The 72,089-nt window shown below is 36.4% G+C and overlaps 3 protein-coding genes across 11 annotated transcripts; 2 read left to right on the top strand and 1 right to left on the bottom strand.

Moving 5' to 3' along the window:
* The first annotated feature begins 29,731 nt into the window (after positions 1 to 29,731).
* On the top strand, positions 29,732 to 33,715 carry LOC131145489 (probable methyltransferase PMT15). The gene is made up of 6 exons (XM_058094592.1): positions 29,732 to 30,636; positions 31,882 to 32,092; positions 32,203 to 32,503; positions 32,609 to 33,001; positions 33,074 to 33,151; positions 33,251 to 33,715. Exons 1-6 carry the CDS (start codon positions 29,905 to 29,907, stop codon positions 33,483 to 33,485), a joined length of 1,950 nt encoding a protein of 649 aa, XP_057950575.1. The 5' UTR covers positions 29,732 to 29,904; the 3' UTR covers positions 33,486 to 33,715.
* A 2,443-nt stretch (positions 33,716 to 36,158) lies between these two features.
* Positions 36,159 to 62,582, bottom strand: LOC131145486 (protein FAR1-RELATED SEQUENCE 5-like). 9 transcript variants are annotated; one of them, XM_058094586.1, is made up of 8 exons: positions 62,273 to 62,582; positions 40,550 to 42,926; positions 40,290 to 40,442; positions 40,154 to 40,213; positions 39,763 to 40,038; positions 39,376 to 39,596; positions 38,338 to 39,226; positions 36,159 to 36,660 (listed from the first exon to the last, which is right to left on the bottom strand). In XM_058094586.1, the coding sequence occupies exons 2-5, from the start codon at positions 42,920 to 42,922 to the stop codon at positions 39,940 to 39,942; spliced, it is 2,685 nt and encodes an 894-aa protein (XP_057950569.1). In that variant the 5' UTR covers positions 42,923 to 42,926; positions 62,273 to 62,582; the 3' UTR covers positions 36,159 to 36,660; positions 38,338 to 39,226; positions 39,376 to 39,596; positions 39,763 to 39,939. The 9 variants fall into 9 exon arrangements, with proteins under 9 accessions (XP_057950569.1, XP_057950568.1, XP_057950564.1 ...); XM_058094585.1 differs by having other exon boundaries at positions 40,550 to 42,930; positions 62,273 to 62,572; XM_058094581.1 differs by having other exon boundaries at positions 38,338 to 38,630; positions 40,550 to 42,930; positions 62,273 to 62,555.
* On the top strand, positions 36,390 to 36,677 carry LOC131145488 (protein MEN-8-like). Its single transcript, XM_058094591.1, has one exon. The coding sequence runs from the start codon at positions 36,390 to 36,392 to the stop codon at positions 36,675 to 36,677; it is 288 nt and encodes a 95-aa protein (XP_057950574.1).
* Positions 62,583 to 72,089: the final 9,507 nt, after the last annotated feature.

Genomic DNA, 72,089 nt, shown 5'->3' with positions numbered 1-72,089 from the left:
ACGAAGGCTTTAAAGATTTCGTCAACGAACACAAGGCTTCGTCGACGAGAAAATACCGAGAGGGTTTCTAAGGCAGCCTGAATTTCGTCGACGAATACAGGGTCTCATCGACAAAATTTGTGAAGGACTCGTCAACGAAGAACGGGCTCGTCGACGAAATCCCCTGTTTTATATATATGAAAATCTAGATTTTTAAAGCTTCTTTAAGAAGCTAACTCTTTTCTCTCTCTCTCCCCTTTGTCTCTCTCTCTCTCTCTCTCTCTCTCTCTCTCTCTCTCTCTCTCTCTCTCTCTCTCATCTCTCTCTCATCTCTCTCTCTCTCTCTCATCATTTTTGGACCAAATATACGTCGGATCGAAAATCCGAAGTCACCACGACGCTCTTGGCGGAGTTTTCTCCAAATCTGCTGAAGCGGATCATGGGGGAAAGCTAGTTGGAAATCATCCCAGAGTTGAGGTAAGGCTTTTTAAGCCATATTTGGTCTTGCGCTAGTTATAAGAAATGTTGTGCGCGTGAAAATACTGAAGTTTAATATTGAGGGTTTTCAGTTTCAGGGTATTGGTCAGGGAACCCCTCAAGTGTTAAACTTGAATGTTTTTGGGTAAAAACTTTCTACTCAATATGTGGGTTTTTGACAGTTGATGAAAGTATTATATGCTTAGAAATATTGAACTTTAATACTGGAAATTTCCATTTTTAAGGTGTTGAGTTGGGAACCCTGCAGGTACGAGGAAGATTTTCTTAGGGGCTTTGCAGGAATCAAGTAAGGGGATAAACTAAGCTAGTTTGTTTTGAGAAAATGTATGTATATGTACTTAGTATCTTATTTGCGGAAAATGTATATATATTTATATATATGTTTTATATTTGCAAAATACTGTGAAAATGATCGTATGATTGAATATGTGAAAATCCGTTTGTGTGGCATGAGTATAAAATGTTGTGAAATACTGTTTTCTGAGAATGTGAATGATATGAGTTTTTAGGATGGGAAAACCGGCGTACGAGTCGAGATATTTATATATATATATATATGATTTGCTGGCGTACGGGCCTAACTATCGAATTATGTGATTTGTCAACGTACGGGCTATGTTATGCGATTTGCCGGCGTACGGGCCGAACTATGTGATTTGCCAGCGTACGGGTTGTGCTATGTGATTTGCCGGCGTACGGGCCAAGCTATGATAAAATGTGTAATACCGGCATATGAGCCGATGGTTTTCATGATACACGTATATATATGCAAATGATATGGTTGATGTGAAAATGAATGATATGAGATATCTATGTATCACGATTTTAGTATATGTATATGATATCAAAACCTGGTTGGTTTGGTCTAGGCTAGCACTTGCACGGCACCGTTGCTATGTGTCTATGGTCCTCGTGATCATGATATCTGTGTTAACACCGATGTACGGAGTGGTGTGAGATTGGATGGTCGATGTGGTTATTTTCAAGAAGTGTGCTGTTATCGCCCCTGGTGTACGGACCAGTCCGGGTAGACCCATCGGACCTACAGACTAGACTATTGACTTGGCAGTGGTCGGCCAACCATTGTCAAGTCCCGCCTTCGGGCCACACAACCCAGTCATGTAGGGGTAATACATGACAACAGCCAGCTAACCTACCAGGATTGTTTTATATTATTATTATTATGAGATGAGATATGTTATGAAAATGCAGTATATTCTGCCATGGTTTGATATACATATGTTTTCCCAGATTTGATAAACAGTACTGAGTATGATATGTATGGTATATGTAGAACACGGTATACTCATGTTTCCACACACTGGTATTAGTTTATTTCCCTTACTGAGAGGTGTCTCACCCCTAAATCTTATTAACTTTTCAGGTGCCCCGGATAGGAGAGCGGAAAAAGCCCCGCAGAATTAGTGTTGTTTATCTGCCCTCTGCAAAGGGTAAGTTTTTGGTAAGGATAGTTAAGTTTTGTGGGATTTGTCCCTAGATTTCATTTTTGGGATATATATATATATATATATATATATATATATATATAGAAGTACAGTGATTGTAGTAACTCTGGTACATTGTGATGTATGATATGAAGGTATGTAAATGATTGTACATTTTCTGCTGCGTAGGCTTCTGCTGTATGTTTTGATGTATCCTTGGTACCCACGAGTCCAGGTGGATTGTGACCTTCTGATCTGGAATGTGAGATGTGTGGTATTGACTTTATGATGATATTAAAAAAAAAAAATTTATGTGGAAAATGAGCAAGTCGTGATAGCTTGGTATCAGAGCCTAGGTTGTTAGATTCTGTAGACTTTAGAATGCAGCAGAAACAATACCAGAGTTTAGGAAATGATTTGAGGTTTTGCTCTATAGTCAAGAGGCAGGAGTTCCGTGATAGTTTCTGTGATTTTCCTGGGGTGACGATTTCAGGAAAACCATAGTAAGCTATTGTCGGGTTGTATTTCTAGAATGTAGGACTGGGGATTAGAAATGAGTTGGAAATGTTGAGATAAGTGGTGAGGATAGGTGGGTAAATTATAAGGATAGGATTTCTAAGTTGCGTCTATTGTTTTCAGGATGGATCCGAAAGGAAATAGTGCCCATGCCAGTGGTAGTGATGGAGCGGGACCATCAAGTGTAGCTGGGACCGACTCTGACGCGGTATTACGTAGCGTGGCTCAGTAAGTTATGGTTGAGATTGCTAGGAGTTCGAGGGAGCAGAGTGGTCCATCTGCAGGCCAGGGGTGCACCATAAGGAAGTTCATGAAGATGAATCCTCCAGCGTTTTCAGGCAGAGTTGATCCTGTAGCCGCTGAGAACTAGATGCAGGAGATTGAGAAGATCTTGGTTGTACTACAGTGTACTGAGGAACAGAGGGTCCTCTTTGCCACCTATAGACTGACAAGAGAGGCTGAGAGGTGGTGGACTGCGGTGAGACTGCTGGAGCAGCAGAGGGTGACTCTTATAGCCATGACATGGGATTGATTTAAGGAGCTATTTTTCGATAGATATTTTCCAGCTACTATCAGGGAGGCTAAAGTAGAAGAGTTCCTGAGTCTGAAGCAGGGACAGTTATCCATCCAATAGTATGCAAAACGTTTTATCGAGCTCTCTCATTTCGCCCCGTACATTGTTCCTGATAAGGTGAGGAAGGCGAGACAGTTTAAAAGAGGCTTGAGACGGAGCATATTCAAGCAGATGGTGGTGCTTCGGATCCAAGACTTTGCTGAGTTGGTCAATAGGGCGGCCTTGGAAGAGGTCGATGAGCGTCTTGAAGCAGAGGAGCAGGGACAGAGGAAGAGATCTGCATCTGCGGGCTACCAACAGGGTAATAGACCGGGCCAGTGGTGGAGAGGTAATCATGGTAGAGGGCAGAGACAGGAGACGGGAGGACGTGAGGTGCAGTCAGGGCAGGGTCCTCCAGTCTGTCAGACTTGTGGTAGGAGGCACTGGGGAGAATGTCGAGCTGGTGGTGTAGTGTGCTATCATTTTTAGGATGTATATATCGAAGTACAGTAATTGTAGTAACTCTGGTACATTGTGATGTATGATATGATGGTATGTAAATGATTGTACTTTTTCTACTGCGTAGGCTTCTGCTGTATGTTTTGATATATCTCTGGTACCCACGGGTCCAAGTGGATTGTGACCTGCTGAGCTGGAATGTAAGATGTGTGGTATTGACTTTATGATGATATTAAAAAAAAAAATTATGTGGAAAATGAGCAGGTCGTGACATAAAGCCCCGGATAAATTGGGGTGTCTATAGGTATTTCATAAACAAAACAACAAAAGACAAACTACTAAAGAAATCAGACAAAAACAATTTGGTACAAGTAACAAATCCAAAATTTTAAAGAATTAACCAAATTTGTAACAAGTTTGCTGTTGCGAGGTCCAAGTTTTATCGATTCTTTAAGAGTACACTTCAAATTTGGTTTCCAATATTAAAGTTTGATATGTCTAATATCTATATATAAAAATAATGAGTTTGAGGCATGTAATTTCCGATGAGTTGTACAACTTTACAAGAATCAAATTCTAGAACAACTTAACAAAATTAGGATCTTCAATCCAATGAAAATATGAAAATTATCTTATCTATCATGTTAAAGATCACATCAATCAAACTTGAAAAAGTAATCCTCAAGTTGTCGAAATTATCTCAGATGAGTCAACTTATCCCAATTTCTTCTCAAGTCATCTTTTGATTCGTCATCAACATTAATTTTTAGCCACCATTGCAAGAAATGACATTAAACTATAGTAACTTGGTGTTCCTAATTTTGTGATCACTTGAAAGACAAAAAACATCGTTACGATCCAGTCTATTGACTTCCAAAACTTAAGCATGCACTAAAGAGAAAATATCATCAACAACCTTAACATTCTTTGTAATGACCTGCTTATCTAATCATATAATAAAACATAATAAGTAAAACAGTCAACCCGAACCCGTGGGTAGTGGGGACACCTGTCATACTTAGTGGAACCTAGGCAGCAATAAATGTAAATCATCAACCTTATCATCACAAAATATATAATACCAGAGTTAACAATAATCCAAAACACTGTGATTATATACAATCTCCCAAAATATCCAAAAATACCGAAAGTATTTCCTAGGATCCTACAACAAGACCATTGATTCTAGTTCAAACTTACCCTCCTAACGGGGTGGTACAACAGGCTTAACGGCAACCACGACCCGCTGATCCTTCTAGGTTTTCTAAAAATTATTTAAGTTCGGGGGTGAGACACTTCTCAGTAAGGGAAAATAAACTAAATACAGTTATGTGACAACATGAATATTTAATGATAATATAGATATACAATACATTCTTCATACCAGAAAACATTAATCATTTAATAACTGCAGAAACGTATACCTTCATACTTTTAACAAATCACACTAATCATAATTGTCTGGTATAGCTAATAATACTGAAAACATACCCAGGATGAATAGCTGGCTAATGTCATGTATTACCCCCCATGACGGGTTGTGCAGCCCGAAGGTGGGACCCGACAATGGCTGGCTGACCACTACTGAATCAAAAATGTCGGTAAGTACGATGAGCCCGCCACACCCTGGTCCGAACTGTCAGGTGGACGTCTACAACTCTACACTGAAAGCCACATCGACCATCTATCTCCCACCCCCTCGTGGGGTGGTTAGCACCAATCTGTACATAGATATCTGATCTATATAGCTACGGTACCGTGCTCTTGATAACATATAATACATGATAATATAGCATTTAACATAAATGAATTGATAGCATTTCTTTACTTTCATAAATACGGTCTTGCGCCGAACATTTCATAAATACGGTTTTGCGCTGAAATCATACATAAAACACGGTCTTGCGCTAGCTATCAATCATAGCCTTGTGCCGAAAATCTCATACATATCATTCTGAGTAAATAAGTCATTTATCATGTATTTCGAAATCATCATATACTGCATTATTTCATAATTCCTGAAAACATGCTTTACTCGTAAAATTTGCCATAACATAATACTTATCATGTAAAATAATATTCATGCCACACATTACTGAGTAAAATCATACATTTCATTCTAAAATCGTATTTCTTGTATAACAGCAGTATTTTCCCAAATATGCATTTTCTCAATAATATTAAAATATAATACATGCTTCCTTGAAAATTAGTTTGCTGATAAATAATAATAATAATTTGTATGAAAAATAACTACTTTAGTTTATTCCCTTACCTGACACTAGAAAGAAACCCCCCAAAAATTTCACTCGTCCTGCACCCACAGGGTTTCCCGTTCAACGCCCTAAATTCAACAACTCTCAGAACTAAACTTCAATATTTTCACGTGAATATCATTTCCTATAACTATGAAAATACCAAATTTGGCATAAAAAACTTTACCTCAACTCAGGGATGAATTTCAACTCACTTCCACCAACGATCCACTCCGGCAGATTTGGAGAGAACTTCCCCAAGAGCGTCATGGTGGCCTCAGATCGTCGATCTAGAAAACAATGGAGTCGAAATCGAAGAGTGAGTAGAGAGAAACTGTAGGGAGAAGAGAGAGAGAGAGAGAGAGAGAGATTTCTACCGATTTTTTTTTCGTAAAAACTAAGTTTTAGGCTATTTGTACAAGGGACTTCGTCGACGAGCTACGTCACCTCGTCAACGAGGTCAAGAGGAAATTCGTAGATGAACTCTCCCCTTCGTCGATGAAATTTAGAGTTGCCCAAAACAACCTCTCGGTATCTTCTCGTCGATGAGGCACGCCTTCGTCGACGAGCCTATACTGCCATGTCGTCGACGAACGCGCCTCCTTCTGTTCGAATTCCATTTTACCTTTTTCTTTATTATTTAAATGTCATTATTCCTCGGGTCATTACATTCTTCTTCCTCTATGAGAAAATACTATCAATAACCTTAACATTCCTCATCCTCTATATTACCTAACAAGTAATTTGATGGTTCTTGAGTTTCAGAAATAAATTTTTTTTTTTTGGAGAAAGAAATATGAGGCCTTTAACCAAGTTTCAAGTAGTTGAGGAAGAAATCTTAAGTTTAATAAATAAAAGATAGAAGTCAAAACATCTCCAGCAGAAAACCGTAGACGATTGCTGAATTGCCAACAATCTTTACAATTGAAGATTGGTTGATATCCAATAATCTGCAATAGCTTGGGATTCTCTAGTTGTATTACTTGAACATTCATTTATATTTTATAGTTGATCTTCTTATTTTGGTATTTAAATACTTTTGAATTTGTAACCATACTTTGTACGATTCCTATATATAGGACATCTTCATATCAATAAAAGCATTCTGCAAATTCTATAAAAATCTCCTTTTCTTTCGGTAATCTAAAAGAAATAGATGTAAAATATCCTTTATCCTTTCTATAAATTGAATATGATTCTTATTCTTACACAATTCTCATTCATGTGAAGTCGATTATGATAGATTAGTCAAATAAAGGTCTTTTATGGAATTTTTCATTCCTAATTCTACATTTATCTCCTTCCCATCTTAATTGTAAGGGGATTTATCAAGCCATCAATACACCACACCTCCTTTACATTATAAATAATTGTGTCCATCTTCAACTTCTGTCCATCTTATTAGAGAAATTTATAATAATGGTGTTAGATTACCACTTTACCTAAAAGTTTAAGTTATTAGGTTGTGGCCCAACAATATATATCAAGGCTTAACACTACTCCGCACGTGCAGCCCAACAGCACGTGGAGAGATAAACAAATGATAAATAATATCACAAAATAAAGGTGAGGGACAAGATTAGAATCCAGGACCTCCTAGTAACCAGAGCTCTGATATTATGTTAGATTACCATTTTATCTAAAAGTTTAAACTATTAGGTTGTGGGTCAACAATGTATATTAAACTTTAACAAATGGCTTGAAGATTTAGTAGGATATTAAAAGATATTTCCAAGTTGCTAGATTCCCTCTTTAGAGATGACATCCCACACTTTATACATATATTGTGTATTAACTTGTGATGACCAAAAAAGACAATATGAAGAGTTAGAAAAATCCCTCTCGAGTGAAACATAATGCTTTTTAGATGAGTTTTTACTTTTATAAAGTAGAATGGAGTGTAAAACATCTATTATCAACTTTTTTCTCTTTGGAAAAGGTAGTTTTCAACTTTTTAAAGGTTATAAATTTAAATTTTTAAAAGTTAAAAGGTAAGTTTTTCTATCAAATTATTCTATTAATTTTTTTTTCTTTCTAGATGTTACAAATTTATCACTCATTAATTGTGTTTCTTAAAATGACATGTCCCATTTAGTCATTTTCAATATTTTAGGCATTGTGCATTTTTTTTATATTAAATGCCCAAATCATCTTTTTCTTCCTAACAAATCTTTTTTCACCCCCTACCTCCAAAAAAACAAAAAACTCAAAGCGTACATCTCAATAATTAAGATTTAAAACTTTCATGTTGGAGGTCTTATATTCAAGCCTTACAAAGTAAAATTAGATAGGAAATGAGTTACTTTCCTATAGTGTAATTAACCACCACCAATAGAACCAAAAAAGGAAGAAGAGCAAAAGACACTAACCTTCCTTGATTGTGATTTCTCAATAAGAAGCAAATTTTTCCTAAGATTTCAAGATTTACACAAACACAATTTGAGATTTGGGGTAAAATGACATTAGCTTTTATTGAAGACTTGAAGTTCTAAAAATCTCATGGGCTTTCTCTAAAGGTTCGCAACAAAAAAAAAAAATGCGGACCTCCCTTTATGTTTGACAAAAAAACAAGATAGATATCTCAAAAATCAAATGCCTAGAGAAATTTGTGATATTTTTAAAATCTCCTTCAAGTGCCTATGTTTTTTTTACCAAACCTCAAAAGGTTTGTATATTTTTTGAAATCGCTTTCTATCAAACTTAAGAAGAGCTAAGCATCCCTAGTTCCCAAAAAAACTCTTTTTCAATTATTCTTTTTTAAAATTTGGTTTGAATTAGCCTTGCCAATCTTTGAAGAGATTTTAAATTTAAATTTATGCCGAGTTTGGATAAATTGTATTATAAATTTGTTCAATTTCAAGTAGATAAACTCATGAAGCCAGCGGTACCTATGGATGGCGAGAATTTATTCTGTGAGCCAATAAAGACCGTGGATGGTGAGAGTTTGCTTTGTGAGCTAGCATAAACCGTTGATGGTGAGAGTTTTCTGTGAGTCAGCGGGAACCGTGCATGGTAATAGAGATGTGTTCCGAGGGTCGGGTTGGCCGAACGTCCAACTGATGTACGGAAGCCGTGTCCGCATTTCGGATTTTACCTGATCAGCGAGACCTAGGAAGAGGACACTAATTCGTAGGTTTGGTGCTGCACCATGAGGTCCGAAAGGCTTGTTGGTGGCTGATGTTCCTATGTAATAATAATAATAATCCCTAGCCGATCACATAATGCATTATGTAGTGAATTAGTAATACGGCTAATGAGTATTGAGTAATGATTCATAATCATGATTAAAGAGAATTTCTTAAGGCATGATTAGAAGGTCCTCTTAGATTCAAGGAGAGTCTCTCGGACACCAATAAAAATAATAATAATAATAATAATAACTATTATTTTTATTATTAAATTAAGTGTTTCTTTATAAATTACATCGGGCGTTGATGTTTGGTTATGTAATTTCTGACTTGTACTAACTCTTTTTCCAAAAAAAAATACATAAATAATTGTTTATCAACTATAGAAATTAATAATAAAATAACACTAATTAATGTAATATTTAAAAAATGAGAGTGTACGCTGTAATCTAGCTGATACAATAATTAAAAATAGAAGTCGGGAAGTTGCCGGGTTGAGTGATTCAATGCCACGCGCATCACGCGCTATTGGATTGGCTCAGAAGGCAAGAACTTAGGTCTACGCAGAATATATATATTTCTCAAAATAAGATAAAATATCTTTAAAAATCTTAAAAATTGAGAAAATAATTAATTTTTATATATATTTTTATTATTTTATTCAATATATAATAAAAAATAAATAGACAGTCACATGATAAAATTTAGAAATTATTATTATTTATCTATTTTTTTTATTCTAAACTCTTAAAAGATTGATATTGCTATTTGCTTCATAATAATAATATAATTAATTATAGGTAACCTATTAAAATCAATCTATTCAAAGGAATAGGTATTCCACAAAATAAATGTAATATTTATTCTCTATGGTTATATTTAATATTTTGTGTTACAACATTATGCTACTATTTGTTACATACCCATAATTGTCTTTTTAGAAGAGAGTCATTCTCCATTTTATTTTGATTTAAAAGACACCCATATCTTGAAAATATTGACTAAAAAATATTTTAACTTAACCTAAAATTTGAAAGTATAAAAGACTACTGATACACGGAAGTCGTGTCCACATCCGAACTTTACCCTAACCAGTGAGGTTTGGGGACGGAGGACGCTGATCCGTAGGTTTGGTAGCGCATCAGGGGTCCGAAAGACTCGTTGGTAATTGGAGTTCCTATGTAATAATAATAAATAAATAAAAAGACAAAAAAATTTGGAGTAGTATAAATGTTTCAAAAATTAAATATGAAGGAAGTTATGTAAAACTTTTGAATTTTTTTAAAACCTTAGTGAGTTCCAAGTTTTTTTTGTCAAACCTCAGGAAGGTTAATATATTTTACCCAATTTTTAAAATTTAGCAAATTATCATTGAGTTTTGTTAAAAATACAAGATCACTCCAAAGATATCAAAGATTATATGCATCACCTTTGATGTCAGGACAATTATACTCCCTCTCGTAATGTTTTATCGAGTCTAAGAATGAGATATGAGTGTTTTGAAAACAAAATGTCCAATGACATCCATGAGAACATTTTTAGGAGGTTGGCATTTTTTTTTTTGAAAAAATCTATTTAGAAATAAAAATTTAAAAATTTAGAAAAAAGTTTGTCATTTTACTAAATCTCAAAGGAAGTTAGTATCTTTTACTCTTTTATTTATTATAAAGACCCTTCAATATTTATTCTTATGGAGATAATATTTGCACTCCAAAAAAAAAAAGAGTTACCATTGACAACCAACATTTTTCTTATCATTAAAATGATAGATTTGTTTTTTGTCCAAATTCTTATCTGTTTCACAATAAAATAGGATAAAATTGTCATTTAATATATTAAAAATAAACATAAATTATAACTTATTTTAAGTACAAATATAACTTCATCTTTCTATTATTTAATTTTCAGAATTCTTAGTGTCGTGTTTGGGACATAGATTTTAGGTCTCATATTTAATGCCTTAAGATTTTTATTTTTTTTTCAGTTTTTCATTTATGAAATGCTTATATGGTCAGATCTACATGATAAAGAGGTGACATATCTCAAATGTCAAATTTCTTCTTACTCCTATTCAAGATTCAAACTAGACTTTTGACATAAAAATCTCAAATCTAATCATTAAAGCACTACTATGTCTCTTAGAAGTATATAAATAAACCAAAGATTCAATATTATCATATTTAAAAATAATTATTTCTAACAATTCTTTAATTAAAACGTAAAATTAAAAAGTGAAATATTCATAAGGTCAAAACTACACAATAAAGAAGAAATGCATCCCAAATATCACATTCTTTTCTACTTCTATTCGAGGTTCAAACTAGATTTTCAACATAATAAAATCTCAAACTCTAATCATTGAAACACTACAATATTAAAACTATTGTATTTGTGTGTATAACTCTTATACTTGTTGGGGCTCATAAACAAAGGAAGAAGAAAAACATATGCATTTACTGGTGCTGCTCAGCAGAGACTCGTCGACAAGTCCCCTATGCTCGTCAACGAGCAGATACTGAACGCTAGAAAATTGCAGAGTTTTTAAGATACCAAGAGCAGAAAAAGAGACTCGTCGACGAGTGGCCGTACTAGTCAACGAGTGGTCTTCTCTGTCTCGTCAATAAGTGCCCCGTTCTCGTCGACGATTGCGCCTGGACTGCGAGAAATAATTTGAATTTTGAATTAGAAAGTTGGGGTGGTTGGAAATTTGGAGGGAAACCTCCAAGGGATTGTTATTTATATATTTCTAAATATATTTTATTTAGAGAGATCATTTTAAGAAAGTGTATTGTGTATTTTCACATTATAGTGAATCTCTTGTGCCATTTGCTTCCATTCTTGTTTCATTTGTGGTTGTTTCTCATTTATAGTGCTTGAGACTTGGTGTTTCATCATTTGTTGAAAGTTTATTTCTTTCGTTGTGCATCCTATACTCGATTTCCACAACAAATTGATATCAAAGTGTTGTTATTATGGCGTTAGGTACTTCTTCTGTAAGATTTGACATTGTCAAATTCGATGAAACTGGAAATTTTGGTTTGTGGCAGAGGAGAGTTAAGGATATACTTATATAATAAGGGATGACAAAGGTTGTAACGACCCCAAAAAATATACATGTAAGTGTAAAAAAATTTTAATTAATTAATTAATAATTAAATAATATAATATAATATTTTATATATATATAAAGTTATAAAGAATCAGGATGTTGTAGAAGCATCCTGATTTCTTCTTCACCCCCCCCCCACCGTTCTCTCTCTCCACTCTCTCTCTCCCTCTCTGATCTCTTATCCCGTCTCTTAGTTTCCCTCTCAATTTTTTGTTCCTCTCTTTGCAAAGTTAAAGAACGGAAATCATCCTTAGGTCCCAATTTCGCTCTCCAAAGATTTGACCAAAGGAATTTCGTCTTCTACACGATGTAGGCACTACTCCAGAACTAGGGTAAGTGGATTAGATTATGTCAAGGTTTATTGTAAATATATTTCTGATTTAAATTAATTATGTGAATTCAATTATTTCCATATGCCTGGACTAAATTATATTGCGGGAATTTGATCATATTTGGATTTATCAAAATATATTGGGGATTAAATTTAAATATGAGGAGTTGATCATACTCGTGTTTTTATTTAAATCTACTGAATATAAATGTCACGCCCCGAACCTACGGATGGGCCCCAAGTGTGAATTTAGTAACCTAAAATGGCTCTGTATCAATTAAAACATACATGATACTACACTGAATAAGGGTCCGATCCCGTGGGGTACACGTATACCCAATACACATTCACGTACACGTACATACACATCACATACACAGCGGAAATGTTCTTTCTAATACATATAACGTACCATACTAGAGTCTATACATAACTAGAGTCTATGCTCCAAAATACAGTACGTACCCCGAGTGTCTACAAAACCCAACAATGACAACCCATTTAAAAAATTCATACTTACACAAGTACTATACGCAACTAACCGACAACCACGCTCTCATTACGCTAGGATGCTAGTGATGGCTACTCGAAGGACCTGAAAAACATTTGTATAATCAGGGTGAGACACCTCTCAATAAGGAAGAAACGGGTTATATCAATGTTTGGCATACAAGTGTTATTTCGACATAAAACATAACATGATACAATTATAGTATTTTCATAACTAGTTCCAGTACATACGATACAAAACATATGGTCAGTGTCGTCACACTCTTCGGTTGAAATCGGCCGCATTACACAGAGCACCCGATAACTTGGCATTAGCCGAAGCCCCACAGTGTTATCATTGCAAATACGAGCACCCAATAACCTGGTATTAGCCGAAACCCCACAGCGATATCGTTGCTAATACGGTGTCAACTCATACCCATCAGTGACCAACCAGAACAAACAAGTGATATTTCACACCCTCGGATATAGAGCTGGACACTCTCGCCCACGGTATTTAGTCGAGACAGGTGTTTGCCCACGGTAATTAGCCAAGACGTGGCAATTTCAAAAAACTTGGAACATTTTGGAACTCATGTTCCTATACCTCTCAGCTGACGGTAATTAGTCGTTATGGTTGTTTTCACACACGTGGAACATTTTACATACAACAGTTCATTCCACACTTACTTGGGTATACAGCAAATCATATCATTTTCAGTTCGAGAATACAGTTTAATACAAATATAGGTACAGTCATCTCAATATCATAGTTTTATACAATACAACATACGATTTTCTAACAAAAATAGAGATGATACCCGAAACCCCCAATTTTTCCCAAAACAGTAACCCGAAAATCTTGTATTTTCACTTGATAGATTTTCCCAAATAAGTAGCTAAATCATACATACAATCGTAAACTACATGTTTACCGATTACGATTTCAAAAATAACTGAGATAAATAGAATCCCCTTACCTTTAACCTGAAAACTAAAACACGAATTCTACAGCTCCAAAACTAAGAACTGAATTCCTAAAACCTAAACAACAAAGAACAATACTTCCTTACAATCATATTCTCTATATATCTACCGAAACGAAAACGAATTCAAAACCTTACCTCTGTTTTGGGTCAAAACCCGAAAATCTTTGAAATGAAGATCCGATCTGCCATCCTTGAAGAAATTCTCCTCCTGATCCACTTAGCAACGTCAAATCGTTGATTCTGGCAACAAACGACCTGAAATCCTAGAGAGAGAGAGAGAGAGGATTTTGGTTTCTTTTTCATTAAGCAAGTGATTTAGATATAACTTGGTTGACCTGACCAGACTTGTCGACAAGATGGCATCCTCGTCGATGGGCCGCAGAAGGAAGTTTGTCGACACCAAGGTGGACTTGTTGACGAGCCTGAGATTTCAGGATTTCCCAAAATCCCTCGGTATCTCCTCGTCGACGGGCTACTGAATCTCATCGCTGAGCTGCACAAGAGACTTCATCGACAAGAAAAGAAGCCTTGTCGACGAGCCCTGTTGATTTTTACCCTTTTTTTAATTTTCCTTCTCTTTTCTTATTTATTTAATACACCTATCTCGGGTTGGGTTCTTACAATAAATATATATAATAATTTCACAGGCAAGTTATGAAATTATAATTATTACATAAATTGTGTAGCATGAGTTTATTTTATTTTATTACATAATTGAGCAAGTTTGAATTTTATGGCGTTATATTTATTATGTGTTTGATTGGGAATAATGATGAGATTTATCACAAGTTTTACTTTGGGAAAATGATGAGATTGTTATATTGTTGTATTGCATAAATTGCAATTATATGTTTTAAGAACCCTGATGGGCCGGATATGGTGAATGCTCGGTACCATGGTTACAGAGTAATATTAGTGCAGCCACACTGTTGTGGAAGTGTTGGCAATGGATAGTCGATTTTGCCTGAGTAGGAGTGTACACATTTGTTTCAAGACCAGAATGTGACAGACAAATCGATCTTACAGACGTAATATTTTGATTTAACTTTGGTTGGCCAACCAAGTTAAGTCCAGTCTTTGGACCGCACAACCCGTCATGGGGGTTAAACATGACATGCGTCGGCCAAAAAGGAGTCTTTTATACATATTTGGGTATTTATGTGAGTATGACCATTTAGTAGGCTTACATGATATTTGGAGAAAAGTACGTATATTCATTTATATATGTGATCTATAGGCTACAAATGAAATTTTTAGTAAAGTAAAATTGTTATTAAATTACTTTTTACACTAAAGCTCAGTTTAGCCGCACACTGATAATAATCTAGTCCTTACTTACTGAGAGGTGTCTCACTCCAATAATTAATTAATATTTCAGGACATAGTGGAGATCAGGCCTAGCGAGCTTCTGGGCGGGGTTAGATAATATAGTTTAGAGTAAGTGTCTATGTAGATCAATTAAATATGTTTTTATGTTTCACGTAATGTAAATATTGTTACTTGGAGATACCCATGTAAATCTGGTGGTTTAGTACTCTGGTATTATAATATTTGAGGTTTTAGATTATTTCCACTGCTTGTATTGATTTTATTTATAAAAAGTTGCACCCTGGACCCCACAGGGTTCGGGGTGTCACAAAGGCTCTACATGGCATTCAACCGGATGGAATGGATGAGGCAACATTGGGAGAATTGCAAGAAAAGGTTGTATCTACAATACGCTTGTGTTTGGCTGACAAAGTCCTCTATTGTGTGATGGAGGAGGATTCTCCAGCGGCTATATAGTGAAAGTGAGAAAGTCGGTACATGTCCAAATCACTCTCTAATAAACTTTTTCTTAAGTAATGTTTTATTGGCTTAAGATGGTTAAAGGATTAAACTTAGATCAACATATCAATGCCTTTAATCAAATCATAAGTGATTTGATGCGAGTTGATGTTAAGTTTGATAAAGATGATAAGACTTTGATGTTACTAAACTCCTTACCAGCGACACATACTTATGAAAATCTAGTTACCACTTTTACATGGGGAAAAGAGACTCTTGATTTAGAAGAGGTAACAAGTGCTTTACTGATTTTGCATCAAAGGATGAAAATATATGATGAAGGAAAAGGACTTGTGGTTAAAGGTAACAATGAGCATGGTAAAGGAAAATCCAAATATGGATCGAGTCAGAAATCTCGTACTCAATCCAAGAAGAAAAAGGATATCCAGTGTTATAAATGCAGTTAAAAGGGGCATGTTAGACCAGAGTGTCCGGATTGGAAGAAAGGAAATGCTGAAAAGCATGAGGGTACTTCAAAATCAACAAATGTGGCTTAAGAAGGAGATTCATTTTGCAGTGATGGTGATATTCTTTCGGCTTCGTCGGGATCGAATCATCTCTCAGACTCATGGATACTTGACTCTGCATGCTCTTACCATATGACTCCAAACAAGGAGTGGTTCAGTACCTATAGGCTGGTTAATTCAAGTTCATATCTTATGGGTAATGATGTTTCTTTTAAGATCATTGACATAGGAAATGTTAAGATAAAAATGTTTTATGGTGCTGTGAGAACTTTGAGTAATGTAAGACATATACCTGAGTTAAGGAAGAGTCTGATTTCACTTGGTACCTTGGATTGTAATGACTTCAATTACAAGTCCGAAGGTGGCATTCTGAAAGCATGGAAAGGTAATCTGATGGTGATGAAAGGGTAAAAGATCGGTGGGAATATCTACACATTGCAGGGAACTACTGTAGTAGGTGGAGCTACAGCCGTAGATGTTGAATCTGATGAGACCATCTTGTGGCATATGCATCTTGGGCATACGGGGGAACATGGTATAAATGAACTACACAAGAGGAAACTCTTGAAAGGTCTGAAATCATGTCAGATGGATTTTTTCAAGATTTGTGTTTTTGGGAAACAAAACACGGAAAAATTCAAATCATTTGCGTGCTTATCTCATTAATGGTGCCCCGTAATTCATTTATGGCTTGAGTGTGTTGGTTGTTAGTTGTGACTTGAATCTGCATGAACTATTGAAAGGCATCCTCAAGAGACTTCTCTGGTGGAGCAAATGCTGCATTAGATTGAAATCCCGAAGGTGCATAACTCTGAGAGATCTGTTGTGGCTGATACTGATGTTAAAAGGCAACCTAATAATATGACGGCTGATAAGGGGGTGCATAGGATTGGGAAGGTTGATTCCAAAGTTGCTTTGTACTAATCTCCTTTTCCATCTCCATAGCAGCCAATCTTCTAGTAAGGTCAGCCAGACATGCCTCAATATCAAAATCATCTTTCAATTAAGACCACTCTCCACCATGTATTGCTCTCAATGGTTGCACTGCAATTGGTCGTCTGTCAATCCTAGTGTTCCACTGCTAAGCAATTTCAGCTAAATGATCCAGAAAACTCAATGCCTTATCAGGATTCTTGTCAAAGAAATATCCTAAACACATAGTATGAATGAACTGTTTCGATTCAAGAGTCAACGCAGTGTAGAAATAGTTGACCAAACGTTATGATTCAAATCCATGGTGGAGACACATGTTAACCAGATCTCTAAATCTCTCCCAGCTTTCATGAAATGTCTCATCAACTCCTTGCATGAATCGACTGATATGTTCCTGCAAAAATTGAGTACTCTGTAAGGGAAAAAATTTATGTAGAAATTCATTTTGCATATCAGCCCAACTAAAGATAGAATTAGGCCTAAGAGAATTAAACTACGTCTTAGTCTTGTCTTTCAATAAAAAAGGAAATAGACGCAATCTAATTGTCTGATTAGTAGCAGCCCCATCTATGAATGTAACATATGCAAGCTTAAAATCAATTAAATGTTGATACATATTTTCACACTCCATCCCATAAAATTGAGGTATCACAGATATTATTCCACGCTTAATGTTAAAGTTATATGCATTCTCAGGTAATATGATGCAAGATGGTTGTGTGGTTTGTGTGGGCTGCAAAAAATCTATAAGCATGTGTGGTACAGGTGCAGCCATATTTTCTTCAAAACTCAATTTTTTCTTTTTTTTTTTTCTTTTTCTTTTTCATGAGAAAAATTAAAATAACGTGAAAAACACTAGTTTAAAACTAAAACTGACATTCCCCGGCAATGGCGTCAAAAACTTGACTCACTCTAAAAATGAGTAGGGCGAAGGCTATCCCAAGTACAGGAATTCAGTCATGTAATAATTAGTCCAAGGGCCAGATTGTCTCCTCAGGGAATGCATTTTAATTCCAAATTCGTGTAATTTCAAAAGAAATTAAGAAAAGAAAAATTTACTAAACACACTTCATATTCAGGTTTTCTAGGATGTTTGAGACTTTTGTAATGAAATTAAAACATGAAATAAGAACCTAATACGCGCAGAATAATAAGAAATGAGTGACGGTAATTAAGTCCTGCTTAGACAATAAATAAATCTTACGTGTGAAACTCCGGACAAAAGCCTAAAGATCAAAACTTTATTAATGAACTGAAGCATTCAACCTTAAAATTAAACATCAACTAAACAATTGAACTTAACTCACGTAAACAAAAATTAAACTCAACCTAACAATAGTTTCACCGAATTCAAAACTGAGTCTTTAACAACTTAAGTAATAAACTATAACACAATAATAACTAAAACAATTGGAACCCAACAATTATTTAAATACTCTAGAAAGATTAAAAAAAATTAAACCACACTTGAACAACCAAACTTAAATAAAACAAGTATTTAAATTTCAACAATGAAACCTTAAATAAAAACGAAATTAAAATCAACAATATAAATAATTTAAACAAAATCTTAAATTAAAAATAAATAAACTCAAATCCAAGTAAAGTTCCAACAAGGTATATTAAAATAAATTAAAACATGAAATAAAAATGAGAGAGAGATGGGACAAGAGCAAGTTGTGGTTGTGGAGGAGTTCGGGCAACAGCAGCAGGCCGTGGAGGAGTTCGGACAGCAGTAGTAGCAAAGAGCAGCTTCTTGGGCAGCAGCAGGGGCTGGCACAACAGAGCCGAGTGGGAAGGCTTCGGGTTCAACAATAGCAAAGGCTGGCCATGGGATCAGCAGGCAGCAGTGGGTGGCTCGGGTGGTTCTTGACAGCAACAGCAGCGGGGGTACACAAGGGTAGCAGCCATGATGGCAGCAACACACAGACGAAGAAAAAGAGAAGGGAGAGAGAAAAGAGGAGAGGGAAGAGAAGGGAAGAATGTTCAACCAAGGAAAAGGGAAGAAAAAAAATCGAGATATAAAAAGAGAAGAGAGGAGAGTTGAGAGAGTATGAGAGAAAAGAGAAGGGAGGTAGAGGAGAGAAAGAAGAAAGAGGGAAGGAGAGAAGAGGAGCTGGGACGGCCCCTTTAAAAAAAAAAAAAAAAACAAAAGAGAATATATAAGGGAGAGGGGGGGCTAGCCCTACGCCCAACGCACGGAGGACTCGGCTGCATGGCACGGTCAAATCAGGTAAATGTTTTTTTTTTCTTTTTTTCTATTTCTTATTTCTTATTTCTTCTTCTTTTTATTTCTCAGCAAACAATGGTGATTTTGACCATCCTAGAGCAAGTATCTCTTAAAACTTAAAACACAAAAGTTGTAGATAATTTTCTCAACTTTCCATAGAATTTTGAATCATTTTGATCAGAGCTCGAATAAGAAAACTATGCACAGACTACGAAGTAGCATTGATTTTAGCTTCCAATAATCGCCATGCGATAAAAAATACCAAAAATTTATAATTTACTCAATAAAATCCAAATATTATCAATAAGATACGATGTTGAAATATTGAGAATAATTAGGTATTTCATTAAAACGTAAGCCTCAATGCATGAATTAAACCACATAATTACGCAATTTAAACACGTAATCACACCCCCCAACTAACGTTTCGCTAGTCTTTAGAAAATAACGTGAATGAATTCTAAGGTGGTACCCATAAATACAAACTCTAACAAACATAAAATGACTACACATGCGATACAACCATACCGTTTCACATACATGAATATAACTGAATTTCACACAAACTCATCATATACAATGCACACAACTCCGAAATAAGTCATTCATGCAAGTTTCATTGTTATATAGCCGTTAAGAACAGTACACTCACATGAATTTAACCAACAGTACAATTCAGAGTTAATGTAGTCATATAAATTCGAGTATAAATAGGCAAAATCTCGAGGTATATGTAATGTGTATGACTCGTTACACCCAGGATACCAATGGACACCTACAGAATGGTCGTTTTGACTCGGCCTAACTGGTATACCCTAAAAAACACTCAAAAAGAATGGGTTCACTCGTCATATGTGAGAGGAGTGTCATGATCAAACATCCCACATATTGCAAGGAACAAATGCTAAATGTATGGAGTGGACTAGTCTAAAAAGGATCTAGCCTATTTGTGAGGTGTCGGGTCCTTCACCCTAACATCTTCTCATGTACTCACCATATCCAACCAAGACCACCCTAGATCAACTTATTCACAAATTAGGCGTGAATACATCTGAGGCATTAAGCGGTTAAGGAGTCTTTATATGTGGAGAACATGTGTCGTGTCCCTAACTTTTTGTTATATTTGTGTGGAGCAGGAATTTCATTTCATGTGCATTTCTATTTTTCTTATTCTTTCTTCTGCTCATTCTTCAATTTCTATCTTTTCATTGTCAATTAGGATAATCATTACACTTCTTTTATTGTCATCATACCACCAATGGGAATTAAGCTCGAACAATAGTCCATGAACTAAATCTATTTCTAGGGGTGGTTCAACTTTCATATCTTGAGTAGGCTACAAGACCTAGTTTTCGATCTCCCCACTAGATGTCACCTCTAGGCTAGCAAGTCAAAAACAAAGACTAGTGTACAAAGAATCATCCAAAAGAAAGGAGAACTGAGTTTCATGAACTCTGATTTGATGTAAACACTCAAAAGGACAATAAATAGCTCAAGGATATCTTATAAGGTGTAATAGTTGCCACGGGTGTTCTCTCAGTGCTCACAAGGAACCCTAAGCGCTACAAGTTACGTGAACGTGTATTTTCAGTCTCATGAGATACCATGTAAATACAAGAGTTTATATAGTCAGATTAACGCGAATGAACTACCAGTCAACCTACATTAAGTTATGATTCCTAGATAAGCAATATACGGATAAACTACATATAAATAACCCACTATACAACTTAAGTGTGTAACTCCTAAGTTATATGCAAGTATGTAAAGGGTATAAGTCAGTGTTAATCATGGCCTAATCATTCATATTCAATTTTTTTTTTCTCAATGTATTTTCTTATTCCCCCCAACTAAAGTGAGACATTGTCCTCAATATGAAAGCATAGGGGAAATAGAAAAGATGTGCACCAGGGAAGTAGAACGTACCTGGGTGGAGAAGTAAGGGAAAACAAAAACTGAAACTAAGGAAAAATGTACCTGAAGATTAACTAAAAATAAAATAAGGTAAAATAAAATGAAAATAAAATATATAAAAAAAACATCACAATTTGTCTAGCAGAGACTCTGGAGGAATTTCATCTGATAGGTGTAGGTCTATAAATTGAATCGGCGAGTCTCCAAATTTGAGTCACCATGATGAATCGGTCTTGTTACCTGCAAAAAAGTTAGCCTCAATTAAATCAATACGTTCTAAGGTACCAAAAAAAACATGTGTAGACTGTCTTCCTTGTTTTAACAAGAAAGGATCTTTATTTAGTATATTTTCCAAGAAATTCACTTCTTTAAGAACCGATCTTTGAGGCAGAGTTGTCGGAGTAGTTACCTTTGGTTCTTCAGAAGCATCAACATTAAAATTTTTACCTGATTCTTTGAAAATTAAACTCTCATTAGTCTGCTCACCCTCTTTATCGGGTGTACCCATCACCTTACCATTGCGATGATTTGCTTCAACATTGCACTTGACATTTAGACCAGTAGGGAATGATTGCAACGCCCCAGACCCGCCGCGCGAGACCCGGTGCGTTAAGAAACCGACACACGTCTCTGATACCATTCACACAACAAAAATAATAAATATCTTCAACAAAAAAATACCAAAGTACTATATTTACATACATTGATTCATAATAATTACAACATAGTCCTTCATATTATAAATCCGGAATTAATACATACTAAACATAAACTAAATATATATCTGATCTACTACATTTAACTCACAAAACTACCCCGCTCTAGAGCTATCTAAGCTCGATCACCTGGATAACCTGAAAAGATTTAACATATGACGGGGTGAGACACCTCTCAGTAAGGAAGAAATAATTTATAATAGTGTGTGGCTGAAGTGTTTATAATAAAATTAAAATATCCATCTAAAGTGTACACACAATTCACAAAAAGCCAGATAACATGCCCATAATCGCACAAGACGTCCTTATCATCCAATCACATACCCATAATCATCAGTATTTTAATGTTAGTTTTCCGAGAATAAGGAAATCCACCCGCCCATACAAGTGGATTCCCTCTGCTCTAGTGCTAACACCAGGGCACTCACCTTTCTCAGTAAGCCCTCAGGTTGTGTATTTAGGTAAAGTCACCGAGAATAGGGAAGATCACCTGCCCATACAAGTGGTTTCCCTCTACTCTAGTACCCACAATTAATTACCAGCATACCCGCCTTTCTCAGCAAGCCCTCGGGTGGAGTAATCTACTTTACCCTAAATATTCAATTAATTAACATTCGTACACAACCGACACAATCGCTTCACAAAATTTCACACATACACCCATATCATAATCAATCCACACAGGATCAAATCACATAGCATCAGTGTCCACACGGGACTAATCAACGCACAACATAAGTGTCCACACAGGACTGGTCCGCACAGGACAAACTATCCAACCTGTTCATGGTAAATAGGTAAACAACCTCCTTATATCACTGTCAATGTTTACCTCCCAGTATAAACGTTCATATAACGACCTCCTCATACCACTGCCAACATTATATGATGGTTATACCAGGTACGATTTAACGACCTCCTTATACCACTGCCAACGTTATATCATCATTTACATGAACCACACCACAGATCAATAACACACCAGACTAATCAACCATGTCCACGCAATTACCACAGTATACTCAACCATCCAGTATTTTCAGCCAAACAAAGTTCACAATCCAACCAGTGTATTCAACCAAACAAGAATAATAGCCAAATAACATTCACAAACTCAATGAATTCATCATTCCACTATGCTCATAATCATTTAATTGTCAAAATGGTCTCAACCACACAACTTTTCCCAACTTAATACATAAATAATTAAAACAGTAATTTTCAATACTAGTTTGATTCAGAAAAATTATACCTGTATATGTAGAATTTTTATCCAAAATTAGTCATTTTAATAACTACTAAAAAGTTACTATAAAATATTTTCCCTTACCTAATTCCTGAAAAGCCTCCTAAAATAACCAGTTTTGCACCCACAAGGTTCCTCATTCAACGCCCTGAAAACCGCATCTCCCAGAACTAAACTTCAGTATTTTTTAGCATATAATATTTCCTACAACTAGGGTAAATCCAAATTTTACATAAAAAGTCTTACCTTAAATCTGGGATGAATTCCTAACTAGTTCCACCGACGATCCACTCTAGCAGATTTGTAGAAAACTCTTCCATGAGTGTTGTGGTGGCCTCAGATTGTCGAACCAACGAAAATCTAGCCCAAAATCGAAGACAGAAGGTGGTGGTGCTGAATTTTAGTGAGAGAGAGAAATAAAAAATGCAGAGAATGCCCGCAGAAATGAAAAAAATCCACTATTTATACGCAGGGACTCGTCGACGAGACACGTCGATTCGTCGACGAGTCCTAATGCATAGTTCGTCGATGAAACAGCCAACTCGTCAACGAATTTCAGTTATGCAAAGAACACCTCTCGGTAATTCCTCGTGGATGAGACACGTACCCTCGTCAACGAGCTAAGAAGAACATTCGTCAACGAAACCAATCTATTCGTCGACGAATGCTTGCTGCCACCTTTTGAAATTATTCCTTCTACCCCTTCCATCTTCCTTATTATTTTAAATTGTTTAAAATTTCCCGGTTTGTTACAATGATGGTTCCACAACTGTCAATCTCTGATGGTAAGGTACCACAAGGTGGTACTCCTTACTGGTCTCGGTCTTCACGTTAACTGACTTCTTCAATTTTGGGCTTGCTTCCTCTGATTTTTCTTTGACCTCATCTATTTTAGTTGTAACTTCAGGTGTCGGGACAACTGTTGGTCTGTCAGTGAGTATCTCAGGTTGGGGAACTTCTTTTCTACTTCTTGAAGTAAAAACGACTTCCGCTATCTCAAGAGAAACATTACGTATTTGTTGTTGTTGGTGCTAGTATTCTTGAGGATTAGGCTGAGGTTCTACCAAAAATTTTCCTTTTTCTAGACTATTCAACTGCGTGCTTATCTCATTAATGGTGTCCCGTAATTCATTTATGGCCTGAGTGTATTGATTGTTAGTTGTGACTTGAATCTGCATGAACTGCTTAAAGGCATCCTCAAGAGACTTCCCCGGTGGAGCAAGTGTTGCATTAGATTGAAATCTCGAATGTGCATAGCTCTGAGAGATCTGTTGTGGCTGATACTGATGTTGAAAGGTAGCCTGGTGATATGATGATTGATAAAGGGGTGCATAGGACTGGGAAGGTTGATTCCAAAGTTACTTTGTACTAATCTCCTTTTCCATCTCCATAGCAGCCAATCTTCTGGTAAGGTCAGCTAGACATGCCTCAATATCAAAATCATCTTTCAATTAATACCACTCTCCACCATGTATTGCTCTCAATGGTTGGGTTGCAATTGGTCTTCTATCAATCCTAGTATTCCACTGCTGAGCAATTTCAGTTAAATGATCCAGAAAACTCAATGCCTCATCAGGCTCCTTGTCGAAGAAATATCTTGAACACATTGTATGTTTCGATTCAGGAGTCAACGCAGTGTAGAAATAATTGACCAAGCGCCATGATTCAAATCCATGATGGGGACACATGTTAACCAAATCTCTAAATCTTTCCCAGGTTTCATGAAATGTCTCATCAACTCCTTACATGAATCGACTGATCTGTTCCTACAAAAATTGAGTTTTCTCTAAGGGAAAAAAATTATGCAGAAATTCATTTTGCATATCAGCCCAACTAGAGATAGAATTAGGCCTAAGAGAATTAAACCAAGTCTTAACCTTGTCTTTTAATGAAAAAGGAAATAAATGCAATCTAATTGCCTGATTAGTAGCAGCCTCATCTGTGAATGTAACACGCGCAAGCTCAAAATTAGTTAAATATAGATACGAATTTTCACACTTCATCTCATAAAATTGAGGTATCACAGATATCACTCTACGCTTAATGTTAAAGTTCTGTGCATTCTTAGGCAATATGATGCAAGATGGTTTGTGGTTCGTATGGACTGCAAAATATCCATAAGCGTGTTTGGTGCAGGTGCAGTTATATTTTCTTCAAAACTCAATTTTTTTTTTCTTTTATCTTTTTCGTGAAAAAAATTAAAATAATGAGAAAAATACTAGTTTGAAACTAAAACTGACATTCCTCGGCAACGACGCCAAAAACTTGACTCACTCTAAAAATTAGCAGCGCGAACGCTATCCCAAGTATAGGAGTTCAGTGGTGTGATAATTAGTCCAAGGGTCATATCGTCTCCTCAAGGAATGCATTTTAATTCCAAACTCGTGTAATTCCAAAAGAAATTAAGGAAAAAAAAAGTTACTAAACACAGTTCAGATTCAGGTTTTTTGAGATCTTTGAGATTTTTGTGATGAAATTAAAACATGAAATAAGAACCTAATACGCGCAGAATAACACAAAACGAGTGACGGTAATTAAGTCCTACTTAGACAATAAATAAATCCTACGTGTGAAACCCCGGATAAAAGCCTAAAAATCCAAGCTTTATTAATTAACTGAAGCATTCAACTTTAAAATTAAACATCAACTAAACAATTGAACTTAACCCACGTAAACAAAAATTAAACTCAACCTAACAATAGTTTCACCGAAATCAAAATTGACTCTTTAACAACTTAAGTAATAAACTATAACACAATAATAACTAAAACAATTGGAACCCAACAATTATTTAAATTCTCTAGAAAGATTAAAAAAAAAAATTAAACCACACTTGAACAACCAAACTTAAATAAAACAAGTATTTAAATTTCAACAATGAAACCTTAAATAAAAACGAAATTAAAATCAACAATATAAATAACTTAAACAAAATCTTAAATTAAAAATAAATAAACTCAAATCCAAGTAAAGTTCCAACAAGGTATATTAAAATAAATCAAAACAAGAAATAAAAATGAGAGAGAGATGAGAGAGATGGGAGAAGAGCAAGCCGTGGCTGTGTATGCTTAAAAATGGATAGAAATATGCACAATACTCAAAAGTTCAAACTTCAAGTTGAAATCTATTTACAAAAGGAGTATGAACAAATGATTCTCCTCAAGAATAGTTTTTCAAATCAAAGAGTAAGGAAAGTAAGCAAATATATTTTGAAAGATTGAAAAAATTTGCTCAAAATGAGAAGTATGAGCAAAAAGAATTTCAGTGAATTTTATGACTAATGATTTTTCTAATCAGTGCTAATCAAACAAAATGAGGGAATATATATAGACACTCCAAAAAATATAACCATTCAAGACTCATCTGGTATTTTTGAAAAGTTAAGTGAGGTTAATAAAAAATAAACCCTGTTTTACCTCGAAAAAAATTAGGCAACCCGAGGGTTTTCGATCGACCATATTTGAGGTTCTTTCGACCATATCACTAAGTTCGATTGACCATGAAATTTTTGAACTGAGGTTTTAGTCGACCATATTAAGGCGATTTTGAACCCTCCAAGGTTCGGTCGATTAGGGCATGTTCGGTTGACCAAATTCTGAGGTTCGGCCGATCAGGTCAGATTTTAACTAGCGGTTAAGTCGACCAAGTTGTTGGGAATCACCCACGTGTTAGTTCGGTCAACCGTGCAGTACAAGTTCATTTCAAAATGGTTAACTGAATAGTTAACCAAATTCTAAGTATCGGTCGACCAGGTCAGATTTTAACTAGTGGTTCGGTCGACCAAGTTGACTCTGTTAGGTTCGGTCGACCGAAGCTTCTATGTAGGTTCGGGTTTGGTCGACCGAACACACTTAAAGTGTGCATTTAAGTCCTGATTTTCATTTAAAGTCACTCCTGCTTACATAATTATAACTTCTAAGTTATAAGGGACTTTTTATGTGGTGTTTAGGGACCTAAAGTCGATCTATAGTCTTGACTAACCCTAAAAATCCGGCGTAAGTCGACCGAAGCCCTACGGTCATTTGGTTCCCTATGGTCAATTTACGTTTATGTTGAGCATAAATACCTATTATGCATGTGATGCAGTTATTATAGACCATAAATTATTATAGACCAAATAATGAAACAAATATACATATACAATTAAAACAAATATCTTCTTCTCTTACTCTTGACTTTTCATGGAATCAATCAGGATAATGTGCTTTAAGTCCTTTCTGGCTTCCACTTCACTTTCATGTGTGTGATATGAATGATTAACCTGTTCAAGTACTTACACACACATATTAGTAACATGCAATTTGTCATAATCAAAACCAGGGATCAGACTAAAAAAGTCAACATCAACCTAGACCACACACACACACACCTATATTTGTACTCATCAAAATTATAAAAACTTACATAATAATAATAATAATAGACTGAATTATGAGTTAGCTATTTATTGTTCAAGTGCATTGGTAATTTGAAATTATTGTCATCTACCATAAGTAGTTTATTAAATTTTAAAAATATTTTAATATGTCTTATCATTAATAGTTTTCATCAATTATTTCACTATATTTGGATTCGTATTTCTTTTACAATACACAATATGCGTTTATAAATATTTACTTTTTTGTTAAAATTTTGAAATAGTGAGGCCAATTATGTCATTTTGACAAATATCAAGGTCTCTTCTTGTTAAGGTTGTAAATGAGGCAAACTGTCGATCAGCTACTCGATGCTCAACTTAATAATGACTTGAGTTAGATAGATAATACTAAACCAGCTAAGCCAAACTTAACTTTAAAGCTGTTTTTTAATAAATAAGCCAAAACTAAGGGTGTGAAAAATCTGTTTGATCATCATGGCTCAATTGCAACTCTAGTCTCTTTTTGGTAGACTTCAAGAAAATTTACCTAATTTTTCATTTGGATACTTAATTAATGATGAAACAACTTGTGGTTATAAATAACCCAAAATTAAATGAGGTTTGTGAAGGTTTAAAAACAATTAAAAAAAATCACTTAAGGTTTAACTAGTATCACTGTAAAAAATTATGAAAATAAAAATCATGAAGAAGATTTAAAAAAAAAAAAAAACAGAAATTGATACTAATAACTGAAAACTAGCACCTTATTTAAATAGTATTTTTAAAACTATAACAAATTAAAATTTTGATTGAACAAATGTTCACTTCGGTCCTCAAATCAAATAAATCAGAATAATAAAAACAAAAAAAGAATAAAAATTTTAAAAATATTGTAATAATTATTTTACTTAATTATTATGAAATTCCCTTTACAAAATAATCTTATTGCACATGACAATTGAAAAATAAAAATATTTTCTAAATTAAATTTTTTATTTTTATTTTTTTAAAAATTATAGATATTTTATTTAAAATTAATTCGGTTAATTTATTTAAATTTAAAATAAAAATTCTGTATAAAATGAATGATATAATACAAAAAAAATAGATTTCAAATATTAAAGTATTTTGACAAGAAACTGCCAAAATAACCAAAAACCCTAAAATCTTATTTTTAGTTTTTTCAAAAATAACTGAAAAGTAAAATCAAAAAATAGCAATGTAAATAAAATAATTTTAGTAGTCCCTTCATTCAGTACAAAAATAAATAAAAAATAAAACAGTACCAAATAAATATTTTTTTTATTTTTTTTGTAAAATGAATAGATGAGGCTAATTATTGAAAAAAAAAGTCATGAATTATGTAACATATAGTTTATTTTGAACCCAAAAAAAAAATCAATGAGTGAGTAGCATGTACAAAGTGAATAAGAAAAAATCAATTAAAAAATATTGAAAATTTCATTTATTTGAGTTGTCTCTTGCATAAAAAAATTAAGTGTAATGACATTTACTTTGGACTAGACAATAAATTTTGCCCTGCCCTAAAAAAAATATCTCCAAATCAGCCACAGCATAGATATGGAATTAGTTGGAAAAGGTTATGAAAAATAAATATCCAATGCAATGCTTCCTAACACAAATGAAACAAATTTTATAGACCTGAATTCTATATTAGGAAATGACGTAAATTAATTTTGGTAAAATCTCATCCGTAAAATTAAAGTTGAAATTTTGAATGTAATTTCAATTAATTTCTTATCAAATCCGTACAGTAAGACTTTTATTATTTTAAGGTTCATTGGATTGCACCCGATTCTTAAATTTTCAAAATTAAGATAAGTTTTAAAATTATAACAACTATATTCTTAATTGCACATGCAACTATCTACATACACAAAGCAGTGAACTGGATCTCGATCGAATTTTGATTCTATTTCGAGGGAAAAAAAAAAACTGGAAACTAAATTTACACTTATTCTATATTTAAGTATGAATAAAATATAATATAAAATAATATTAAAACTCGTCTAAAATTACTCAAATTGAAACCATCCCCTCAGTTTTTTTTTACTCTTTTTCACTATTACCAGCAAAATATTTTTCAAAAAAAAAACACACACATACGCATCCCAAATCCCATCTTGCTCAGGTTGGAAAGCCAACAAACATCGTCATTTAATTTTCATTCTCATAATAAATATATTTCCCCGTCTCCTGGTTATTTCCTTATTTCTCCCGTCCAGCTCTCTCTCTCTTTCTCTCTCTCTCTCTCTCTCCTGGCTCTTCACCTCCCCCGATTCAATATATAAATTTACATTATTCTGCACACAAACCCTCGCCACCCCACATGACCAACTTCCGTCAAACCGCGTTTCACCGCAACCCGTTATCGAATCGCCGCCCATAAATATTAGGCTCCGCTGCTAAAGAAATCAAAGAAACGCTCCGATTCCCACTACCATGGGCGGTGCTAATTCCAACCCCGTCCCCGCCTACCACCCCACCTCCAAGCCCCCCACCGCCGCCTCCAGAAAAAGAACCAATCTTTATTCCTTAGCCTTCATCCTCTGCCTCTGCTCCTTCTCTTACCTCCTCGGCGTCTGGCAGCACGGCGGCAGCGTTTCCTCCGTCTCCTCCTCCGCCGCCTCCAACTTATTCGTCCGCGTCCCATGCGGCTCCGCCCCCAACTCCACCACCACCGTCCGGCGCGAGTCCACTTCCTCGCGCGTGCAGCTTGACTTCTCCACCCACCACGAGGCGGCGGACGGCGTCGCCACCGCCGACACGGGGCAGACGTACCAGGCGTGCGACGTGAAGTACAGCGAGTACACTCCTTGCGAGGACTCGGCGAGGTCGTTGAAGTTTGACCGGGACCGGTTGATATACCGGGAGAGACACTGTCCGGAGAAAGGGGAGTTGTTGAAGTGTCGGGTTCCGGCGCCGTACGGGTACAAGAACCCGTTCTCTTGGCCGTCGAGCAGGGATCTGGTGTGGTACGCGAACGTGCCGCATAAGGAATTGACGGTGGAGAAGGCGGTCCAGAACTGGATCAGGTACGAGGGCGACCGGTTCAGATTCCCTGGTGGCGGGACCATGTTCCCTAACGGTGCAGACGCCTACATCGACGACATCGGCAAGTTGATCAATCTCAAAGATGGGTCAATCAGAACGGCCATTGACACTGGCTGTGGGGTAAGCTTAATCTCCCTCTTCCTTAAACCTTTGATTCTTTTAAGAACTGAAATCAATGCAAATTCAGTTTTCGGAAGCAAAGAAAACGTTCTGGTTTTCAACGTAATTATGGCATGGGATTTCCCAAGAAAACGGCTCTTTGTTTTAGAAATTTGCCGGCGCAATTTGTGTAAACTCACTTTTTTCTTTTTTGGATTTAAAATTGACCGTGGGATCTCTGCATTTGCCCCAATTATATTATTTTTTTTTTACCTCGGTAATTTTATAGAATTAAAAGGCGTTATATCTTTATTTTGTTTAAAAATTTTAAATGGAAAATTATTATTATTATTTAATGGTTTTCAATTTTAGTATCTTTGAATATGAAAAAAGTAATCAACCCTGCGACGCCAGAAATTACAGAGTTTCCAAAGACGTTGGATTTGATGAGGTGGCATTTTAATTATAAAGGGATTTTGTCTTAATTGAGGATGATTTTTATTACCTTACCATTAACGAGTACTTAAAATGGGAAAGCTTTCCATCTTCTACAATCATGACAGCCCCCCAGACCCTTTACGTGAATGACACGTGGCATTCATGCATCGTCCCAAATCACGTTACGAGGAAAAAATTATAGTGCGAGGCTGCCATGATGCTCCCACCTCACGTGCACGTGGCCCAGTTTAATTTCTCAAAACCTAGTCATGATAGCCAATGAGTATATTTGTGAAAACCTTTTTTCCCCATCTTAATTTTGATAGATTCAAGATTGTAAGGTTTAATACTAATTAAAAATTTTACGTAATTAAAATTGAAACTAGCAGTTTGGGAGCATAATTAAACTTGAATTTAAGTAAAATTATATTAAATTTAATATAATATTATATTTAAATCGACATAAATTAAAGATATCTAACAAATGCTATATAAGTGTATTATTGTAATCCAAACTTTTAATTGTTGCTCTCAGATGTCAATTATATAATTTTAATATTATCTCGTCTTTGTTTCACAATAAACACAATTTTTGACGTCTTCTATGTTTCTGAAATTGGAAAAAAAAAATATTAATAGCAAGTGGAATGTAACAAAAGAAAAATTCATGAATTGAGTAAACCCATTTCTAGTTTTATTTTTAACGATATATTGCTCTATTCATCACTTACGTTAACAGTCCTAAACCCAGTAATATACTGATTACTATAAGCAACTCATTCCACTTCGGATCCAAAAACGAAATGATTTAATTTAATTTGTTTGCAGGTTGCGAGTTGGGGGGCATACCTGCTGTCCAGGAACATCATAACAATGTCATTTGCTCCTAGGGACACCCACGAAGCTCAGGTCCAATTTGCCTTGGAACGTGGGGTACCTGCCCTAATCGGTGTCCTAGCCTCCAATCGCCTACCCTACCCTTCCAGGGCATTTGACATGGCTCACTGCTCTCGCTGCCTCATCCCCTGGGGCCAATACGGTACCCTTCAAAACCCAAAATCACCTTCATTTCAAATTTCTTTTTTTTTAAGTTTGGCCATCTGGGTATGTGATCTGTATTGCTTATTTGCTTTCTATGAATTGGCGTAGATGGGATTTACTTGATCGAGGTGGATCGGGTTCTCCGGCCGGGCGGGTACTGGATCCTGTCGGGTCCTCCCGTCAACTGGAAGCACCACTTCAAGGGGTGGCAGAGAACAAAGGATGATTTGTACGCGGAGCAGAGCCAAATTGAGAAGGTTGCCAAGAGACTCTGCTGGGTGAAGCTGATTGAGAAGGATGATATTGCCATTTGGCAGAAACCCATCAATCATGTGAACTGCAAGGCCAATCGAAAGTTCGCCAAAGTCCCGCCGCCTTTCTGCCCCGCCCAGGATCCCGATGCGGCGTGGTTCGTACTGCTTAATTCCAAAATATATAATCGAAATTTACTTAATATATATCGTTCCTTACAGGGGTTTCTCTGATTGAATTGAATACTAATGTACGTTTCCAGGTACACAAAAATGGAGATATGCTTGACACGTTTGCCCGAAGTTTCGGACGCCGGGGAAGTGGCGGGCGGAGCCCTGGAAAAATGGCCGGCGAGACTAAGCGCGATACCGCCGAGGATTAGCCGGGGGATCATAACAGGGGTGACGGCGGAGACTTTCCGGGAAGACTCGGAGCTGTGGAAGAGGAGAGTGTCATACTACAAAACAGTGAACAATCAGCTAGGCCTGCCCGGCAGGTACCGCAACCTGCTCGACATGAACGCGAACTTGGGCGGGTTCGCGGCCGCGCTCATCAACGACCCGGTTTGGGTGATGAACGTGGTTCCTGCCGAGGCCAAGACCAACACTCTCGGCGTAATTTACGAGCGGGGATTGATCGGAACATACCAGAACTGGTAAGAACAGGGGAATACTGAAATACCCATTTCATCAATTTGCTAAATTTGATGGGTAAAAATAAAATGCAGGTGTGAAGCAATGTCAACATACCCAAGAACATACGATCTTATGCATGCCGACTCTGTTTTCACACTCTACAAGGACAGGTGATCGAATCTTATACGAGTAGAGCATAAGTTTTTGAAGAACTGGCAATTTGATGTTTTTTGTTTTTTGTTTTTGATTTGGGTGTCTGTGCGTTGCAGGTGTGAAATGGAGGACATAGTGTTGGAGATGGACAGAGTGCTGAGGCCGGAGGGAGGAGTGATAATGAGAGACGATGTGGATGTGCTGGTGAAGGTGAAGAGAATTGCAGATGGGATGAACTGGGACAGCCAAATAGTTGACCACGAGGATGGGCCGATGGAGAGGGAGAAGCTTCTGTTTGCCGTGAAGACTTATTGGACGGCTCCGGCGGAGAGCTCTTCTAAATCGTCCTAGTGTTTAATTCCCTCTGCTTTTGTTTTCTTCTCTTTCTTTCTGTTTTTGGTCTTTCGCTCCACCTCCACCCCTCAACCTCTCTCTACCCATTTTGTTTTCTATTTAATTCTTTTGTGATTAGTTCAAATCCGGCAGTAGCAAACTAACACATGGCAGTATTTTGTATCTTCTCTTATATTAAAAAAAGGGGGAAAATCCATTAATTGGAATCCACTGGTGAATTTGGTGGTTAGATCTTCGGAGTCAACCCATGCGTTTGATTAATGTTTAGCAGAAATAAATTAACACACATTTTACTGATTAAAGCTATATAATTTCATGTCATTCTAAATTTGCATTGCCCAGTTGATTATTGTAAACAAACGCATGCACATTGTTTTAAGTTGCTTTCTTTTTTGACTAGTTTTAGTACTAAAATAAAAATTTTCAAAATGAATTGGGTGACCAAACAGATGGGATCTGATGCAAGTTCACAATAAATACTAATATATAATCCTTTTGTCTTTGTGCAGATTCTGGGTCGTTATCAGATTCAGTATGCACAGGGTTGGCCCCCACCAAACTTGCGGATTTCATATATTTTATATATATATAATCAGTGGTGGCTGAAGGGGGTTGACTGTCCAACATTTTTTTATATTACATTTTTTTTTTTTCTTAATTTTTTAAGAAAACTTATTAAATGACTAATGAGATTTGGCATTAGAATCATTGATTTTAAATCTAACTCCTCCTCTCACACTACCAATCGATACATATGGCAATTTAAAAGTAAAGTAAAGTAAAGTCTCGATGATCTAAGATTTCAAGTTTGACGTTCCATTTGCAGTTGACAAGTGAATTACTAGTAATGTATCAATGAACTATTTTTCAATTTGGTCTAGTTTAGGTGAAGTAAAAGGATTTATCTAAGTAGGAGTTTTAGATCATAAAAAAAAAAAAAAAAAATTACAGACATATTTGATATTTTTTTACATCCTTGAGAATAAATTTTCTTCTATAAATTATAAAAGAAATAAATATAAATAAAATATCTTAATTGTTCTTTAGACCTTCCATTGGGTTTTTGTTATGAATCTCCTTACTTTTTTTTTTGTTTTTGTCCACAAAAATTAGGCCATCAAATAGGAGAAATGAAATGGAGATGAAACTCATTATTTTTTATATATAGTTACTTTTTTGTCTTTCCTGTCTCGTCATCTTTATTTTTGCAAGATTTGATTTTATGTCTTATTAGTTATGACAAGTTTTTATAATCGAATCCTAAACTTAGTTTAATTATTGTTTAATATTAATTCATAACTAATATTTGTTTTTAGAGCAAACTTTATACATGAATTTCCAATAATTCCTAAGCAAGAAAAAGAAGAAAAAACAAATATATCTACATCTTATCATGCAGTTCGATCAGTTTGGCCCCGAAACTCATTCAAGCTAACCTTTGTTCCATTGAATGAACATAATGAGGGTTTGATTGTTTGCTGAGAAAATCGAACTCTATTTATTTCCTCCACTTTCTCCCCACTGGACTGAGCTTATAACCAGAGGAAAATATTAATTGCATATACAGGGAGATGCATGCATGCGCAAAATATTTGGCGAAAGGCATGAATTGAAAAAAAGAAGAAGAAGTCGTAGTAAGCAAAAAGAAGTGGTATTGGGGATATTTATCCTATATATGCAAATCGAAAATGGACAGATCTTTACCCAAAGCAGAGCATAAATCGAAAAGAATTGGGCAGACCCATTCAAGAACAAGAAAATGACATTGTGATTTGGTCGATGAAACAACATATCAGTGAGAAGTTAGTTCGATAAGTTTAGAGAATTTTTTTATATTATTTATATTATGGTTATATTATGGGTTCTAAGTGTTAAAGCTTGATATACATTGTTGGTCCACAACCTAACAATTTAAGCTTTTAGGTAAAGTGATAATTTAACATGGTATCAGAACTGGTTACCAGGAGGTCCTAGGTTCTAATCTTGTTGCCCGCAATTTAAAAAAAAAAAATTATTGCATTCCCTATTATGGGTGTTATTTATCATGTGTTTATCTCTCCACGTGTTGTCAGACTGCACGTGCAAGAGAGTGTTAAAACTTGATATATATTGTTAGTCCACAACCTAACAGCTTAAGCTTTTAGGTAAAGTGGTAATCTAACACTAAGGAAGGGAGGTAAAACTCATTTTTCTTGAAAGAGGAAAACTTCATTAAAGGCGAGAAAGAACCTGTTATGAAAAAAGGAGGGTTGGAATCTACACATTGATTTTTTCACAATTTTTTTTTGTTGACCCATATGCATCAAAAGGTGCATGTATGGTTCCAAGAAATATAATTTGATCATAATCAATCAATTTTATCGAGAAAGATTTCTCTTTTTAGGCTAAGGGATTGATAGTGAAATCTCGAATCAACTTATTGCTCTTATGGTATATCTCATATAGAGGATGATACCAAAGATCTTTATTTATTTATACTCTCCTGGAGGATGGATTTGTGCGACCAGATGTACATACAATATGCATGGGATTAGCTACTTCAATGGGATCTTTTATCCTGGTCGGACGAGAGATTACCAAACGTCTAGCATTTCTTCACGCTTGGCGCCAATGAGTTTTTTGTTTTGAGAGAAAAAAGAAAACTAGGTCTTGGCTTCATTCAATTTCCCATTCAAGAGAAAAGTTCTACGTGCAGCAACCAATTAACATGCATTTGACGTGCCAATACAAACGTGATGAGCCAAAGTCCCCAAGTTAGGTCACTCATGCTCAAATTCTCCCTTACCCACTTCACCACATTGCCCCTACCACTATAAATATTGAACACACATGCATATACCCTAAGCAGTACTGCAACATAGGAAATAACAAAAAATCAAATTGCAACCACTAGGCTTGGCCATGGCAGCAGTTTCTCTGAGCTCCAGAGCTGCGGTGCTGCTTCTGTTGGTCACGGTGCTCGTGGCCCGGACCGCGGTGGTTCAGGCACAGTTGCAGGCCTGCGCCAACGAGCTGACCGCGCTGAACGTGTGCGCGCCGTTTGTGGTGCCCGGTGCACCCAACACGGTGCCGAGTGCCGAGTGCTGCGGCGCCCTCCAAGGGGTGGAACGTGACTGCATTTGCAACACTCTCAGGATTGCTTCCCGCCTTCCTTCTGCCTGCAACCTGCAGCCTGTCTCCTGTGGTTAGTTTTTCGGGTTTGCTCGATTTGATGTCAACTTGGTTTGGATACAATTTGACGTCAACTCGAAAAACCAATCTAGTTAAAAGAAAAATGAATGGCTCAATTATGATGAAGTCTGAAATTTTACTAAATTACACTTCACACCTTACAGATTAAACTGTGATAATTTCATTCTTTAAGTTTCAATTTCAACTTTGAGTAGATCTATGAAACAGGAGCTGAAATAAGTAAAATATGAAATTTTAAGGATGAAATTATCACATATAAAATGTAGGGGTATTGAATCGATTATACTTTAGAAGAATGGACTTCCTCCTTATACCTAATTCATAAATTATACACTTATTGCAAATAGATTCCACTTTAAAATTAATGAATGTACATAGGCCCATCCTTTTTACAATTTCCCATACTTTAGGGACTTACATTGTAACACTTACGTGTAAATTTTCAAATTTAATGCGGCATAATTTTTTCTATGTCCATCCATCTACATAAGAGTATGATTTAAACCTCATACTCAAACGTGCATCAAAATGTTGATACTATATTTGAAAGCATAAATTTCCAAATTTAACTCTATGAATTGTATTTTTCAAATGCATCAAGCATTGGAAGGAGTTGTTATTTTTATCTTTATATTTACAATGGTTGAATATGATAACTATTTTTTTTTTTTTTCTGTTCTCTGTAATTGACAGATATAGGTCAGTGAATCGGTTGAAGGATCAATGAATAATATTCAGAGCCATAGTCAGTTTGTTTTTTCACTTTTTTTTTTTTTTTTTTAACTGGGCAAATGTTATATGGTCTAGGTTGAGATCATATAGATATTTAGCAGAATGCAGCTACCAGCTTTAATGTAATTGCTAGGCTCTGATCCTGGGAACAGGCTAAGACATCACCCCCCCCCCCCCCCCCCCCCCCCCCCCCCCCCCCCGGCGATCGTTATATAAGTTAATTTCGTTATTAAATAAAATCATATTATGAATTAATTCTGCTAATTTTTAGTTTCTTGCAAGGCTATTATACATATACAGAGAGAGAGAGAGAGGTCCAGGAGAACATCCGAGGATTAAACTTGGGACTTCAATGGTGGAGGCTTTGCGCCGTCTCCAATTATTTACATTCAAAAAACAATTGAACTTTAATCCTTTGGATAGTTTTAGATTTAAATTTATATTGAATTTGAATAAAATATAATATAAAATAGTATTTAAATGCATTTAAATCCAAGATTTAAAATTTATGCTCCATAATATTATATTATTTTGAGGAACATGAATTTTATGACTAGAATTTGAATATACAAATATACTGAGAACACGATATAATTTTATATTACATTCTATTTAAATTTACATAAATTGAAAGCAAAGATGGATAAGTTTTCAAAGAGAGATTTGAGCCCATTCCATCCGGGTTGCGTAATTGCAACATCTAGGCAGGAGGACCATGCTCATAATTGGCCGTCCTAAAAAATGTATAAATTTGAAAATATTTTCTTAGGAAAATAGAGGGTTTTGCTTGATAAAGAAAAAGTAGTCTCCCAGAAATTGGGGCAAAAAAATAATGGTTTCTTCATTCTTAAGATGCCCAGGAAACAAATAACATTTAAGACAATTGATCTACAAGAAATATTAGTCAGGCCAATGGTTCACTTACTTGGAGTGGACTGTTAGTAGAACCTAACCCTCTTCCAGCCGATCAATCTTCTTCGGAAAATGCCATAGAACACTGAATTGTACTGGGGTCTGAACTTGAAGCATTGGTGAAAATTTCCTGCATATATAATGGGCCTGCTCTCTTGCCCGCATCATGTGTTTCTGCATCTCATACTAGTTCAGCCACGTTTCTTGGTATAACTAGTGCTTGGTCCATATGAACCTGCTGCACTGTCGCAAGCCGAGTACTTTCACCTTATCAACAATCAGAACAGCACCAGTAACATTTCCTCACTACAAATCATCAGCATATAAAAACGCATTTAAAATTGCCAACAAGAAAAATGGAAACTTTTAAGTGAGAGGAATCTCCAAAACAGGGACTTTCACAATCCATTTATTTATAGATCATCTGTTTGGATGCTTAATAGAGGATTTATAAATCCTAACATCATAATACAGTTTGGGGAGAGAGGGAGAGAGAGGAGAGAGTTTAAATGCACGTGCTCTCAAATGGAAGGGAAGACAGGGCCCTTTTCAAGGTCTCAAAGCTCAAATGCATGGACGTGGTCATAAACTTCGATGATTAGAAGGCAACAAATATAAGAAAGGTAAAAAGTCACTGGCAAGCGATGCAGGCTAAGGTGGTGTAATCAGCTCAAGTCCATGGATGCAATGGCCCCTTCACTCTGGCAGATTATGCCATTACATGCAATGGCAGCTGTTTTTATCTTGGTATCGCACACAACAGAGATACATTAAAGCTTTTGGAGCCTCTCGGTGTTCATTTGGTTCTAGGTTGCATTGGCAAGAACTAATTCTTCCCCCATTGAAATTCTCAATCCAGATATTTCAAAAATTTCAGTATCAAGCAGCAAAACCCCCTGATCCTTCACAATTTAACAAACCCATACTCAATTGCATGTGAAACATTCTGAGTTTAACAAATCCTAGCAGAAAATTCCCAAAAATGTGGTGCGTGTGTGTGTGTGTGTGTGTGTGAGAGAGAGAGAGAGAGAGAGAGAGAGAGAGATCTTACAGAGAATGGCTGCCTTTGCATGCTTGATCATTGTGGTGGTGGTGGTGGTGGTGGTGGTGGTGGTGGTGGTGGTGGGGCGGGGAGAGAATGGAACCAATGGACAGATTTGGCAAATTAAATGACACCTCTTTTGATGCCATTTGTCGAGGGAATTTGAATGGGTGCAAAACCTCTAGAGATGTCGTGGAGATCTTGTAAATTTTCTTTTGAGACTAGACAAACTGAAAAATGAGGTATTTTAATACTTTGATGAAATCCTACCTCAAGATACACTATCCAAACATAAGAAAAAAAATGGAAAGAAACAAAAATAAGAAAAAAAAAGAAAAAAAAAATGGAAATAACAAAGGGAAAAAAAAAAAAAGGGAAATAAATGAGAACCCATACAATGATTGCATTGTACGGTGCATTAACTGCCTTTACATCCTTGGAAATGCATAAAAATGCAATTGCTGAAGATGCCTCAGTATCTTATTTTCTGATTATATCCTGACATCCAAGCATTTGACACACTCTACAGAACAAATACAGTTAATAAGCAACGAATCACAAGTCGTGCCCATTCTACTTAGACCCAAAGTATCGAGTATCTGAAGCTCTGTATCTCTGATCATAATGCAAGAATGAAGATGAATGTGGAAGTTGGACATCAAGTTCCATTGCCTACAAATCCAATGTTAGAAACCAAACTTATCAGCTGAAAAAGAAAGGTTTTTTCTTCTAAAAACAAAATTATCAATAATGCTAGTATATTCATTATAGCTTCATTGCTTATTACCTGCCTCAATTGAGTGCTGTTTGGAACAGATTCCTGAAATGTAGTACGGATTAAAGATTCCTGTACACAATGCATTAAATGGCATGTACACAATATTCCCATACATCAAGAAGTAAAATTTTAAATAAATTATTACCTGCAGTAACTGAGGTTGGCTGGGAGGATTATGCTGGTTAGAGAAGATATCTGGAGATGAATACATGTTAGGATGGGAATGTTGGTCCATGACTAGATTAGGTGGTTGGAACATGCACTGAACAACCTGATTTGCTTCAAAATTGAATAGATCCTGAGTAATGCATATGTAAGAAACAAAAATAAGTATGTTCGCAGAATGACAGCAACAATATAAATGCAATGTGTAATAAACTTCATTTTTGGTAATCAAAGCATCACCTGTGTAACAGAATTTGGTGTTGGCGTCTCAGATGGAATGTATGCTGGTGGGGAACATGAAGTGGGTGGGGAACATGAAACAGAGGTATTTGAAGCAGGTGGTTGTACATCCTGAAATCCTTTTATCTTGGATCTTTTTTCAGTACAGTTTCTTGGTTGACCTTTATGAGGGACAACAAGCTCCTTTTCTCTTGCTTCTGTCACCTGGTGGGTGTCCTCTTGAGCTTCAATTGCATTTCTATCCAGAAAAATCTCTCCATGTTCACTTTCATAAGCATTTGCACCTGTGCTACTTGAAGTGATGGCTTGGGCTTCTTCAGACGGTTCCATATTCAAGATTTTTTCCACCCCACAAATCAGTTCATCAAGTCTCGTCATAGCAAATTGAAATGCCTGCTCTGATTGAGAAGCCCTGGCTGATATTTTAAGTATGCTGTGGCACAAATTTTTGTAACGTCTTGTAGCAACCAACTTATGGTTTTCTTGGACGGTGCACCCACTAGAATCTCTTGCACTTTCAACCCTTGCATCTTTCATCCATCTCTTTAATATGTATTGGGATGGGATCACCTTTATATTCCTATGATCAAGCACTTTTAGAGCATGGCTACAAAGAACCCCAACAGACTCAAACTTCATACAATTACAAGAAACCGTATTATCTGAAGAATTAAATATAACAACTTGTTCTCGAGATTTCCCAAATTTGTTAGCTTTATACTCGAATGACAAACTATTCTCATTGCACTTGTTAACAACAACATTCAAACACCTCTCATATTCTTTCTGAAATACTTCAAATGCCTTTGGCGTGTAAAAATCACTTGCATGTTTTAACAAAACCACATTTGCCATTAATTTAGGCATACATCTGCTCATGTCAAAGCTAGCTTCTAATTCTTTGCAGCGTTGCTCATCAACCGCTCTTTCGAACTGCTTGAAAAATTCTAGCATATCTATGTCAGATTTTAGATAATCTCTCAAGTTATTAGATAAACTCTCAACAAGATGCATACCTTCTACATTAACAAAAAATGTATTTCTGCCATATACCACACCCCACTTCTCTCTCTCTCTAAACATCCATCTTAACCACTCATTTTGCTGAAGGCCAAATTTGTCCAACATCGCTTCCCAGGCATGGACAAAATCCTCCTCATCCTCATGATCATAAATGCAACTCCTAAAATCTTTAGCAAAAGAAGTAATATCCTTCACCACATGACTCAGGTGTTTAAGAGCATTCTGATACATTTGCCATACACAAACACGGTGGTCTGTTTCTGGTAACACTGAAGCAATTGCCTCAACTATTGCTGCATCTTGATCAGTTAGAATAGCCTTTGGCTTCTTTCCAGACATTGCCTCAACGAAAGTTCGAAATAGCCACTTAAGAGATTCAACTGTTTCATCATACAAAAGAGCAGCACCAAATATCACTACTTCTTTATGGTGATTCACTCCTACAAACTGTACAAATGGCCGAAAATCTTTGTTAGATCTGCAACTTGTGTCCACACAAACAACATCACCAAAATGATCATAGTCCCCTACCATATTATCATCAGCCCAAAATACGTTGGTTACCTTATCATCTACGTCAAGTTGAGTAGCATAAAAGAACAATGGATTTTCAAAGTGCTGCCTTTGAAAATAATGCAGCAAGCATCCTGCTTCTCCTTGCTTTATGTCTCTTGTCCGCTCAGATTGCAGATTACTTTCATGATCTATGGAAGGACAATAAAGATTCTCCAAATCTCCAAATCGTCTACCCATCATTTCAAAAGTCAACTTTGATTGCCTTCCACAATTATTTGTGGAGTCAACTTCAACACCTTGAGCAAGAATTAAATTATTTTGTGATGGCAAAGCATTACTGGGCTTCATAAACTCATGATTATGTTTTGCTTCAAAATGAGTTATTCGATATTTGCTGTCAGGTTGACGAGTGATGATCATATGTGCCAAGCAACCGGTTCTTGTTTCCTTTCGATGTTTCTTCACATTAACATCTCGTTTGTCTTTACGCCGGTAACCTTCTTTGGAACATGTGAACTTTCTTGATACCACCTGACCATGTACCTTACTTCTATTTACCCAGTCTTTTCGAACACTAAAGCCTATCAATCCAGCATATTTGTTGTAAAAACGGTATGCATGTTCATCCGATTCAAAATCCATACCAATTTTTAGGACTCCATCTATACCAGCTTCATCTTTTGATGAAAAACTTGACTGCATTGCATCAACACTAGCAACTTTTGGGCTACGAGATTCTTGCTCCAGGTTCAAGTCCAACTTATTTGATGTTTGAAGGCCATTTTCCATACCGTCTTCATGAGGGCTGTATAGATCATCACCATTCCCATCCATCTATCTTCCTTGTATGGTGAAGAAATGAATAAGACATTGTATAAGCAGAAAAAAAGAGTTAATAATCGCACATCCAATAATTGGCACACTGAAGCATTCACACTCACACACACACACACACACACACAGTAACAGAGTTGAAGGATCAGCTCTTTTTTCTTAAGACTTTATCAGAATCTCTCTCTCTCTCTCTCTCTCTCTCTCTCTCTCTCTCTCTATATATATATATATATGTATGTATGTATGTATGTATGTAAGTAGTTAACTGGGTAGGGACATAATGAGGAAACATATGCTCAATTATAGTTCAATTGTTAAAAGAAAATATTATTTTAGTGATTAGGCTGTGTGGATGAGGGTATTTTTGTCCTTAAATTTTTTTTAATTCTTATTATAAGAGGGCAGACCTGCATCTGTACTCAGGCTCCAGGAAAACTGCCGACTGGTTTTTCCTTCTTCTCTCTTCTCTTCATCTCTAACCCTAAGTGCTACATTTTCTTATTTGATTCTTCAATATATTTCAGATTTACAACATGGTATCAGAGCATTTTCTCTAAAACTGATCAATCTGATGTAGTTACAGCCCTTCTTTCCTCTTCTTTTCTCTCCTTTTCCAACCCATAAAGTATAGTTTTTTTCTTTCTGGTTTGAGAGTCATTTAGGGTTTCTCATCCTTCTCCCCTCAGCATCCTTCTCCTCTCAGCCATGAGCCACTCTTGTGGGTGTTGTCCAGATTGTGGTAGTTCACTTATGTAAAGACAGAACCCTACTGTTTCATGCAGACTGCTGGTACAATGATGATACTGTTATGGAGCTGTAATTGTAATTGCAGTTTTCATGTCCATGTATTGCTTCTAGCTGCTGCTAGGTTGGTTGTAGAGTGTCAGCACTGCTGTTTTAAGTGTCAGGAATGCTTCATTGTGGTCTGCCTGTACTGTGTGGTCGAAGTTTGGTTTTCTATACTCTGTGTGCTCAAAGACAACTTTGACAGGATGAATGTGAGACTATTTGTCTGTGATTCCTCCTAGGATACTGTAACTTCAGTTCTGTGCCTGACTGCCTGTGTATGAATGCTCTTCTATGCCTGTGTGTGAGTGCTGTTCTGTGCCAGTGTCTGCTGCTTGAATTTGCAAAGTTTCTGTGTTATCCATTCTTGATACTGGTGTGTGCTAATTTTAGTATCTGGGGGGCGGCCTTGATGTCCTCTACAGAGAGAGCTTCAGCTGATACTGTTAACATACAGTTCACAGCCATCAAATTGGTTGGATCCTCCAAATACCCATTGTGGTTTCAACAATGCGTGTGTATATTAACATGAAAGGAGAGTCCATGTCTTTGTTGCATTCTCCTCTATCTCTAGATTCCAAGGATTTTGAGGATTGGATGAAAGAGAATGGCATATTGCTTGTGTGGTAATGGGATAGGCATGGAGCCACGACTTGTTGCGAACATAATGTTTCATAGAACACCCAAGGCCATATAGGATGATATTCGTGAAAGCTTCTCAAACCAAACTCATGTTTTTGACCTATATGAGAAGTTCGTCAAATATGAGCAAGAAGGTCCATCAGCAAGTACTATAGCACTTCAAAGGGTATATGGGAGGAACTCAACAACTATCAACCAGTTGGCTCCGATGATGAGATGATTAAAATGCAGAAAGCAGAGTTTTCAACCACCAAGTTTTTGTCTGGGTTGAGTCTTGAGCTTCAACACATCCACAATCAGATTCTTGTCAGTGAATCCATACCATCTAGTAATGATGCATAAGCTACAATCCATCGTATCACCAAAGATGGCTCTCAGTCTTCTTCTCAAGCTTCTTCCCATGATAGTTCAGCCCTGGTTAGCACTGCCTTCAACCATGGAAAGGGATTTGGAAAGTAGTCATAATAGAAGTAGTTTATCAAGACGACGTGTTTGTCATGACAGTTCTCACATTTGCACACATTGTGGTGAGGAAAACCATATTGTTGATCACTGTTGGGATCTCCATAGGAAACCAATTTGAGCCAATAAGTCTCTTGCCAAGGATTCCTTAAACTTCAAGTGCACCTGGAAATTCCATTGGGGAGTTGAGTACATATACTGTATCCCAAGAGGAGGATAACAATCTTGTCTGCATAGTTCAACAACTCCAAACTTAGTCTTCCACATCTAATGCTATTGTGGCCCATTCAAGTACTGCTAGGGCTCCTGCCTTTTCATCCTCTCCACCCTAAGTTATTGATTCTAGTGCCTCCTCATGACAGATAGTCCTAATTTATTTCAATCCTCGAAACTCGCTACTTTACACTTGAAGGTTACTCTTGCTTGTGGTTCAATTACACTGGTTTCTGGTTTTGCCGATATTCTTCCATTTCCTTCTACGCCTCTTTCCTTTGTGTTATATGTGCCTAAATTTCCCTTGAACCTGTTAACAGTTAGGGACTGTTCGGAACCACTTATAGAGAATTAAGTTTCTGTAAAAAGTACTTATCTAAAAGTAGTTTGGGTTATACTTATTATAAGTACTTTTTCAGATAAGTACTTTTTTCAAAAAATATATATATTTTTTCTCAAAAAAACACTTATTTTCCTTTAAAAAAATAGTTTGGAAAAGTAATTTTTGAAGTAAGTGCTAATTAAAAATGTAAATCAAACACTACTTATTGACACAAGTACTTGAAATAAGTACTTTTTTGAAAAGGTGCTTAGGAATCATTCGAACCACTTGCATATAATTGCTTTTCATAAAAAATGCATAATTTAATGAATATTGATAATAAGTGCTGAACTGAAGAAATACTGAAATTTTTTTTAAGATGTCCCAAATGGGGGCTTAGTCAATTAACTAAATCTCATAATAATTGTTTTTCTTCTCATTGTTTTATTTATGATCTCTAGACGAATAAGAGGATTGGTGGGAGGACTTGAGAAGGACAAATTGTACTATTTTGATGGAGGTGGCAGATCTAGTCATACCACTTCCTCAGTTTCTAATTATCGCATTTCTCTTAATCAGTGGCACACTAGATTAGGTCATCCATTTCTTCAAAACCTACAAGTTTTTCCCATGTTCAAGTCTATTTTTGTTTTGAGTATTCTACGTGTCAATCAAGAAAGCACACTAGGACATCTTTTCCATTTATAATCAAATCTCATAGTAAATCATTGTTTTCTCTTATTCATTCAAATATTTTGGAGTCCATGTAGGATCAGAAATTTGACTGGTGGTCAACATTTTGTGTCCTTCGCAGATGAATGTTCGCATGTGACCTGGATCTTTGTAAAAAGACATGTCTAAATTTTTTAATGTGTTTATTCAATTCTACCAAGAAATAAAAACTCAATTTGGAATTGGTATTCAAATTTTTTGGTCTGATGATGCACCTGAATTTGTCCAAAATGAGCTTCAGTCTTTTTTCTTGCCAAAGAGATTATTCATCAAACATCATACATCCATACTCCTTTGAGAAATGGAGTGGCTAAAATAAAATAGACATTTATTTGGCGTAGCACAGTCTCTACTCCTTCGCATGCACGTTCCTAGAACCTTTTGGACTAATGTTTTTCTTACCGTTTTTTGCTCAACAGGATGCCCTCCAGTATTCTAGGAATTCCCTTCTCCATCATGTACTCAGAAATATCATATTTTCTAATGTGCCTTGTGTCTCCGGGTGCACATGTTTTGTTTGTGTTCCACACACTAGATAGGACATGTTCTCTTCTTGTGCTATTAAATGTGTCCTTGTCGAGTATTTGAGAACTCAAAAAGTTTATAAATGTTATGATCCCTACACTCGCAGGAAATATGTTAGTGCAAAATGTCACCTTTTTGTAGTACAAAGTCCTGCTTGGATGAATTTATTTTGAGTCCATCAAGGATATATGATCTTCCTCATGTGTTGATTCTCTTGTTTGTTCCTACTATTTTAATTTTTATCCCTCTTTAGAAATCTTCTACTCTTCCAAACCCAGCAAGTATTGACCAAAAGAAACAATTAAGGGTTTATGAACAATGAAAACAAGCACAGGCATCACTACACCATACAGCAACCAGTTATACCCATTGCTGTTTCAACTTCTAGTTCTGGAGATCCATCTCATAGTGACTAGATTTACCCATTGCTTACTGGAAGGGTACTTGAACATGCACTCACCAGTCTTTAGTTGCTTATCCTATTGCCTCATTATGTTTCAGTTCTTCACCTTCCTAGTCTTATGCATTCTTTTCCTTGTTTGTTTCCTCTTTTCTATCCCTTCATCGCATGAAGCCCTTGGTAACCCTAGGTGGAAGCACGCAATGGATGTAGAAACTGATGCCTTGACCACTCATGGGACATGGGACTCGGTGGATCTTCCTCCTAGTAAGGATTGTTAGGTGTCATTGGGTTTACACCATCAAATATCTTCCTAACAAGTGTATTAAGGATCAATTGGTTACTAAGGGGTACAACCAAACATATGGTATTGATAACATTGAGACCTTTTCTCCTATTGCTCGACTAAATTCTGCTTGCATATAGATCTTGTTGGCAATTAATTTTGATTGTCCCTTATGATGTGAAGAATGCCTTTTTGTATGGAGATTTGCAAAAGGAGGCAACCATGAAGCAACCTCCTGGGTATGTTGCTTAGAGGAAGAGAGGATGGTAAAATATGACGGTTGCATAAGGCCATTTATGGTCTCAAGCAATCACCTCAAACCTAGTTTGACAAGTTTAGTACAATGGTCTCTATATTTGGCTTTATCAAGTGCTACTTTGATAATTCGATCCTCGTTTGCAAAAAGGAGACACTGTACTTCTAGTGGTTTACGTTGATGATATCATCATTGTTGGCAGTGACCAAAGCGGGATTGCAGATGTTAAACAGTGGCTTCAAGCTAAATTTCAAGTACTCTGTGCTAGTTTCTCGGTATTGAGCCTGTACGATGTAGAAAGGGTTGAGCCTGTACGATGTAGAAAGGGTTGTTTGTTAGGAGCTAAACTGATTGATATCATGGATCCTAACATGAAGTTGTCTAGGGATGTCAAATCAGACTTTGAAGACAAACGTTGATATAAGCAATTATCTGGCATGTTGATCTACTTGACTGTCACTAGACCTGGCATATCTTTTGCATAGGAGTGGTGAGTCAGTTTATGGAAAATCCCAAACAACCACATTGGGATGTTGATTGTAGAATTGTAGGATTTTGCAGGATCTCAAAGGTTCTCCTGACAAAAGTTTGATATATAAATGTAATAAAATTGTAAGATCATGGATATATGACGCAGATTAGGTTGGTCTTGTTGATGATCGGAGGTCTACAACTAGATATTGTACGTTTGTGGAGGTAATCTTGTTACTTGGCCTAGCAAGAAACAAACTACAATAGCAAGATGTAGTGCTGAAGTAGAATACTGAGCTATGGCCCATACGGAGTCAGCTTATAAATAAGGCTAAAGTCTCTAATGTCAAGGATAGGATTCTTGGTAACGAAGCGACTAGATATGTTTCTTGATAATCAAGCCGCCATTTATATCGCTAGCAATCCAGTATTTCATAAAAGGACAAAGCATATTGAAGTTGATTGTCATTTTGTGAGGGATGTTGTGTTGAAGAAGGTAGTAAGGACTCCATTTATGAAATCATTAATTAATTAGGTGATATTTCACAAAGCCTTTTTTTAAGCCCACCTTGTCTAAGGTTGTAACAAGTTGGGTTAGGTGACATTTATACACCTCCAACTCAGGGGGGGTGTTAGAAAAAAATATGTTAATGTAATAATAATGTGAGTGGGGGTATTCTTGTCCTTAGATACTTCTTATTCTTATTAATATATAAGAGGGCAGACCTGAAGCTGTACGTAAGGCTCCAGGAAAACTGCTGATTGGTTTTTCTTCTTCTCTTCTTCTCTTCATCTCTAACCTTAAGTGCAATTTTTTCTTCTTTGTTTCTTCAATCTGTTTTAGATTTACAACAATGCCGAAAGAAAATACTCTTCTGTGAAAAGTCATTTAGAATCTCATCCTGAGAGTTTCAATCATGTTTCTACTCGTGTCTTGTTTTCCTAACCAATGAAAGCTCTCCAACAAGCACAAAATAGGACTCCAACGAAGCAAATAGTGTCGGTGTTCTGCAAAAATTGGACCAATCACATCAGAACAGACTGCTTCCACCAACCGTTTTATTAATTTTGTTAATTTTTGTACACACTCTCTTGACAAGAAACCAAAGCTCTTAGCTATTTTCTTTCTTCCTTTTCTCCTGTTTTCCCCAACTTATTTACTTTCTTAAGTTCATGGACAGCTTTCTCACATTGAAAGATAAGAGAATACACAGTTGAGAGGGTTATGGGCTTGTGGAATCTGAGTCTGAGTAAAGAGTTGTGGGAGCAGTTTCATCCGTAACAAATTTTAAGCAGATATTGAAATCTCCATCACAAGTGCTTTCACTCTTTGGTCTCAATATGTAAAAAAAAAATTTATGCTTGGATGGGGATAGAATTTGGAAGTTCGCATGTGAGAGATCAAAACAAGTTCCTTTTTATACTAGTATATTCACTGCAGATATGCTGGACTCTGCATTAGAAAAAAAAATGAAGTATTGCTAAAACCATGTCTATTACATGGGTTCTGATTCAGCATTTTTTAAGAAAATAGTCAACATAATATTGTGCAAGCCTTAGAAAATGAAATAACCATGTAGTATAAGGAGCCTCTCTTGGCTAGGATAATTACATGTTAACACCTTACATCTATATAGGCATTTCATGAGACTACCTAATGCTGAAGTGCAACTCTTGATTCCATTCACTTATAAGAAAAGTTCAAACTCAAGCTCAGCCCATTGTTTTCAAATGAGTTCAGGCCATTAAGAATATATCAGGCCTATAATTAAGTAAAATTATTTCTGTTAGAAGTTATTTATGTCTGTATTATTATTATTAAGAGTGTTAATTAGAATGTATTCAATTTTTATTATATGTAGAGGGAGAGACCTATCTTCAAGTTAGGTCATTCATTTTAATCAAAATCTCAACATGGTATCAGAGCGTGATCCAACCTAAACCATATAATACTCAGCTGTCGCCGGAAAACACATCCCCGTCGCTGCCCTTTTCAGGTCCACCTCTACCCTTCATTATTTGACAAAACCAACCATATAGCCAAAAACAGAACCCTCCGAAGCCTACCCCTACAAAACCCCATTGCTGGAAAAGGCCCCATGCACCGCCATGCACCGACCAACTGCCAGCAGTGCCAACCCCACCACCAGCATGTGAGAGAGTTTCCGGCCACCTTTTCTTTTTCCCTCTGCCATCTTCTGATTCCTTCTCTAAACAACATTATCAAGCTGTTGGACATGTTTTTTGCTCAAAATCAAACCTTTTTCGACCATGCACTCACGGTAATCCATTAATTTCTGTTCGGTGTTTGTAGAGGCTTCTTTGTGAGTTTCTTAAGAGCAGTGGTTGTGTTCATAAGTCAAGTTGTGAGGCTGTGGCAGTGCTATATCAGTAGGTGAGTCGTTCACCTCATCCGTGGTTGACCGGCTGTGTCGGTGCTTCACATAGTTTGTGAGTGTCCCGATTAGTTTTGATTGTTCTTCTTGCTTGACATTGGCGTGGCTGCAAGTTTGGAGTATTGGGATGGAGTCTATGAATCCCAAAATATGTTTCCTACATCGCTACCATAGATAACGACTCAAAAATTGGGTGGAAAGAATTATGTTCAATGATCTAAAGTTGTTATTTAGCAGGATTAGGAAAATCTAGCCACTTCATCCAATATGATCCTACTGATGAGAAGAGAAAAGAAGTGTGGATTCAAGAAGATGCCTTGATTGTTTTTCTCTTATGGAATTCAATCAAGCCACAGATTGCACAGAGTGTATGCATCTAGATATGTGCAAGGAGATTCGGGAGTATGCCAAGCTTCTATACTCTAGTATCATTACACATATGTATGATTTATCCCAGGAGTACTTTCAGTTACAACAAGGAGATAAGAGCATTGCAGATTATTTCGGAGAGCTGAAGCGTAATCATGAGGAGCTTAATGTTGTGCAACCTATAACTCGTGAGATGTAAAAGCAAAGGGAGCAGATGACAATCCTTCAGTTCTAGCAAGCTTGAGACTCGAGTTTGAGGCAGTTCTGTCCCAGATACTTAGTAGTGCCAAGCTGACATCATTTGTTTAGCACACATTCTCCTGCTTTAGCTTCTGGCTCTGAGAGGACAGCCTTTTCTACACAGGGTGATTCTAGTTCTCTAGAAAACAACCGCAAAAGTTATTGGGGTGGTTCAAGTGGTCTTGGTGGTAGAGACAAACGAGGTAGAAGCACTCCTCGCAAGTGTACTCATTGTGGATGGAGTAATCATACTATTGAGCAGTGTTGGTATTTTCATGGTAGACCTTCACGTGTTACCAATGCAGCCACCACCAACTTCACACCTTTGGAGGCAGCCAATAGAGCCACCATCGACTCCACACCTTTGGGGCTAAGTAGGGGGCAATGTATTGTATCCATGTCAGAAGAAGACAATTCCAAGTTCCAAGAGTATCAAACGTCACAACAAGCTTCTCTTCCCATCGCATCACTAGCCCAAATAGGTAATCCATAGCATGCATGTCATCTAATACTTCTCATCCTAGTCCTTGGGTCATAGACTCCGCTGCCACTAATTATATCATAGGTATACCTAACTTCTTCTCCACTCTTCAATATCCTACAAATTTACTTTGTGTTACTCTTGTTGATAGATCCACCACTACAGTCTAGGTAATTGGGACTGTAAATACTTTTTCTATTTCTCTTCATTCAAATTGTATATTCCCAAATTTTCTTTCAATCTTATGTCTATTAGCAAGATTACTATATCCATGAATTGTTCAATGACATTCTTCCCTGATTATGTGGTTATTCAAGATTTGAAGATGAGGAAGACGATTGATGGAGAGTGTGAAGCTAGTCAACTTTATCACTTTGGAGCCACCATCTCCTTCTACCATCTACACTGCTATTGCCACACCTCTCCAAATCCATTATCGTCTTGGTAATCCCTCACTAGAAAAGTTCAAACATCTAGTTCCTAATTTGAGTTATGTGTCTACTCTTGATTGCGAGTCTTGTCAGTTGGTAGAGCACCATCATGTCCCTTTCGCTTCCTAAGTCAATAAACGGGCTGCAAGCCCTTTCATGTTAGTTCATTCTAATGTTTGGGGTCCTAGTAGATTGTGTCCAAGTTGGGTTTCTGGTACTTTGTAACCCTTGTGGATGATTATTCAAGAATGACTTGGCTATATTTAATAAAAGATCTTTTTGAGTTATTTCATGCATTTTGTGTCTTTTATTCTTGAAATAAAGACTATTTGGTTTGCCAATTCAAATACTTCGAAGTGATAATGCTAAAGAGTATTTTAGATCACAGTTCACTACTTATATGACTCTATTTGGTATCATCCATCAATCATCCTGTGCCCACACTCCTCAATAAAATGGGGTTGCATAGAGGGAAAATAGACATATCCTGAAATCACTCGCACCTTACTTTATCAAATGCATGTACCTAAAGTGTTTTGAAGTGATGGAGTACTTACTACATGCTATCAGATCAATAGGATGCCACCTTTTGATCTTAGTGGTAAAATTCCCTATTCCATTCTCTTTCCTAATTCACCTTTATTCTCTTGCCCTCCTCGTATCTTCGGGTGTGTGTCCTCTTTTCATCAACTAACTCCTAGGGTGGATAAGTTTGATCCTTGTGCTATAAAATGTGTCTTTCTGGGCTACTCATATACTCAAAAGGGATATCATTGTTATAGTCCTGTGCTGCATCGCTTCTTTGTTTCCTCCAATGTTACCTTCTTTGAGTCTACACCTTACTACGCCCAGTCCCTAAGTGCTTCTAAGCTCAATGAGTCTTTTCCTCTGCCTAATATTCCAAATTCTAATTTGTTGTCCTTGCCAAACCAACCATTTGAGTCTCCATGTAGTTCAAGTCTTTCTCATCGTCTTCATTGTCCTAATTTGTAAGTGTATTCATGACAATGGCTCCAAGGAAGAGAGTCCCCTCTAGCTTCTACTACCACGACTTTGGTTTTCTTATTTGATGATCATATTTCCTATGATGTCAATCCTTCCATTGTTATTCAAAAAGGTAAACACACATGTACTCAACATACCATTTCCAACTATGTTTGTTATGACTTCTTAGCACCATCTTATTATTGTTTTGTTACTATCTACTACCCTTCCTAAATCTGTTTCAGAAGCCTCAGCCCACTCTATGTGGAGGAATGCTATGGTTGTAGAGATGAATACTTTACAAGACAATGGCACTTGGGACATGGTATCTCTTCCTCCTGACAAGTTTGTGATTGGTTGTTGTTGGGTTTGCACTGTAAAAGTCAACCCTAATGGTTTTGTGGCTCGTCTAAAAGTCTGTCTTGTTGCTAAAAGGTATACTCAGGTGTATGGTTTGGATTATTCTGACACTTTTTCTCCACTCACCAAACTTGCATTAGTGGCTACTACTTGTCACTAGCCTCTGCATCAGTTAGATGTGAAGAATGCCTTCTTGCATGGTGACCTTGAGGAGGAGGTCTATATGAAGCAACCACCGAGGTTTGTTGCTCAGGGGGAGTAAGGCTTAGTCATTAGAATCGTTGAGAAAACTAGGATAATGGGAATGATCTTGACATTAGAGGAGGCAGGCTTTATCGCCTCTAAATTCATACCATAACTGTCTCTACTAGAACGGGTCTACCTCAATGCTCCCTCAAACTACCCTTACACAGTAGAGACAGTGTCTACCTCGACGCTTTTGAGTCTACCGCGACGCTTTTGAGGTGATTTCTACAAACGCCAATAGATCTTTTAGCGGCAGTTTAAACCGCCTCTACTTGACTAGGGGAAAAAATAAATAAAAATAAAAAATAAAAACTCCACATGTCCTTTTTCTTTGTAGTGCTACATAGACTAGGGGAAATAGTTAAGAAAGATTTTGTGACTAGAGGCAAGTTTATGGACATATATGGTGAGTGTATTTTCCCACGCTAAAACTATGCTACCTAGAATACTACTACAGTTGACCAAATCCTACCCAAATATATAAAAAAGCATTATTCCCAATATGTAGCCCAATTTCTATATAGGTAGTGTATGTATAAATATAGAATTTTCATTCTTTTATTCCTACTTCTAAATGTATTGTTTATCTATAACTATTTGAAAATGAGATGCAAATAATAACTTAAAGGGCAGCCTGGTGCACAAAGCTACCGCGTAAGCGGGGCCGGGGAAGGGGCGGACCACAATGGGTCTATAGTATGCAACCTTATCTTGCATTTTTGCAAATGATAACTTATTTTATTTTATTAGTATAAGACATAGAAAAATTTTTTCCCAAAAATTTGTATGTTTTTCTTCTAGTAGATGGGGGGGGGGGGGGGATATACTCAAATCTTTGGTGGGAGGTGGATCCTTTAATGACTTGATGATGGGGATACAATCAAATTCAGGGTGGTAGGCTCAAGAAGGCCCTATATGGTTTAAAACAGTCTTCCAAAGCATGGTCTGGTCATTTCAGTGTTGTAGTACTTGAGTTGGTCTTCGATGGTGTGCAGTGGATCATTCTATGTTTCATCATCATACTTCATCGGGTAGGATCCTTCTTGTCGTTTATGTGGATGATATTGTTATTATAGGTGATGATGATAAAGGTATTCAGAGTCTCAAACTTTTTCTACAGACTAAGTTTCAAACCAAAGATTTGGGACCATGAAATACTTCTTGGATATATAAGTATCTAAATCTTGTATGGGAACTATTTTTATAGAGGAAGTATGTTCTTGATCTGTTGGATGAAACTGAACTAATGGGATCTAAACTAGTTGATACACCCATGGATCCTAACAGCAAGTAAGTGCTAAATATGGGTGATTTGCTACCTAATCCTGGACAATAACGGACACTTGTTGGAAAATTGAATTATGACAGAGTCACTTGGCCGAATATATCTTTTGCAACAAGTGTTGTGAGTCAATTTCTAGATTCTCCGAGGACAAGTCATTGGGATGCAGTAATTCACATCTTGAGATATCTTAAAGGTGCACCTTAGAGAGGTCTTTTATATTATGATCAAGGTCACACTCATATCCATGGATTTACAAATGTAGATTGGGCTGGGTTGCCTTCCGACCAAAGATCCACAACTGGGTATTGTATCTTGGTTGGTGGTAATTTGGTTTCTTGGAAGAGTAAGAAACAAACTATGGTGGTTAGGTCAAGTGTTGAATCAGAATATAGAGCTATGGCTCACACTGCTTGTGAACTTGTCTGGTTGAAGAACATGTTGGAAGAATTGGGTTTTTCACATTCTCAAGTTATGAAGTTGATGTGTGATAATCACGCTGCCCTTCATATTGCCTCCAACCCAGTCTTTCATGAGTGGACAAAGCACGTTGAAGTTGATTGCCACTTAGTTTGGAAGAAGCTTGTGCAGAAGCTCATTACTGCTGCTTATGTGAAGTATGATATGCAGCTTGCTGATTTGTTTACCAAAGCTTTGGGGTGCTTAAGTTAAATTTATTTGTAACAAACTACGAGCATATGACATTTATGCTCCAGCTTGAGGGGGAGTGTTAGAGGTTATTTATGTCCTTTAGTATTATTATTAAGTATAAACATATGTTAATTAGTGAGAGTCTGTAAGGGTATTATTGTCATTAGAATGTATTTAATTTGTATTATAAACAGAGGGAAAGACATATCTTCAAGTTAGGTCATTCATTGTAATCAAAATCTCAACAATTTCTAAAGCCCAATTTAAAGTAAATTGTAGATATAGTAAGAACAAAACTCACAATCTTACGAATTTGATTAGGATCTTAACTATATATTAATTATCAATATTTACTAATTTTAAAACAACATACTAAATATTCTGTGTATACATATAATAAATAAAAATTAAAATAGTTTGGGTCATATAAATTCAGGTTGAGCTAGGTTAGCTCAAGCTCACCCATGCTCCAGTTCAGGCTAAATTCAATTCACAATCCCACTCAATGTTTTAAAAGGCTCAATCCAGGCTTGCCTCAACACAAGACATGAACAAAACACCTTGAGGTTTAGTCTAGAATACCAAATCCCAAAAAGGCCAACACAGTATACTTTAAGGGTTATGCATGTGTGTGTACAAAAGGCATGACTTTTGCACCTTTTTAGGTGAGGCTTATGCTGTTACACTGTTACACATTTTGGACGTGTGAATCTAAAGTTAGATTTGGCTAGAAAATAGTTAAACCATGCATTTATATATTTAAAATAACAAAAAATAAAAATAAAAATAAAGCCCCTAATATAAGTTGATCTCTAGAACTCTCGAGCCTCAACTTTTACAAAATAATTGAGAGTTGCGTCTTAGATCATGAAAATAATTTGACCTTTGTAATGACATATAAGTATCTTCACTGATTTATGTAAGTATTTTTTTTAATAGCAACAAGTACTTAAAAATTATATTTGATTTTTAAAATTTTATTTGTAATTTTCTTAGTTCTAAGAAATACATGTAATTTATTTTTATTTAAAAAATTATGCCTCACCTTATAAGGGCAAAAACACCACGCCACAAACCGTCATGTTTGAAAACATTGGTCCCGCTTTTTCATAGAGATGTTAAAATTGCTAGTGGACACGTAAGAAGTAACTCTTTTTTTCTTTTCTTTTTTTTGAAAGTGGCACATTTGAGCAGATTGTGTTCTATTTTTTTTCACCATGGGAGGGGTACTAGATCCACTATATTAACAAATAAAATTGATGATAATGAAGAAGACAACCACAGAAACAGCAGCAACTAGCCAACTAGTGTGTTGATTATAGTCAAAGTGATGCAGGGGTAGCGTCAGTGGCCTGCAGCCATGGGAGAAATAAGAAGAAATTGAAGAGAGGAAGGGAAAGAGAGGAGAGAGGAGATACAAGGTGAAGCACCACGTTCAATTACAATTTCAAATTCAATAGCAACTGCTACAACATGGCTTTCACACACTATTTATAGAAAGCCTCGAAACACATGAAATTACCCATAAACCCTTATAACTACATTACACCACAAACAAACCCCTAGACTACACAAACACTACCAACAAGCCCCCAACATACTTAATCCTAATACAAGAAAACTAAACACACATAATTAAACAACTAATTAAACACATTTGGGTCTTTAGGACCCAATAAACCATTGACTCTATTCTTAGACATACGCCTCCAAATTGGGTCAAATTGATCCATCTAAATACCCACTTCTCTTCCAACATCAATTCCCTCCTCCCGAAAAGAACTCAACTCCGTTGAGTTAGGGAAAGTACTAGGACATCCATCACCATGAATAGAATCATCTCATTTCAAAAGAAAGAACTGGAAATACGCTTTAACTTGGTGATTGGGAGAGTTCAAGACGGCATCAATTTATACTTCTTGTGGTCAATTGAGAGGGAATAAGAATTTTTCATGACCATCATGCTCCACCTTCCTATCAAATAACCATGGTTGGCCTAAAAGGATATTACAAATTTTGAGAGGAACGATATCACATTGCACTGTCTCCACAATGGAACCAATCTTGAAGGTAAGTAAGCAACAATCATGGACCTTCAAGTTGGTGTTATTCACCTAAGCAATTTTGTATGGTTCGGGGTGAATCTCAACTGCAAAATTGAACTTCATAGTTTCTTCAGAAACTAATTTATGCAACTATCAGGATCAATAATCAAAGTACAAAGTTGCTTTTGGTATATCACCAAAGTTTGGAAGATGTTGGCCTGCCTCCAAATTTCTTTTTCTTCAACTTGTGGGAAGAGAGCATATGTTGAAGCAGTAAACAGATTTTCACATTGCATCATCATCTAAGTCATTTGGGATTTCTGCTTCAACTTCAACTACTTGAGTGCCATCATCATCATCATCTTCTTTTTCCACAACAGCCATCACTTGGTTAGGACACCGTGCAGCTCAATGCCCAAAACCTTGACATTTAAAGCATTTAAGTAATGGTTGGCTCTTAGAAGTTGTTCTAGAATGCTTGGGAGTCTTCCAAGGGGTATTAGTCTGAATTCAATTATCTTCTCCCATAAAATTGCACTCATATTCTTCTCAAATCGGAGGGTTGATGTAGCTCTAGGAGGATTATGTTGCATATCCTCCTCAATCTAAAAAGCAACTTGTACTGCATCCCCAACTGTAATGAGACAACATGCAGCAAGTTTGGAGGCAATAAATGGTTTCAACCCTTTTCTGTACAAAACTATCATTACATCCTCTTTCCATTTTATGTCAGCACAAATAGCCAAATGATAGAATCTCCTAGTGTACTCTGTAACTTTCTTTTCTTCTTGCTTCAAATCAAAGAGTTGCAGATGAACATACGGCTAATAATTGGGAGGTACAAATTGCTCCAATATGGCTCGCTTCATCTCAACCCACATTGTAATTACACCAAATCTCCTTCTTTTAAAGATCTTTGTTGTTTAATCCACCAAATTTGAGTCATTCCCATCAATTTTGATTCAGGCAAGTGCAACTTTCTAGCCTCATTCATGTCATACCATCGAACATTAATACTTCAAAGAATACACCTAATCATCAAATTCATCAGGAGAACCACTGCCATTAAAACCTGAGACTTCTAGTTTAGTTCCCTTGCTCAAATGATTATTTTGGCCTTCAAACAACTCAAAAGTATGAGGGACAGCAACTATTCCACCATCTTGCTTGGTAGGAAATTCCATGAGCCTTTTACCTAAGGCTACAACTTCGATTGTTAGCCTATTCAAAGCATTGATAATAGTCTCCAAGGCATTTTATATGTCTTGTACCCTACTGAGTAACAATTCCACCTTTGCAGCCAATCCAAAATTGGTCATCATGATGCAATTATATATCAACAATGATTCATAATTGATTTGAGAACAAGCCTCAATTATTCATGCAAACCACAACTTCACTCTCAATTATTTCGATTGTTCTTGAGTATCACCTAGGAATGAAATGAATTAACTTAGAAAACTCACAAATGTAGCAACAGAACCTGATTTCCAATGCTGGAAGCAACAATTTCTCACTTTTTATAGCAAATTATCACACTTGCTTGCAAGAAAGAAGATCCACAATCAAAATATCATGCCGCAGATGAAAATATCATGGGAGAAACCCAAAATATCATGGTTGAAGACAATTTCTAAGGAAGCAATTGCAAGGGGCTCCGGCAACTTTTCTCACGCGCATCACCAATGTGTGAGCCACATGTGTCACCAGTGGCGACTTTGCAGCGATGACATGATCCTAAATTTCCACGAAATTGTCAAAATTTCCATTTTCTATCCCCCTCAAAATCAAAATAGCAATAATTTTCTGTCTTACGTAATCTCCACTGAAATTAATCGAAATTTCAAAATTTTAGCAAAACTTCTTCAAATTTTAACTATAGAATGAAATTTCCTTGGAATTCAAATGTGATATTTATACGCTGTTAAAGCTTGATATACATTGTTGGCCCACAACCTAATAGCTTAAGCTTCTAGGCAAAGTGGTAATATAACAAATATAAAGTGAAATTATCTCTTAATTCATGTTATTCTTTTATTGAAACAAAATACTATTAGAATGGCCTTTTAAATTACATGAAAAATTTACCGTACAACAAGGTTTTATTTAACCATTCATGTCTAAATTATCTTGATTTGTATAATAAATAATATTTAATCGATTAATGAATTTCATTTATATTAAACGAATATGTTTAACACAATTATCTTACAAATTTGTTTAATACACATTATATTATAACTATAGCACCTCATACACGACATAGATGTATTTAGTTAGTAATATATTAGTCTCAAAACTTATATTATTATGTCTATTAACCATTTCTAAAGTTTCATAAAAGGATTCCATGTTTTACTACTAATTTTTCCAACATTTCTTCAAATCAAAATTGACATCGAAATCAAAATTTTTCATCAAAGTTTCCATATTTTTAGAGCTTCAAAGTTTTAGCCGAAATCAAAATGTATTACCTTGGGCAATAGTTTTTGGGGCAAAGGGAGATCGAGGAATAGGAAGCACAATGGTGTTGGTGGTGTGATGAGAAAAGCATAGGAGCTTAGGGTTTCAAAGAGCCGTCAGCCAGAGATGTTTGGCCAGAGCTTGGGGCTTCACCAGTGGCAGAAAGGTGATGAAATTTTAGGGGCTAGAGTTTTGGGAGGTTCTATTTGTGATGGTGTGGAATGAGTTGAGAAAAGCTTCAAGGGAAGGAGTGTTCAAAAAAATGGGACATGACTGAAATTTTTTGAAAAGTTCAGAATTGTTTCTCTATTTTTTTATATATACTGAAATTTCAGGGCAAAGATGAATTAGAAATAAATGAAGGAAGAGAAACAAAGAGAGGAGAAGACAAGAAGAAGAAAGAACAAGGGACATGAAGAAGAAGCAGCAGAGAGGAAGAGAGAAGTTGAAGAAGAAGAGTGAAAAGGAAAATGGGGGAAATGAAATGGAAGAATGAGATCTTGGTTGGGCTTTGATACCAAATGATGCAGGGGCAGCATCAACAGTCTGCAGCCATGGAAGAAATAAGAAGAAATTGAAGAGAGGAAGGAAGGAAGGAAGGAAAGGGAAGAGAGGAGAGAGGAGGTGGAAACACGTGTTCAATTCCAATTTCACATTCAACAACAACTGCCTACAACATGGCTTCTATTTATAAGAAAGCCTCTAAACACATGAAAATACACATATACACCTATAGCTACATTACATTATAAACATAGCATTAGAATACACAAATACTACAAACAAGCTCCCAACATATTTAATCTAATACAAGCAAACTAAACACACATAATTAAACAACCAACTAACTAAACATGTTTGGATTTAGAACCCAATATACCATTCATCATTGACTCTATTCTTGAACATAGGCCCCCAAATTGGGTCGAAATGAGCCATTTAAATACCTGTTTCTCATCCTACATCACTAAGGGTCCATGTCTAGTAGAATTTTTACTTATTTCATTCCCAGTGTCATATCAGGAGGAGTTTTGGAGAAATGATTACACTAGAAATTAATAGCACAAATTGATCTTGATACATTGGATCTATTATTCTAGTTGAAGGAGAAATTGAAGAAGATGCGATATATAGAGGTTGGGTAAAATGGAAAAGTACTTCAAGCATGTTGTTTGATCATAGAATACCCTTCAAATTAATAGAAAAATCTAGGATGGCTATAAGACTAGCCATGCTACATGAATCAAAATGTTGGGCAACTAAAAAACAACAAATCCAAAAAGCAGAAGTTGCTGAAAATGAGAATTAGGTGGATGAGTAGTATAACTCTAAATACATTTGTGGTAAGGTAGGCATAGCATTAGTAGAATATAAGAAAAGGAGGGAAAGTTGGGATGCACATGCTACGTAAGCCAATTTGTGCATCAATGAGAAGGAATGAGCTTGTTAATATTAGTGGTAGTAAAAGGGGGAGAAATAGATATAGTAACTTTGAATGAGATAGTGACTAAGGATTTAACAGCCCTCTGTCTATCTAAGGAAATTGCCCAAGATCGTGCAGATTGATAGAAAAAGAGTCATGTAGCCAACCTCACCTAGTGGGACTTAAAGTTTGGTTGTTATTGTAGTTGTTGTTGTTGTTGTTCTTTTTATTCCTAATGTCCATTTAGAATGATTACATCATAAAATAAACATACTACAAATACATGAAATCTCCAGCCATTGTGTATTAATTTATCTTTACGTCTTGACACTCTAACAACACATTCTGTTTGAAGTATGGAACGGGCGAATTACCAAAATAGCATCTATAAAAACAACTAAAGAACATAAAGCATTTCTTTTTCCATGACCAACACAAAACCCCAACATTTAATTTTAGCATTTTAAACGTGCTAGTTCATATATTTACAAACCCAAGGTCTTCCTCATCAGAATTTAAGACAACTCATAAGCTTGTAAACATGGCCCAGCAAGTTTTTTTTTTAAAGGGTGCTACGTATTGGGTTATAAATATTTAAAAATCACATATTTATCAGAATTTAGCACATAAATATTCTAAATTAAGAAGATACATTAAATGTAATTTTTTTAACCCAAGTGTGTTCATAGACTGGGCCACAACTTAAACTCAGAAAATACAAGGCCCAATGAAAATGCGTGCTAATACTACCGTGCTCTGATATCATAGCTGCGCTTGAAAATTTGAATGTTTTTACAGTACAGACATGTACAAACCCTAATTCAACCTGATCATCTGTGTGTGTGTGTGTGTGTGAGAGAGAGAGAGAGAGAGAAAGAGAGAACCTTGAGCTCGATTGCGAGAACGGTGAAACAAACAGTTATTGAAGAGTAGGACCTCGTCAAAGAGCTTTTAACATTAGCAGCTTCTTTTCCCTGTTTTGAAGAATCTCTCAGCATCTGGCAATGGAGGCACTGAAATTTTAGGGGGATCAGCAAACAAAGGTTGGTGTCATTTCAGACAAGTGGAGGGGCATATTTAGTAAGAAGAAAAAACTTTCCGGAGGAAGGAAGTTCATCCGAAAATGCAATTAGCATGCAGTCGTACAGGAACTAGGGCTTTTCTTTTATTATTATTCTTGGTATGAGCTTACACACATGGTAAGAGTGATATAATGAATTTTAATGAAGAATGTGAAAAAATTTCAGTGATAGATTAAATTTTATTTTATTTGTAAATACCAAATATATATAGTAAATGTATTTTTAACACTACACTTTTAAGTTTTAACAAAATAAAAAAAATATTATAAATGTTAATTATATTAATTTACACGGTATTATTTAATTCATTGAAATTTTCATTTTTTATTATTTTGTTTTATTATGAAGGAACTTCATGGGGCATGCATATTGGTACTTGTTCTGACTAACATATCTAAAATTTGATACTAAAAAAAAATTGCTTTGAGGTAAAACAATTAGCAAAACAATTTTTAAAATATATTAAATAAAGTACATATCATTGTCATAAAATATAAGTGGATGTCCCCCATGTCAACTATAAATCTGTCTCATATATCTGTATTAGTTCATATCCCTATGAACCTGCCTCATATGCCTGCACTAATTATGTCCCCATGTGAATCTACCCCATCTTCCACCATCTCATCTTCCACCCCTTAGATTTTCACCCCAATAAATGCTTATATATATATACATATTGCATGGTTGAAGTGAGGAGCATATAGAAAGGAAAAAGAAGAGAATGATAGAAGTAGAAAGAAAGATGAAAGATATAAAAGAAATAATGAGAGATTTTGTATAAGGCCAAATCCATATCATATGGTAATTCCTCTCGAAAATAGTGAAGTTATGATTTCATCCGCCCGTGGAGAAGGTGTATCCGAACCACATAAAATCTCTGATTTGTTATTTATTTTTCTACTCATCTCTATTTATTTTATTATTAATTCTTGTATCATTTTATAACACGTTATCAGCACGATACTCTAACCAACTGACATATTTCTTTAATTCTTATTTAATTTATTCATTTCATGTAAGTTTTACTCCACAAAAATATGATATTTTCCAAAAGAGAACATGTCTTTTAAAATTTAAAGAGTACCAATTTCTAGAAGAGATAAAATAGTCTTCCTGAATAGGTTATATATTTAATTTCTAAAAGAGATGATAAGATACACCTCCTAAAGAAGTTATATATTTGATTTTTTCATATATATATATTTAATCTCCATAAGAGATAGTCTTCTTGAAGAGGCAATATATTTAAATCTCCTGAAGCAAATAGTTCTCCTGAGGAGGCTATATATTTAAAGTTTCCATATATATATATATATATATATATAAAATCTCCCGAATAGATAAACCTCCTGAATAGGCTATATATATCTAATCTCCAAAAGATATGGTAAATATTAACCTCCCGAAGAGGGTATATTTTTAACTTCTCCAATAGATGTTCAAATCGACCTCCTGAAGAGGTGAAACATTTATTCTCCAAATGAGGTAGTATATTTAACCTCTAAAAGAGGTGGTAATTTACTATCCAATTTAATATTGTAATTGGAATCATACTCGTGAAAAGTACAAATTGAGAAAACTAAAATAATGTTCCTGAAGAAAATATATTCAAGTGCCTCAAAATGGTGAAAATAATATTATATTATTATTCCAATTTTATGTAAACTTTTACATTCTGTTTTTACAAATTGTCTTATTGTTAATTTATTTACATGTCAAATATAAGTAAAATTAAATTTGTTCTACTTGACTTCAAAAGACAATAATTGTATATCGTATATTTTTTATGTCAAAATCCATCTAAATACAATGAATTTGAAAAATACTATTTTAGATGGAAATATCGCAACCCTGCAAGATCGCGTAAAAGTCATGATCTTTCTCACACATGTATATATGATGATGATATATAATCATGCATGAGCTCAAACGTATTTGCCTCTTTTTTTTTATATTCAATTCCTCATCTAATTAATATTTTTTCTCTCTCATAAATGTTATATGTCTCTAATTACTTTCTCTTTCATATATTTTTATTATCATTATTATTATCATTGTATTTATAGAGAAAGAATTAAAGAATGAATACCTCACTGTCAAAAACTCACGTATCCTACGTAAAATTTTTAAAGCATATATTTGACCATCAGATTTGACCAAAAGCTCGATATGAATGGTTCACCTGAAATTATAAGATTTTAAAACAATCAATAAAAATAATTCAGCTCTACATAATTTTAGTTTCTCTACATAAAATTAGTTCAAAACTAAAATTATGTGGTGAAAATATTATTGACGAAGACATGCTTGAAAAGACTTTTACTATTTTCATCCCACTAATGTGCTCTTGCAGCAGCAATATAGGGATAGAAAATTTAGTAAATTTTCTGAATTCATATCATGTCTTCTTGTTGCTGAGCAAAATAACGAGTTTTTTATAAAATATTACTAAACGCGTCAAACTGATTCAACCCTATTCCTTGAAGTGAATATGAACACAATTCATGGTCGAGGACGAGGTCAAAGGTATGGTCGTGGGCATGGTTGCGGTCGTAATTGAAATAATCATTGACATTGAGACATGAGGTTACGGTCGCCTAGAAGAGGGATGGCCCGCAGAAGCGAGATAATTAATGGATATCACATTGAAACTACAAATGAAGGTAGTAAATAATTTCTTTATATTACTTCTACTGTTTGGAAAAAAAAAAAATTTAGAAAACTGTCAACTTTATTTTCTAATTTGTATTATACAAAGATTAAAACAGTTGAATTACATAATGTCTAGCACCAGAAGTACAATGACCCAAAGTTATTTACACTTTGGCATAAATATCTTGGACATCCCTAGAGATGTAATGATGCAAAGAATCATCGAAAATTCACATGGTCATCCACTGAAAAACTAGAAGATTCTTTTATCAAATGATTTCATGTGTATTGTTTGCTCTTAAAGAAAATTAATTGTCACTTTAATGAAACAGTATTCCCTACATTAGGGGGAGAAAAAATAGTGCCCGAAGCACAACATGTAATCACATGGAATGCCATGAATTTATCTTATTTAGATTCTCGCACAAATCATATAATAAACTTGAAGTTCAAAAGATTATGCATTTGCAAAAGATTGCAAATAAATTACAAGATTTTTTTTGCAGATACCAAGGTCATATTAAAATCTCAAATACCTATTGTAAATATTCCAGCACGTATTGATGTCACTGAATGACAACAACCGACTAATGAACCTAAACTGCAAGTTAAGCGTGGAAGGTCGGTTGGTGCAAAAGATAAAACTCCCAAAATGAGAAAATTGAAATCTGTAAACACTCTAGAAGAGGTTACACAGGTGGATAATCCTTCTACATTCACAAACTCGTTTCTCCTGAAAAATGAATTTTCTATTATAAAACCTCCTGAAGAGGATTTCCTGAAGAGAACTCCTCTTGAAGATGAATCTCCTGAAGAGAAATCCTCCGAGGAAACTCATGAAGAGAGAATTCATAAAGAGACATCCCTTGAAAAGGGACAGGTACCTAGAAATAATAATGAGATCTCAATTCATTACACATGAGAAATGTGAAATAGAAATAAAATTGTTGTCAACAACATACATTTGAAGTAGCTACTAACAGTACTAGAAGTAATGATGACATTACCAAAAGTAATAACATTGTAACGACCCGAATAAAATGGAATTTAGATTATAAAGAGGGAGGAAAAATGGAAACAGGAATAAAAAAAAAGCTACCAAGTTTCGTCGACGAACACAGGGTTTCGTCAATGAAGGCTTTAAGGATTTCGTGGACGAGAAAATACCGAGAGGCGGTTTGGGCTGCTCTGAATTTCGTCGACGAATATAGGGCTTCGTCGACGAATTTACTAAAGGATTCGTCGACAAAGTGACGTGTCTCGTCGACGAATTTGGCCCTATAAATAGTGGAAAATCAGGATTTTTATCACTTTTAGCGCCCCTCTCTCTCTCCTCTCTCTCTCTATGTCTCTCTCTCCCTTCTCTCTTCGATTTCAGCCTCGACAGTCACCGGATCAACGATCCGTAGCCACCATAACGCTCCTGACAAATTTCTTTACAAGTCTGCCAGAGCAGATCGTTGGTGAAACGAAGTAGGAAATCATCCCTAAGTTGAGGTAAGACTTTTTAAGCCAAATTTGATCTTATGGTAGTTGTAAGAAATGATGTACACGTAGAAATACTGAAGTTTAATATTAGGAGTTTTTATTTTCAAGGTATTGGTTAGAAATCCTACGGGAGTTAGACTAGATCATTTTAGGGGCTTTCTCAGTAACCAGGTAAAGGGATAAACTAAGCTAGTATTTATTGAAAATATGTATACTGTTATAGGATCTGGTTTCGGGAAAAGTAAATATGTGTATATGTATATATGATTTATATTTAGGAAATTATTGTTAAAATGATGATATGTTGAATATGAAAAATCTGTTTAGTGTGGCATGAGTATAAAATGTTATGAATTACTGTTTTCTGGAATGGGATGGTGATATGGATTTTTATAATGGGAAAACCGACGTACGGGCCGAGATTTTTATATATGATGTGATTTGCCAGTGTACGGGTTGTGCTATGATATGTTTGCCAGCGTACGGGCCGTGCTATGATGTGATTTGCCAGCATACGAGCTGTGTTATGATATGTTTGTCGGCATACAGGCCGTGCTATGATAAAATGTGTAATACCGGCGTACGGGCCGATGATTGTGTGAAATGATATGATTAAAGTGAAAATTAATGATATGAAATATCCATGTATCACAGTTTCAGTATATGCTATATGGTATCAGAACCTGGTTGGCTTAGTCTAGGCTAGCACTTGCACGATACCATTACTATGTGCCCATGATCCTTGTGATCATGATATTTGTGTTAACGCCACTGTACGGAGTGGTGCGAAATTGGATGGTTGATGTGGTTTTTAAAGAAGTGTGTGTGAGCGCCCCTAGTGTACGGACCAGGTCAGGAAGACTCATCGGACTTACAAACTATACTATTGACTTGGCAGTGGTCGGCCAACCATTGTCAGGTCCCACCTTCGAGGAACACAACCCAGTCATGTGGGGGTAATACATGACAATAACTAGCTAACCTACCAGGATTGTTTTTATATTATTTTTACTATATGAGATGAGATATGTTTATTAAAATGCAATATGTTTTGTCATGATTTGATATATACATGTTTTCCCAGATTTTACAAAACAGTTATTGAATATGTTATGTATGGTATATGTACAACACAGAATACTCATGTTGCCATACACTAGTATTAGTTTATTTCCCTTATTGAGAGGTGTCTCCCCTCTAAATTTTATAAACTTTTCAAGAGCCCTAGATAGGAGAGCGGGAAAAGCCATGCAGAATTAGTGATGTTTATCCGCCCTTTTGAAGGGTGAGTTGTTGTAGGGACAGATAGATTTTGTGGAAATGTCCTTAGATATGATTTTTGGGATGTATATACCGAAATACAGTGATTGTAGAAACTCTGGTATTGTGATATATGGTATTGAGATGTATATATTTGTATGTTTCTTGTTGCTTAGGCTTCCGTGTTGTGTTGTGATATATCCCTGGTACCCACGGGTCTAGGTGTATTATGATCTGCTGAGTTGGGGTTATGATATTGATTATATAAAAAAAAATGAAAATTGAGTAGGTCATCACAGTGTGGTATTAGAGCCTAGGTTGTTAGGTTTTGTAGACTCTAAAATGCAGCGGAAACGATACTAGAGTCTAGGAAAAGATTTAAGGTTATTATACAGTCTAGAGGTAGGACTTCCGCGATAGTTTCTGTGTTTTTCCTGGGGTGACAATTTCAAGAAAATCATAATAAGCTATTGTCAGGTTGTGTTCCTAGAATGTAGGACTGGGAATTAGAAATGAGCTAGAAATGTTGAGATAAGTGGTAAGGATAGGTCGGTAAATTATAAGGATAGAATTCCTAAGTTGTGGTTATTGTTTTCGGGATGGATCCAGAAGGCAATAGTGCCCATGCGAGTGGCAGTGATGGAGCAGGACCATCAGGTGCAGCTAGGACCGACTCTGATGCGATATTGCGTAGCGTGGCTCAGTAGGTTATGGCTGAGATCGCTAGGATCTCGAGGGAGCAGAGTGGTCCATCTACAGGCCATGGGTGCACTATAGAGAAGTTTACGAAGATGAATCCTCCGACATTCTCGGGTGGAATTGATCCTACAGCCGTTGAGAATTGGATGCAGAAGACCAAGAAGGTTTTGGCCGTGTTATAGTGTACAGAGGAACATAAAGTCCTCTTTGCCACCTATAGACTGACAGGAGAGGCCGAGAGGTGGTGGACTGCGGTGAGACTGCTGGAGCAGCAGAGGGTGACTCTGATAGCCATGACATGGGACCGATTTAAAGAGCTGTTCTTCGATAGATATTTTCCAGCTACTGTTAGGGAGGCTAAAGTAGAAAAGTTCCTGAGTCTGAAGCAAGGACAGCTATCGGTCTAGCAGTATGCAGCACGTTTCATCGAGCTCTCTCATTTCGCCCCATACATTGTTCCTGATGAGGCGAGGAAAGCCAGGCAGTTTAAGAGAGGTTTGAGACGGAGCATATTCAAGTAGGTGGTGGTGTTGCGGATTCAGAGCTTTGCTAAGTTAGTCGACAAGGCGGCCTTGGTAGAGATCGGTGAGCGTCTTGATGCAGAGGAGCAAGGACAGAGGAAGAGAATTGCATCTACCAGCTACCAGCAGGGTCATAGACCGGGCCAGTGGAGGAGAGGTAATCATGGTAGAGGACGGAGACAGGAGAAGGGAGGATGCGAGGAGCAGGCAGGGCAGGGTCCTCCAGTCTGCCAAACTTATGGTAGGAGGCACTGAGGGGAGTGTCGAGCTGGTGGTGTGATGTGCTATCGCTATGGTAGATCAGGGCATATGGTGCGAGACTGTCCTATTCCACCAGATGGTGGTGTGGTGTGTTATCATTGTGGTAAATCGGGGCATAGGGTGCGGGACTGCCCTACTCCACCAGACATAGTTTCAGCTTTCAAACCATACCGAGGAGGTTATCAGGCGCCACGTGGGGGCCAATAGAGGAATACGGCTCCTGCTAGGGTGTTTACTCTGACATCGGGTGAGGTTGAGACGGCAGGTGACGTGGTGACAAGTATGGTTATTATGTTTTCTTTTAAAGTTATTGCATTGTTTGATTCAAGAGCTACACCCTCGTTCGTATCTTCGGGATGTGTTAAATTATCTAAGGCTGAAACACAATCATTAGATGTTGAATTGTTGGTATCTACACCGACTGGGTTAGCAATGAGGTGTAATAGGGTGCTCCAAGGTTGTCCAGTTGATATTCAAGGGAAGGCTTTGTCTGCTGATTTGATAGTGCTAGACATGCACGAGTTTGATGTTATATTTGGTATGGATTGGCTAGCAGCCAATTTTGCCAACATAGATTGCCGAGCATGAGAGGTGATATTCATATCTCCAGGGGAAGCAGAATTCAACTTCGTAGGGTCGCGAGTGCAATCCCCGCCTCAGCTAGTTTCAGCTATTCAGGCCAGAAGACTATTGCTTAGTGGTTGTCAGGGGTTTGATGGAGAAGTCAGAGAATGAATTGAAACTTGCTAGCACGCCGATAGTAAGGGAGTTTACAGATGTTTTCCCAGACGAGTTACCAGGCTTGCCACGCGATCGTGAGGTAGATTTTCCTATTGATCTACTTCCAAGTACAACACCGATTTCTAAAGTACCTTACCGGATGGCGCCAGCAGAGTTGGCAGAATTGAAAAATTAGTTGCAAGATCTACTTGATAAAGGCTTCATACGACCCAGTGTATCTCCATGGGAAGCTCCAATTTTATTTGTGAAGAAGAAAGACGGGACCATGAGGATGTGTATAGACTACAGGGAGATTAATAAAGTGACAATCAAGAACAAATATCCTCTACCCCGTATCGACGATTTGTTTGACCAACTCCAAGGTACACGAGTGTATTCGAAGATTGACCTCAGATCCGGCTACTATCAAGTAAAAGTGAAAGCGAAAGACATCTCGAAGACGGCTTTCAGGACCAAGTACGGGCATTACGAGTTTCTTGTTATGCCATTTGGTTTGACGAATGCTCCTGCTGTATTTATGGACTTAATGAACAAAGTATTTCACCAATACCTAGACCAATTTTTTGTTGTGTTTATTAATGATGTACTGGTCTATTCGAGGAGTTATGAGGAGCATGAGACGCACCTGAGGTAGGTTTTGCAGACACTTCAGGAAAAGAAGTTGTATGCCAAGTTCAGTAAATGTGAATTTTGGCTTAAGAAGGTCGTGTTCTTGGGGCACGTTGTATCTAGAGACAGGATTTCTGTGGATCCTAGAAAAATTGAGGCCGTAGTGAATTGGTCTAAACCGAGAAATGTCCAGGAGATCAAGAGTTTCTTAGGGCTAGCTGGCTATTATCGCCATTTTGTTGAAGGATGCTCAACTTTGTCAGGACCTTTAGCATGACTAACGAGGAAGAATGTCAAATTTGAGTGGGACGACAGCTGCGAGCAGAGTTTCCAAGAATTGAAGCAAAGATTAGTCACAGCACCAGTATTGGTTATTCCATCAAGGGGTGAGGGGTATGTCATTTACAGTGATGCGTCCTTGAAGGGACTTGGCTATGTGTTGATGCAGCACGGTAGGGTAGTGGCGTATGCGTCTAGACAGTTGAAAGAATATAAAAAGAACTACCCTACATATGATCTTGAATTGGCTGCAGTGGTACAAGCATTGAAAATGTGGAGGCATTGCCTGTATGGCGAGCAGTGTGAGATCTTCTCTGACCACAAGAGTTTGAAGTATTTCTTCACGCAGAAGGAACTGAATATGAGGCAGAGAAGGTGGTTGGAGCTGATAAAGGATTTTGATTGTACCATCAGTTATCACCCAGGAAAAGCAAACATGGTAGCTGATGCGTTGAGCAGGAAATCCAGGGAATCAATATTGGTGGCTATAGAGATCCAGTATCCGATCATGATGGATCTGGAGAGACTCGGTATAGATTTGGTAGAGAGTGATCTTCCAGTGTATATTGCTAGCCTAGTAGTACAACCTACTCTATAAGAAAGAATTAAAGCCGCTCAAAAGGTAGACCTAGAATTAGTAGAGGTGATAGATAGAGTACAGATGGGTTAGGGGGAGGATTTCAGTATTGTAGATGACGAAGTTTTGTGGTTCTGTTCCAGATTATGCGTTCTTGCTAATACTGAGACCAGGAGGACTATTCTAGAAGAGGCTCATAGATCTTTGTATACAGTTTATCCCGGTAGTACGAAGATGTATAGGGATCTGCGAGAGTCGTTCTGGTGGAGTGGCATGAAGAGAGAGATAGCCGAGTATGTAGCCTAGTGTTTGACGTGCCAGCAGGTAAAGGCTGAGCACCAGAGGCTGGAAGGGCAGTTATAGCCGTTATTTATCTCGAAGTGGAAGTGGGATCATATATCTATGGACTTCGTGTTAGGGCTACCGATGGCATTACATGGACCAAATGTCATCTGGGTGATTGTTGACCGTTTGACTAAGACCGCCCACTCCATACCTATCAAGATCAACTATCCCCTTAGCTGTTTAG

This window comes from Malania oleifera, chromosome 13 (genome assembly GCF_029873635.1).
Source record: "Malania oleifera isolate guangnan ecotype guangnan chromosome 13, ASM2987363v1, whole genome shotgun sequence".
Classification (NCBI taxonomy): Eukaryota; Viridiplantae; Streptophyta; class Magnoliopsida; order Santalales; family Ximeniaceae; genus Malania; species Malania oleifera.
Note: the sequence above shows the minus strand (reverse complement) of the source record. Positions and strands in the feature narration are given on the sequence as shown.

Coding starts and splice junctions, on each gene's coding strand:
- LOC131145489 (XM_058094592.1), top strand. CDS start 29,905: ATGGGCGGTGCTAATTCCAACCCCGTCCCCGCCTACCACCCCACCTCC. Junction 30,637..31,881: donor CCATTGACACTGGCTGTGGG/GTAAGCTTAATC, acceptor ATTTGTTTGCAG/GTTGCGAGTTGGGGGGCATA. Junction 33,152..33,250: donor TTCACACTCTACAAGGACAG/GTGATCGAATCT, acceptor TGTGCGTTGCAG/GTGTGAAATGGAGGACATAG.
- LOC131145486 (XM_058094586.1), bottom strand. CDS start 42,922: ATGGATGGGAATGGTGATGATCTATACAGCCCTCATGAAGACGGTATG. Junction 40,443..40,549: donor CACCAAATTCTGTTACACAG/GTGATGCTTTGA, acceptor TGCATTACTCAG/GATCTATTCAATTTTGAAGC. Junction 40,039..40,153: donor ACAGCACTCAATTGAGGCAG/GTAATAAGCAAT, acceptor TTGGATTTGTAG/GCAATGGAACTTGATGTCCA.
- LOC131145488 (XM_058094591.1), top strand. CDS start 36,390: ATGGCAGCAGTTTCTCTGAGCTCCAGAGCTGCGGTGCTGCTTCTGTTG.